This window comes from Nuphar pumila, chromosome 5 (assembly GCF_984573655.1).
Source record: "Nuphar pumila chromosome 5, dmNupPumi1.hap1.1, whole genome shotgun sequence".
NCBI lineage: Eukaryota > Viridiplantae > Streptophyta > Magnoliopsida > Nymphaeales > Nymphaeaceae > Nuphar > Nuphar pumila.
The window spans coordinates 111,912,582-111,984,670 of record NC_143253.1 but is presented as its reverse complement, the minus strand read 5'-3'; the positions used below and the strand labels follow the sequence as shown (position 1 = coordinate 111,984,670).

Sequence of the window (72,089 nt, the reverse complement as noted above, 5' to 3'; positions counted from 1 at the left end):
AGGTGCAGTTTCCGGGTGCTGAGGTGATTTCGTGGGAGGCCTTCCGAAGGGTTTTCCTCGAAAACTATTTCCCTCCTCATGCGAGGGAAAAGAAGAAGGTGGAATTTCTGGAGCTGTGTCAGGGCAGCTTAAGTTTGAACGATTATATCGCCAAATTTCAACGGTTGGAGCGCTATTGTCCTCACCTATTCGAGGATGATCATGAGCGGGCCGGGAAGTTTATTCGCGGACTGAAGGAAGAACTCAGGCATAGGGTTCTCACCAGCATGCCCGCGACTTTTTCTGCGGTAGTAGCAGCAGCCACCCTACTGAACGAGGATTGGGAGCGTTCAAAAAGTGTGCAAGCCAAGAAGTCAACCGCGTCAGGTGGTGAGCAAAAGAAGACATTTTCCGGTGGCCCAGGGCAACGACCACCTTTTCCAGAGAAGACTGAAGCAGGGAAGAAACAGTTTCCTCCAGCAAAACGCCAGCGACAACAGGGCCCTCCACCACCCAGGCAACCGTCGAGTGATAACTGCCCCAGGTGCAAGAGGCCTCATGTGGGACAATCTTGTCCGCGGGACACTGGCGGATGCCTGTACTGTGGCAAGATGGGCCATTTCATACGCGACTGCTGGAAGAAAGTAGCAGATGACCTCAAGCGAACCGGCAACGTATCTCAGCCTCCTCGACCACCTCATCAGCAACAACAGCGAGCACAACCAAGCAGTGGCAGAGAGCCGGGTCGAGTTTATGCAACCACGGTTGATCAATTGACCAAAGGGGATCTCGTTTAAGGTACCATTCTTGTTGCTGATCAAGCAGCTTTTGCACTCTTTGATTGTGGTGCCACACATTCGTTTGTTTCTGAAAAATTCGTAAAAAAATTGCATATAACGGTAAAAATGCTTGATAATGCATTAGATGTGTATAACTCCGTTGGGAAGAACACGGTTTGCACCACTTTCATACCTGAATTGGACGTAGTTGTGGCAGAGCGGCACTTGCCTGCTTGTGCTATCCTGCTGGAGATGACTGAATTTGACGTCATCCTAGGCATGGATTGGTTGCACAAGTATCATGCCAAGATCTTTTGCCGTGATGGCAAGATCGTTTTATCACCTCCAGGCTCTTCGAGAGTAGAATTCAGAATTCTCAGACCTGTTCGAGCAAGCCGGATGATCTCGGCACTTAAGGCACAGAACTTCTTGCGGAAGGGATGCACTGCCTTTTTGGTTAGTATTATCCAGTCAGATCCAATGATCATTCCCATCAGTGAGCTTGATATTGTTCGCGATTACCCCGACGTTTTTCCTAAAGAGCTGTCGGGACTTCCACCGTCTCGTGAGGTAGAATTCAGTATTGAATTGCTACCAGGTACGACACCAATCTCCAAAGCACCCTACAGAATGGCGCCAGCTGAGCTTGAGGAGCTCAAGAAGCAGTTGCAGGAGTTGTTGGATCAAGGATTCATTCGCCCCAGCGTTTCTCCTTGGGAAGCTCCTGTGCTCTTCGTGAAGAAGAAGGACGGGACTTTGCGATTGTGCATCGACTATCGAATGCTCAACCAGGCCACGATAAAAAACAAGTACCCATTGCCGCGTATCGAAGACTTGTTCGATCAGTTGCAGAAGGCCAAGGTTTTCTCGAAAATCGATCTTAGGTCCGGATACCATCAACTCAGAATTAGGAATGAGGATATTCCTAAGACGGCCTTTCGGACGAGATACGGACATTACGAGTTCACAGTCATGCCGTTCGGACTGACCAATGCCCCCGCAGCTTTCATGGACTTGATGAATAGGGTGTTCAAGCCATTTTTGGACACCTTCGTGATAGTGTTCATCGACGACATCTTGGTGTACTCAGAAAGTCGAGAGCAACATCGAGAGCACCTAACAGTTGTGTTAGAGACCTTGCGAAAGGAACGTTTGTATGCCAAGTTCTCTAAATGTGAATTCTGGCTCGAGGAAGTCATATTTTTGGGACACGTTATTTCTAAGGAAGGAGTGTCCGTGGACCCTGCAAAGGTGGAGGCTGTACTTGGTTGGCAGCAACCAAAGAACGCGCGTGATATCAGGAGTTTCCTTGGACTAGCGGGTTACTACAGAAGATTCATTCAGGATTTTTCTAAAATTGCGTTACCCCTGACAAAGTTACTGAAGAAAGAGACTAAATTCGTATGGGACGAGAAGTGCGAGGCGAGTTTCTAGTTGTTGAAGGAGCGACTTACCAGTGCTCCTATTTTGACCTTACCTTCTGGTAAGGGCGGATTCGTGATTTATACTGATGCCTCTGGGTCAGGCCTAGGGGCCGTGCTGATGCAGAATGGGAAGGTGATCGCTTACGCTTCTCGACAACTTAAAATTCACGAGAAGAGCTACCCAACTCATGATTTAGAGTTAGCTGCGGTGGTGTTCACACTAAAGATATGGCGACATTACTTGTATGGGGAGCAGTTTGAAGCATTCACCGATCATAAGAGCCTTAAGTACCTATTTTCACAGAAGGAATTGAATATGAGACAACGACGTTGGCTTGAATTCCTCAAGGATTACGACTTCACCCTCTCCTACCACCCAGAAAAGGCGAACGTTGTGGCTGACGCTCTCAGCCGCAAAGCACCGGAAATCTCGATAAATGCTTTATTTGCTGGATGGAGGTTGGTCGAAGACCTAGCCTCATGGGAACCTTTCGCGGTCACTCAAGGTTTAATCGGCTTATCTCACCTTGTTGCTCAACCTGAGCTGCTAGCGAGAATCATCAATGGGCAGAAGACTGATGCACGCTACGAAAAGTTGAAGGCTCAAGCGATATTGGCAGATACACCTTTTCGTCTGAAGGAGGATGGAAGTATATGGTTGAGGGAGCGCCTTTGGGTTCCTGATGACCCTGTTCTTCGAGATGAAATTCTTGCGGAAGCCCACAAGTCTAGGTACACAATTCACCCGGGTAGCACGAAGATGTTCAAGGACCTGCAACGCAGTTATTGGTGGAACGGTATGAAGCGAGACGTGGCTGAGTATGTCTCGAAGTGTTTAACGTGTCAGCAAATCAAGATCGAGCACCAGAGACCCGGTGGGGTCATGCAGCAGATAGAGATCCCTCTTTGGAAGTGGGAAGATGTTACCATGGACTTTATAGTCGGTCTTCCGAGGACACGGAGGAAGCATGACGCGATTTGGGTGATCGTAGATAGACTCACCAAGTCGGCTCACTTCCTACCTATCCGTCTCAACCAATCGTTAGATAGTCTCGCTGATCTCTATGTTAGAGAGATTGTGAGATTGCACGGTGTTCCAGTCTCGATTATCTCCGATCGTGATCCTAGATTCACTTCAAGGTTTTGGGGACAACTTCAGTTGGCGTTGGGCACAAAATTAAAGTTTAGTACTGCATTTCACCCTCAGACGGACGGGCAGTCGGAGCGTACGATTCAAACCTTGGAAGACATGCTTCGAGCCTGTATGATGGACTGGAAGGGAGAGTGGGACTCCCACATTAGTTTGGCGGAGTTCGCGTATAACAACAGCTACCATGCGAGCATTGGGATGGCCCCATACGAAGCTTTGTATGGGAGGCCATGTCGATCACCTGTTTACTGGGACGAGGTTGGCGAGCGAAAATTGGAGGCACCTATAGTCTTGCAACACTATACTCAACAAGTGCAGATGATTCGGGAACGACTCCGTACCGCTCAGAGTTGGCAGAAGAGCTATGCAGATAGACGCCGACGAGAGCTTACCTTCGATATTGGTGAGATGGTTTTTGTTAAGGTATCTCCGACGAAGAGCGTATTTCGGTTCGGGAAGAAGGGAAAGCTGAGTCCTAGATACGTCGAACCGTTCGAAATCCTGGAGCGAATTGGAGAAGCAGCTTATCGCGTGGCGTTACCTCCGCAGTATGCTCAGATCCATAATGTTTTTCACGTATCCATGTTGAGGAAGTATGTTCACGATCCATCGCATATCATTCATTATGATGATGTGGACATTAGAGGGGACTTGACTTTCGAAGAAAGACCAGTGGAGATCATCGACCGTCGTGACCAAGTGCTTAGATCAAAGACCATTTCATTTGTAAAGGTTCGGTGGCAACATCATGGGATTGACGAATGTACTTGGGAACCTGAGAATGATATCAGGGAAAAATATCCTGACCTGTATTTTGATTCTTCAAGGTAATAGATATTTTGCGGACGAAATTCTTTTAAGAGGGGTAGGATGTAAAATCCCATAAAAAAAAAATCTGTTTGGACCCGGGCCGGGTCGGGTCCGGACCCGACCCGGGCCCCTTTTTATGTTAGGGTTTTAAGAAAAACCCGAGCAATCGGGCGCCGCTACCCACCCCCCTTCTCTTGCGGGAAGATTTGGGAAACCCACCAGGGGTTTCCCCTTCCGGTGCCCCCCTTCGCCTTTAAGAGAGAGGTTGGAGGGCGAGGGGAGTCTCGCCCCCCTCTCGCAGCCCTCTCGAGCTTTCCCCCCTCCGCGCCGGTCACCTCCCTCGCTGCGCCCTGTCGCCGACGCCGGCCACCGCTCCCAGGTACGCTCCTCCCTCTTCTCTTCTCCTTCCTTTTCCCCCCCCTCTGTCTCCTCGCCGGGAGGCTGACAGGCGGCGCATGGCCCCTGCCGTGCCCTCCCACGTCCCCTGTGCCCTTCGGAGGGTCGACAGGGTGCCCTCAGGCCCCTGTCACCTTTCTTCACCCTTTTTTTTTCTTGTAGGGCTGTCGAAGGGCCGGCGGGGGGTCCAGTCACCCCCTGCGGCACCTCTTTGCCTGCCGTCTCGTGTCAGTCGGCAGGGGCTCAGCCCCTGCCGATTCGATGATTCCGGCAGGGGCTCAGCCCCTGCCACTTGACGTTTCTGGCAGGGGCTCAACCCCTGCCACTTTCATTCACGCAGGCAGGGGCCCAGCCCCTGCCACTTTCATTGTTGCTGGCAGGGGCTGAGCCCCTGCCACTTTCATTTGCGCAGGCAGGGGCTCAGCCCCTGCCACCTAATCGATTCTGGCAGGGGCTCTGCCCCTGCCACTTTCATTGTTGCTGGCAGGGGCTGAGCCCCTGCCACTTTCATTGTTGCTGGCAGGGGCTAAGCCCCTGCCACTTTCATTTTCGCAGGCAGGGGCTCAGCCCCTGAGCCCCTGCCACTTTCATTATTTCAGGCAGGGGCTCAGCCCCTGCCACATTTATTTTGCCGGCAGGGGGCTCAGCTCCTGCCGCTTTTTTGCGATTGGCAGGGGCTGACCCCCCTGCCGCCTCTGTAGTTGTCGACAGGGGCTCATTCCCTGTCGCCCCGTTGCTGTCTGCAGGCAAGGGCCCGCCCCTTGTCGTTTTTTGGTTTTCGGCCAGTAGGGGCACACCCCGACTGCCTCTCTTTTTCCTATAGGCAGGTTTGTCTTTCTTTTGCTTCGCATTATTATTAACATAGCACTGTTGCAGACCTCGCATCGGACCCTCGCTCTGGCTCCGCGGCCCGAGCCTCGTATCATCTACACGCGTAGACGCACGCAGCTGCAAGACATCCCGAGGTAGGGGAAAGTCGCACGAATAGTATGTATGAACAAAATAAAATAAGACTTCTGAGGTAGAATAGTTAATTTGCATACTTGTGTATCTGAAGAAATATTGACTGGTCAAAGTTTACTCTTTGTGATTCATTTGAAATTGCATAATGTAAATTCTTTTAGTAGACTCATCAAGTAGTTTAATTGGCATGCCTGTTTACGTGCAAGATTACTTAACTGATGATTGTCTATCTTGCATGATTACTCCTCTGGAACTGCATACTTAAGGTAGACTTTGTGAATAGATTCTGAATGCACTGCAATTGCTATTGTAATCGAACCTTAAGGCAAGTACGGTATGAATTTTATGTAAGATCATGGAGTGTATTGAAGTGTGAAATTTGCACTTTATTGTTTTGGATGTAATAATATCGGCCTCCGCGGGCCAAATGCTCAGAAAAGCAAAACATGTCATGTAGGAACCAAAGAAATCATAAAACCTTATCGTAGTTGTACCTCTAGGAAGGTATGATCGTACTTTTGGACAAGTACGTCCCATGTGGGTTACGATGGTAGGTTAAGGAGGTTGTAGCAACCTCGATGAGTGCAATTAGCACATTGCTGAGATCACATAAAAGATGACCATTTTCGCCTTCACAGGCAAGATGCTCGAGTGGGTCTAATGGACCAGAGCATATAGGATGGGGCGGCGGTTAAGAAACCCCCGTCGTACCCATCTGATCTTCACGGTTCATCAAGGGAGAGGATGGATGGTACAAAGACTCCGATGAACAGGTTGTTAACAACCACCCCACGAGCAAAAGACTCGGTTTTCCCCAGTCATCGGAGTTAGGGGAATTGGGATTACCATAAATTATCCTAGGTGGTAATTCCCAGGCACTTCTGCAGAAGTTGGATGCATCCTTAGGCCACGAATGCCTTTGGGGATTTACTCTCTTGGTCACTGACCGTCCCCTTAGGAGCGGACTCAGTCAGCCATCCGGGTTAATGAAAACACCTGACATAATAAACCCCCGGATTGGTCTCGGCTGTTTCTACGTTTCGCGTCTGTGCGTACCCACAGGCCAGTTAATATCAGAACTTAAATAATATATTCATGAATAGATATAGATGACTGAGACTCACACTGCTTCTCTTTGCACTTATTACATTTGTTAGAATAGACTACAATTGTTTTAATTGCTTAAATATCATAACTGCTTATCTCATGAATATCTTGTTTTATTTTCATTCTACTTATCTGTTCGTGCACCTACTAGTTTGTTATGAAACTGACCCATTTCATGGGCAGGTGAGGAGTAGGACTTCACTGGCGGCCGATGGCGTGGTGCAACGTGGATCAAGATTCATTTTCTTTCTGCTGGCGGCTTGGCTCTGGGACTTTTTGGAGTTTTTCTTAGATTTATTGAACTTTGGAATAAAAGACCCATTTTGTAATAAACTGCAGATTTTAATCGATTGCCTTATTTCTTAAATTCCTTTAAGATGTTGTACATGTGAATGATGGTTTTTCAGCTAACGTACCCAGGATTGTTGACTTGTGTCCCTTTCTAAATGTCTTCCGCTGTTGTTTTTAAATATTAAACTTTAAATCTTTGAAAGGTTTTTCGATAAGGTTTTCGAAATCACAAGTCGAAATTTTGGGGCGTTACAATTAAACTCTTGCGCCATCTGCTGTAACAGCAGCTCCCATTGTCAAAGCAAGCTTCGCCTTCGTCTTCAGTCAAGGTTTTCGCCTTGTTTTGTATCATGTTTTACAACACATTGTCGCCTTCTCGTCTCTGCGTTGTGTTACAAAACATTCCCGTGTTTTTTCTTCATTTTTGTTGTCGTTAGGCATTATGGAAGAAATCAATGATGCACAAACATTTCAACCAGTGCCATTAATGCGTCGTGAGTAGCTTTCCATCTCGTCATGCTATGATTAAGAACGTATGTCGTCTTGTGTGCCATTAAGGCATTGTTTTGTTAGTGCATGTAGATCTTATTCTTACGATGGTTGGAAACTTATCGATATTTGTAAGACGCTGGGGTCTGTTGACAAGAATGCTTGTTTGCAAATGCTAGGAAGGGCCTCTAACCCATCAGGTATCCTACATTTACTCATTATATGCTTTGTATTTCAAATCGTTGTATTAGTAATATACTATCGATTTGTGAGATATTGTTTTGTTAGTTAATATCGATTTGTTTGCTATTATGCCCAATTTCTTCCGTATCGATTTGTAATTTATTGTGCGATATATTTATCGACCTTTTAGATATTATGGTTTTGTATTGTCGATTTGTAAGTTATTATGCTTAACTCCGTATCGATTTTCAATATATTATTCGATATTTATATCGATTTATAAGATATTATATGTTTTGTAATATGTATTCATAAGATATTTGTACACAGACTTTGAAAACGTCTGCGTGCAGAAACACATCGTTACACGCATTCAAATCGCTGCTCTATCAGCGATTTGTATTGAACTCGTTTCACAGCCTCTTGGATCTACTGACAGCGTTATCGTCAACACACATGTACGGCATTTCGTGTCTTTTATTGGCATGGTAAGTGACAACTCGATGCTCAGTATAAGCAGATATCAAACCGTAGTTGCTTTTATACTGTCATTGTTTAAATCGATTCTTTGACTTGCTAACTCTTATCGGTATCCGTTGTTATATGCATCCTGATTAAATTATAGTAAACGTATGTGCTTGCTAACGCAACATGATATATTGCTTACAAAACATTCCCGTGTCTTCTCTTCTTTTGCGTTGTCGTTAGGCATTACAGAAGAAATCAATGACGCACAAACATTCCAACCAGTGCCATTAAAGCGTTGTGAGTAGTTTTTCATCTCATAATGTTGTCGATGAAGGATGCATGTCGTCTTGTGTGCCATTAAGGCATTGTTTTGTTACTGCAGGTAGATCTTGTTCTTACGATGGTTGAAAACTTAGCGATATTTGTAAGACGTTGGGACCTGTTGACAAGAATGTTTGTTTGCAAATGCTAGGAAGGGCCTCCAACCCATCAGGTATCCTACATTTACTAATTATATGTTTCTGTAGTATGGCAGGCTGAGCCAGCGCGACTAGGTTTCTGCCTATGGAGCGGTTTCTCCGAGTAAAAAAAGAACCATCTTAAAACGTTGTAAACTTGCTTTTCAGTAAAAAAAAAAACTTTCTGTACACTATGTTTACGTCTACGAAACTTTATGAAAACCCTCTTTTCTGAAAATATAAAGCTACTGCATCTGCCTAAAATAAACTTTCCTCAGTTTTTCATGTTAAAAGAATTGTGTAGTTTTTAAAGTTTATGTTTATACTAAAATATATATAATAAAGCCCGCAAGGGCTCAGCTCATCTAGTAGGAGTAACTTGTGAATGTCACCAAGTTAACAAGTTCGAAACCCACGGGTGGTGTCCCTCGCTGCAAGGTCGAAGCTGGGTGTACTCCCAAGTGGGCTGGTGGACCTTAAGGGTTTTACCAACCGGAGGTTAGCCAAGGTGCAGTCCGTGATGAGGGGGTTTTCCCTTGGATTATCCAAAAAAAAAAACTACATAATAAAATTGCTTAAAATTCATTTCAAATAAAACAGAATTTTTAATAATTTTTTATGTAAATTTTTTACTCATATTTATTTACGAACAATGAATTAGATGGCACTAATTCTTGACACAATTATACCGTGGACTGATTGCAAACTAGAAAATATGACGAACATGATAAACTTATTTTTTTCTTGATGGTTTTGCCCATTTGTCAGCTAAAAAAGGCACATGTTTCTTTTTTATTAACAAGGCGCTTGAGTTTTTCGTAACTTTTTCAGGCGACAATCACTGTGCCTAATTTTTTCAGGTGACAACTTAACTTTTTTCTGGTTAGAACTTTTAAACCAAAGCGTCCTATTTTTCATGAGGCGACAAAAAGACAAACTTATCAAAAAAAAAAAAAGTGGCCATCATATTTTCTTGATGATGGTCAAAACACTAAAGGGTGCCAAAAGTTAGTGACATCTAAGTGTTTGTCGGTAATTATTATTTCACTTCTTACGCTTCTCAAAAGCTTCACACTTGGTACAATATTCAGACATTTCTGAGATGCTTGATGCTTTTCTCACTTCATGCTGGGTGCATAACTTTCTCACACCTACTCTTACTTTGGTAACTATGGTTTTAACGCATTTCTTTAATATCTAGATCCATTGAGCTTAGTTCTTACTGCTGTTTTATTCATACTTTGGAATGATAAAGTCAACATGGAAATGATAATACTCACTCCATGTGACAGAGACATTATATACTGCACAATTATAAAATATTGTTGATTGCAACTTGTTAAGTGATAACACATAAAAAATAAGATTCCTTTTCAAAACATTCATTAAGAAATCCTCAACAGTACTGAATAGATGTTTTAAAAGAACACATTCTTCTGTAATAAAAGAAGATGCCTATTTCAGTTAGTAGTCATGCATGGGCTGACATGAGTAACCCTTAAAATAGAATGCCGGCAACTCTTAAATGGTCAAACCAACCACTCAACGGTATAACTTTTCAGTGCACTTAACGGATGGCAGTGAACCGGGAGTAAACGGGCCCCGCCCTGCCTCACTTCTTTTGGAACAGGGATAGAGGTTAAAACCAAAACTTGTGCCGAGATAGAGGCGGAGATGGACTTACTCTTACCCCTGCTATGCCTTGATTCCTGTTAAGAAAATTATTATTTTACTTTTGTACATATTATAAAATTATATATATATATATATATATTCTTAACTCTAAAATAAAACTTTTTCTCAAATCTCTCTTCTCTCCTTCCTCTAACGGCGAAAGGCGGTAGCCGTGGAAGGACCAGAAAAATAGAACTCCACTCTACCTAGCCCGGTTTGAACTGAAGATGGAGGACATGAAACCGGGAATGGTGTGAGGATGAAGGTTAAAATCAAAACTTCTGCATAGATAAAAATGGGGATGGAGGGCAAATTTTTTGAGACAATGTGAGTGTTCTGGACCGCCATGTTTTTCACCTTTTTGCTCTGATGTATATACCTCTTTGGCACTCTAGAGTGCCCCACAAGGCCTTACGGCCTAAGAACTCCGTGTATTCGGACTCTCTCTCCCCCTCTTGATGTACTTTGCTTTCAAGTATCTATAAAGAAGCTTTTTGCATTCTTGTCTCTTTGCTCTCTTTGTGTTTGGGCATACGTGTACTCTTGCTTCCGCTCGTGTGCGTGTGTTGTGTGTTCTTGTGCGATAAAAAGTCCTACCTTCGGTGTTTGTGATTGCCCGAAGTTGCGTCACAGGGGCCTTCGCTTCTAAGTCTGTGACAAGTTGGTACCAGAGCCTTGTCGACATTAGGAGTGACAATAGCGCCAAAGAAGATTGCCATGATTCCTTCAAGCAGTATGATTCCTGCTGAAGAGGACTTCATGGCCAATGATCGGGTGTCAACCATCTCGCGCGATGTGGCGGAGCTGACTGGGTCAGTGACCAACATGGAGAAGTTGGTTAATGGAACTTGTGTCGCTTTTAGAGATCTCAATGCAAAGATCAAGACAGCACTAGAGGGAGTGAAAGACTCGGTGGAAAGTCTTGCTACTAAACTTAACTACTCGGTGGAGGACTTTTCCACCAGATTTGATGATTTGTTGGGTCGGTTCAACATCATGGTTATTGAATTGGATGTTGTTTGACGAAAGAATGAACAGTTAAAGCGACACTTGAGAACTGTCCCGGCTGACGGTGTTGCGACATATGTGGATAGAAGACGTTACAGGCTACCTGAGCCCGCAAAGTATAAAGGCACGCGGGACTCAAAGGATCTCGAGAATTTTATCTATGAGATGAACCAATTTTTAGAAGCTGCGAGGATAGAGGAGGACACAGATAGGTTGCGCACCGCAACAATGTACTTTGCGGATGAAGCGACCCTTTGGTGGAAACGTCGCTTAGGTGATATTCGACGGGGATTGGTTGCTATAGTCTCATGGAAAGACCTCCAGAAGGAAATGTGAGACTACTTTCTACCTAAAAATCAAGAGAAAATGACCCGCAAAAGGTTATTGGCATTGAAACAGACAGGGTCAGTGCATGACTATGTCAAGGCATTTTCTTCGATAATGTTGAAAGTGGAGAGAATGGATGATGAGGATCAGTTGTTTTACTTTGGCAACGGGTTGCAAGGATGGGTAAACCAAGAACTCATTCGGCATGACCCCGCAACACTAGTTGAGGCACTTGCGGTTGCAGAGAAACTTGCTGATTTGGATAGGAATGACCCTGCATTTCAAGGTAGACAGCAGAGAAATGATCGCAACAATCGAAGGGACAATCGAAAGAACGACCAAGGACAAAATGTTGGCTGGAGAAACCAGCAGAATCATGGCCAACAAGATGGCCAAAATAATAATCAGAATTGGAATAACTTTCAAGGTGATAATTATCGTCGCCGTGACTATCGCATCTGCCATGAGGATCATTGGCAGGATACATGTCCCAATAGAAACCGCGGTCAATGGAATGGAGATAACCATGCACTTCGAGTTGCGAATGTTGTTCAGGGTGAGAAAGATGGTCAACCTGCAGAGGCGCCAACAGTTGACGCAATGCAGATGATGAATGCAGTAAAGGTCACAACCAGTGTGGAACCGACAGTATGCAAAGAATTGATGTATTTAAAACTTTTGCTCAACGAAAGACTTACCAAGGCATTGATAGACATGGGTGTCACACACAACTTCATCTCGCCTGAAGAAGCAAAACAACTGGGATTACAGTGGGAACAAAAAGAGAGCCGCATGAAAGCGGTTAATTCAGAGGCTAAAGCCATCTACGACGCCGCTCAGGATGTACCAGTGCAGATCCACAACTGGTCAGGAAGGATCACGTTATCAGTCGCACCCATGGATGATTTTAAAGTCATCCTCGGGATGAAATTATTGAGAAGCAACAAAGCAGTGTCGATGCCCCACCTCAACGTTGTCAGCTTTGAGAGTGAGAGTCAGCTCTGCATGGTTACTACGATGACAGGGAAGCCTTGTGAGCGCTCGGTGTCTGCGCTCCAGTTGAAGAGAGACATGAAAAGTGGTGATGAGACTTTTTGTCACAATCCGTGTTACAGATGAGGCAGAAAAAGTCGCGGATGTCCCAAAGGTCTTAGCGTCAGTATTGAAGGAGTTTGGTGATGTTATGCCCGCCGAGATGCCGAAGAAGTTACCTTCGAGGCGGGAGATAGATCATCAGATTGAATTAGTACCGGGTGCATGGCCACCCGCAATGGCTCCTTATCGCATGGCAATTCCTGAGCTGCAAGGATTACGCAAACAACTGGATGATATGTTCGAAGCGGGGATCATCCAACCTTCCAAAGCTCCCTTTGGAGCGCTCGTGTTGTTTCAAGCAAAGCATGATGGGTCGAAGCGGTTGTGCGTCGACTATAGAGCACTGAACAAAATGACAGTGAAGAATAAGTACCCGCTTCCTTTGATCGCAGACTTGTTTGATCAACTTGGAAAAGCAAAGGTCTTCTCTAAGTTGGATTTGAGATCTGGCTACTGGCAAGTGAGAGTTGCAGAAGGGGATGAGGCAAAGACTACTTGTGTAACGCGATATGGGGCGTTCAAATTCCTTGTCATGCCATTTGGCTTGACGAACGCGTCCGCTACCTTTTCGACCCTAATGAATAAGATCTTTTACCCGCACCTCGACAAGTTTGTCGTCGTGTATTTGGATGACATAGTGGTGTATAGCAACTCGATGGAGCAGCATGTTTAGCACCTTTAGATTGTGTTTCAGACTTTGAAGGACCACAAATTGTATGTCAAGCGAGAGAAGTGCCTATTCGGCCAGAAGGAAGTCCATTTTCTGGGGCATATTGTGGGAGGAGGCACTCTCAAAATGGACCATAAGAAGATTGAAGTTATTCAAGCATGAGAGTCGCCCTCTAAGGTTCCTGAGTTGCACTCTTTCTTGGGGTTTGCAAATTATTACCGACGCTTCATCAAGGGATACTCGCAGATTGCGGCTGTGCTCACAGATCTGTTGAAGAAAGACAGACCATGGCTATGGTCTGATGCATGCCAGAAGGCTTTTGATGGGTTAAAACATGCCTTGATAGAGGAGTCACTGCTGAAGTTGTCTGACTGTCGGCAACCCTTTGAAGTGCAGACCGATGCGTCTGACTTTGCTATTGGTAGGGTGTTGCTCCAAGAAGGACATTCTATCGTATTTGAAAGCAGGAAGTTGAACGACGTTAAACGTTGATACACGGTGCACGAGCGCGAGATGTTGGCGGTCATGCATTGTCTCCGCACATGGAGACACTATCTTTTGGGATCATAATTCGTTGTGCGCACTGACAATGTTGCGACAAGCTACTTCCAAACTCAAAAGAAGCTGAGTCTAAGGCAAGCGCGTTGGCAGGATTTATTGGCAGAATTCGATATGGTCCTCGAGTATAAACCAGGCAAAACCAATGTTGTGGCCGACGCCTTGAGTCGTAAGGCAGAACTTGCAGCTTTGCTCATCTGGGATGACAGTGTGAGCCAACCGACGAGCGATCTTCTTGAACAAGTGCGTGAAGCGTCAAAAAGTGACCCAATAGCTCAACAATTAATCACATTAGTGAAGGAAGGAAAGACGCAAAGATTCTGGCTAGAGGATGGTTTGCTCCGCGCCGCAGGCGATCGTCTATATATTCCGCGACAAGATACCTTGAGGAGGCGCTTGATGCACGAGTGCCATGATACTACTTCGGCGGGTCACCCAGGACAATAGAGGACCTTGACATTATTGGAACGTGCATTCTACTGGCCGCAGATGCGCGATGACGTAGATGCCTATGTGCGGACTTGCTTGATTTGCCAACAAGACAAGCCCATCAATCAGAGACCCGATGAACTACTAGAGCCCTTACTTGTGCCTAGTCGCTCGTGGGAGTGCATAACCATGGACTTCATTGTAAGATTGCCGAAAGCATAAGGTTGCAGTTCAATTTATGTGGTTGTGGATAGGTTCTCGAAGTATGCTATCTTCGTGCCTACCCCTACCACCTGCTCAGCCGCGGATACTGCAAAGTTATTCGTGCGGAATGTAATTAAGCATTAGGGAATTTCAGAGAGCATCGTCAATGATCGTGATGCACGCTTCACTGGCAAGTTTTGGCTAGAAGTGTTTCGCTTAATGGGGACGAACTTGCATTTCAGCACAAGTTTCCACCCCCAAACCGACGGACAGACAGAGAGAATAAATGACATGCTGGAGGAATACCTGCGACACTTTGTTAGTGCCAACCAAAGAGATTAGGTTGATTTACTTGATGCGGCTCAATTCTGCTACAACATTCAAAAAAGCGAGTCATCCGGCCATAGTCCATTTGAAGTCGCAACTGGACAACAGCCACAGACTCCGCACTTTCTTGCTACGCGAGGACGTGGAAAAGCACCTTATGTATACCAGTTTGTCAGGAACTGGAAAGATCAGACTGAGTTGGCGAAGGCATATCTAAACAAGGCAACCAAGCGCATAAAGAAATGGGCAGATGAGAAGCGTCGCCCAACAGAATTTCGAGTTGGAGACAAAGTGTTAGCCAAGCTCTTTCCTGACCGCACAACTATCTTTCGGGGCCGCCATCGAGGCCTTATTCGCAAGTATGATGACCCCTTCACCATTATCAAATGTGTGGAAAACTTGGCGTACCGGCTGGACTTGCCAGCAAACTTTCAAGTGCACCCGATATTCTATATATGCAACCTGAAGCTATTCCACGAAGATGAAGGAGATCCTCAATGAAACATGCCTCAACGTGCCCCGATCCCGCAACGAGCTCCTTCAACAATTAGTGTACCAGGCAGAGATCCAGATATCATCCTCAATCATTCCAACAACTATCTAGGGGAAGTCAAAAAGTACTTAGTGCAGTGGAAGAGATTGCCAGAATGTGAAGCCACCTGAGAGAAAGCCAGCAGTATGTTCCAACATCGACAACTTGTAGAAGACTACCATGAACAATTGGCGTCGAGGATGGCGCCAACTTAGGCGGGGTAGCGTGTTCCGAACCGCCATGTTTTTCACCTTTTTGCTCTGATGTATATACCTCTTTGGCACTCTAGAATGCCCCACAAGGCCTTACGGCCTAAGAACTCCGTGTATTCGGACCCTCTCTCCCTTTCTTGATGTACTTTGCTTTCAAGTATCTATAAAGAAGCTTTTTGCATCCTTGTCTCTTTGCTCTCTTTGTGTTTGGGCATACGCGTACTCTTGCTTCCGCTCGTGTGCGTGTGCTGTGTGTTCTTGTGCGCTAAAAAAACCTGCCTTCGGTGTTTGCGATTGCCCGAAGCTGCGTCACGGGGGCCTTCGCTTCTAAGCCCGTGACAGTGAGGGTAGAAACCTTGTCCCCCGCCTTGGTCCACTACCATCCTTCAGCCTAGGGAGCCATGTGTACATTAGTGCCACTGCAATCCCACATAAGTAATACTTGTAATGATGTGTTTAGATATTGTTGGAGTCCGGTGCAATATGATTGCACAAAAAATTATGCATTAACCACCTGCATCTTGAAGACAGGCCTATCAGTTATGGGGGCCCAAGGCCTGATGGAAGGCAATCAGGAGGTAGAGGAACAAATTCTGTGCCATGTGATTGCACCAGATCCAGACTCATTGTTGGGAGCATATCACAGCTACTGTTAAATATTTTACATCTTTTTTTTAGGTTTAGCTTTATAACCATTTGGAGCATTTGCAGCATGAGCTCACAAGCTGCACCAATCTTATTAGCATCGGTGCTTATCGGCTGATACTCATGGTATTGGCAGAAAATAATACACTGCAAGCTTGAATTGACTACTTTTTAATAAAAATGTAAACAAATATTTTTTAATATTATTTTAACTTTATTTTAATAATTTATGCAAGTGCCATGTTATGATTGATACGTAATAATTTATTATTATTTTTGGGTCGATACAAAACGGATTCACTTGAGTACTGGTATCGGTCAATACAACTGAATCAGTGGCCAAACTATTCAGGGATCTACCGATACTGACAACATAGATATGAACACTGTGTTGAATTCAAGTTAATATGTTGGAAAGGATATATATTTGCTACGATCGATTGCACACATAATCAAGTAATAAATTATAATTTTATTTTTTTTTGGAAAAAAATTCATTTAATGTCAAACTTTTGATTATAATTCTATATATGGGCCACACTTTTTTAAAATTTCAGATATGGGCCAAACTTTTCCTGCAAACAAACAAATAAGAACCTCTTGTCAACATCTATCATCTTGGAAAATATGATTTTTATTAGCTCCATGTATTGTTTATTGAAAATTAAAAAGTACTTCATCTCATAAAAAAAGTAATTTGTTTAAACTCTTGTGGTCATTAAGGTCACTACACCTTCTCATGGGCCATAAGGTCCTAAAAAACAGGGTATTTGCTAATTTGGACATGAGGCAGATTTCAAAAATTACTAGGCATTTAGACAAATTTTTTAGTACAGTACAATCATTTTTCTCAATTCGGCAACAATCAAACCAATTTCTAGCTAAAATCATCTCTTTTTTATTTTGTTATAACTTTTACATTTTTATTTTTAAATGTTTTTAATTTTTAAAAATCAATGGATTGGTTGAGCCGGATTCAAGCCTGCATCGGTTGATTCTCAAATCTTTTGAAAGATCGATTAATGTCTGAAGCTGAATCTCATTTTTTTCAACAGTGAGAGCCTATCGGATCAGAGGCAGCTCTTGGATGCCTTTCATCTTTTTAATGAACGGCAGCCAGAACATCATGAATGGATATGTTGTTTCTTAGATGTGTTGTTCCACAAGTTTTTTGAGTCATTAGAGTTTAAGATGAGCAGCATGGCATCCAAGGCAGCTCTGACCGTGTATAGTCACAACTGCCTCTCACCTGATGGGCTCTCTTCAACAGTCTTGGTCAGCTCCTAAGCTTTAGTGTAGGGTGTCAATGGTCGGGTTTACCGGGACCCTACTTCGACCAAACCCTATAGGGTCCAGGTATGGTGATAAACAAGAAGACCCGATTATGAACCGGGTCTTGAGCCGAAGGTCCGATTAAGTTTGTGAATTTTTATACCTGACCCGAGTTCTGATTAAGACCCACAAATTTTCAATGTAAAAATGATAAAATATATTATTTTACCAGGTAAGATCTGGGCCTGGTTCATGTAGTTCTTATCAGGTCCGGGTATGGTTTCTCTTATAATGGACCCAATTAGACCTGATTCTGGACTCGATATCATACCGAAAAATTGGGTCCAAGTCTGGTTCCACCTGGGTCCGAACCAAACCCAGTCAGTTGATACCCCTACAGGTCCCTAACAGCGGTAGAGAAGCCAGGTTCAATAAAAGATCATTCATCAAGCAAAAATAACTAATATAAATTTATGTATTTCGTTGGACAAAAGTAACCCATTTAGCACGTATCATTTAGCATATTTCATTTAGCACCTACCTATTACTTTATATATATAACTTAAATATGTAAACCGGATGCACCAAGATTTTCAATAGTTTTTTTCTTAAAATTTCACTGTAATGATGCGATCTACATGCTTGATTTTATAAGAACATACTCTTAAATCATCGGATTACGATGTATAAGAAGGATCTTTTAAGACTTGAAAATCAACGGTTTAGAATTGTTGTAAATATTGAAGCATACAAAATTACATTTCTTGATCTAATTACAATGATTCAATAGTCGATTTTAAGCAAATGGACCACACCGAATGCATTAGCAGGGTTAGATTTGCAAAAAAACTTATGAAAAACTCATTTTATACTAGTTTACATATTTTAATTTATATATATAAATGTATATATAGTAACTAGAATATGGGAACTAGAAATATGGGCATTTTCAACACTTTTTTTGCAAATCCAACCGTGTGAATGTGCTTGGCATGGTGAATTTGCTAGGAATCAAACATTGGATCATGTATTTTCGATAAAAAAATGTGATTTTTGAATGCTTGAATATTTATAAAGATAATGAGCCATTTATTTTAAAACCTTAAAAAAATCATGTTTATGCATCAAAATCGGATAATTCAGAAGAGGGTTCTTATAAATCCAAGTTTGTAGATCACATCTGTATGGTTAGATTCAAGAGAAAATAACAAAAAAATCCATGAAAATAGTGGTCCACACATTAGTTCTCTCTCTCTCTCTCTCACACACACACACACACACACACACACACACACATATATATATATATATATATATATATATATATATATATATATATATATATATATAGGGTGACATTTTGTTATCTTAATTGATCTCATAGATGGATTTACTCTGGACCAAATGCTAGGAACCATCGGATAGTCAAGAAAGTATCACATTGTTAGGTTGTTGTTTTCTTAAGGCTCATAAAATCACGTCTACATGTTATAATTAGATGGAACCAAGAGTTGATTCCTACTAACCAAGCCATGTAAATCACGGTTAATGCTATGAAAAACAACAACAAAAAATTTAAAAATAATGCATCAATTGAGCTCCAACGGGCCATATGATTCAGATGAGCTAAGACACATGCTATAAGTGTGAACTCGACCATATTGGTCTTGCCCCAAAACTTGAACCATTAAAAAGTTGAGAGTCTTAGGAAAACCACGAGCAAGAAACAACCAAAGAAAATAAAACATAGCAAGAACACACAAATTTATGTGAAAAAAACTCTCCTCGAATCCAAGATAGAGTAAAAAACCACGGTCGCCCAGAGGAAAAACTTTATTGCTCTTTTCGACAGATACAAGAGAGAAAGAAAAGAAAGAATTTATACAAGGGAAGGGCGACAACCCTAAACCTAAACAAATCGGGTCTGATCCATAAGAAATCGGGTCTCAAACATAAGCCCAAGAAAAAATTCCTTCTGGGGGGTGCTGCCCCCCTAAGACCCCTGCGAGGGGCAGCCCCTCTGGACCCTCGTGTCGAGGGGAGCCCCTGGACCCCCATTTATGCAAGGGCAAAAACTCTGAATCAGGCTCCACAACTCATCAATCTCTCACTTAGAGGCTGATACAAAAAAAAAGGTCATCCATCTATCTTGTCTTCCCAAACTCTTCACTGCATCTCTGGAATGACAACCCTCCCTCATGCTCAATGAAAGAGTCCAACTGAGGCAATGCACAACCTCAGTTTCTCAGTGGTCACATCCTTTGTCAACATGTCTGTTGGATTCTTGACACTAAGGATCTTCTCTAATGACAACGTCCCATCATTTATCATCTCTCGAATGTAATGATACTTCAATTGAATCTGCTTTGTCCTTGAATGAAATACTCGATTATTTGCAAGACACAAAGCACTCTGACTGTCACTGAAGAGAACACTTCTGTTCTGTTCCTTGCCAATCTCCTTCAGGAAATTCTTCAACCACACAATCTCCTTTCTGGCCTCAAAAATAACAATATATTCAGCTTTTATGGTTGAGAGAGCAACACATTTTTGAAGTCTTGACATCCGGCTGATCGCAGTGTTACCAAGTGTAAACACATATCCGAAAGTGCTCTTTCGTTCGCCCACGTCTCTACCATGGTATGCATCTACAAAACCTTGTAAGTTTGCACTTCTTCCACTGAAACAAAGTGCCATACCTGATGTCTTCTTTAGATATCTCAATATTCACTTCACAGCTTTTCAATGCTCTGGTCTGAAGCCCGCATCGGGAAAGAGCCCCAGACCTTTCTTTCTGCAATAGCAAAAACTCTGGATCAAGCTCTACAACTCATCAGAGAGAATTTTACAATTGTTCTTTTCCTATAAGACAATATAAATTTCATATATAAGTATAAATTTAGATACAAGTAAAGGCGACTTACATGCAAAATATATAAAACTAACAATTTAAGAAATAAACCTTGTCATCAATATTCACTGGTTTCAGCATTGAAGTAATCTTCTTTCATACTTGTATGAGTCATAATGAAGATCTTAGCTTGTGAGCGGTCAGGTCCATCACCTCCAAACTACACACATGTGAAAGGTGGTTAGTTACTATAACATAATAAACTAAATAATAAAATAAAGATAAGTCATGTCTTGAATCAATAAAAGATAATGACTTCTTCCTTATAAATTAAAGTGTGCAAAGCTTTTTGTGCTGAAAAACTTTTATTGTGCGTGAATAGTTGCATATTTTGCACTTTGTGCATATAAGAGTGAAATAAGTTAGTCATATATATAAATATAATTTTAAATGTTTCAACTATCAAATAAATTTTGCTTTTAAAATGCTTAATGCATGCCTTTGATTATTGAGAACAAAATATTACATATGACTAGCCCATTACACTGCAAGAATACTTGGTACATGGTTTCTTATGCGGCCATTATATGTACCGTACATTTTATAAATCTTTTTGATGTCACACCTCTAGTTTCTCCAAAGGGTACCAAGCTGGAAAGACGTAGAAAAAGTGATGCAAAATGAAAAATCTGTGCAGATTTTCCGACCCTTTACTTTTTTCATTGAGAGAGTTTTTCTAAAAAGTAAACTTTTTGATAGAAAGCATTTTTCCATTGGGGAGGGAAGGGGAGGAAGGTTTCCTACGAAAAGAAAAATGTATTTTTACACTCACTCATCTCAACACATCTCACCATTGGTGCAGGGTTTTCTCGCATTAGTGAATGAGCTGAAATACTGGCACAAGGTTTTCTTGCGTCAATGAATGAGCTGAAATATTGGTGCAGGGTTTTCTCGCGTAAGTGAATGAGCTAAAATATTTCGATTTTCATTTTTTTTGCTCTCTAAGTTTTCGATTTTCATCTTTTTTATCCATTCTTGCTGCATCTATTTTCTTTTTTTTATCTTCTCCCAGCCTCTTCTTCTTCCCCCTCTCTCTCTCTCTTTGGAAGAAGAAGATCTTTGTTTCCTGTCAAATAAGTGTAAGCTTAAACAATTGCAATTTTGAAAAAGAGATGGCATCTCTGTCAATTTAGATTTTGATCTCTACTTTTTCTCCTATTTATCACTGGCGGTTTTAAGCATTGATCTCTATCTTTCTCCTTTCCCTCTCTTACTTCGTAGTATTGTTCGTATATTATTTGGTGGTCCCAAACCAATATAAGATTGAAGTATGTGTATGGAAGGCCTTATTATTCAAGGAAAATGAGGTTGATTACTGTAGTTTTTCTGTTTTTCTTTAAAATGCTTAAGTTGTGTATTAGAAAGTAGTAATGTCATTGTTACAATAAGGGGGGGTCCACTTATTGCTTTTGGTTGATGTGCACTATTGTCTCTTTCTAGCTTTTTCATTTTGTTTCCAAGTCAATATATTTTCTTTTGTTGATAATGCGTGTATTTGTGTGTCTTTAAATAACTTTGAATAAACTTTGCCTTCTTTTTTAATGAATAATTTGTTTGTTTTTAATATTTTGCAGTTATTGGCATGTTAGATATATTGTTCATGGAAACATAATGTTAATTTGAACAGGTACCACTTTACAAAGAAAAATTCTCATTTACATTTCAAATTGTAAAGATGAGTCGGTGGTTCTCATTGAGTATATATATATATATATATATATATATATATATATATATATATATATATACACACACAGAGAGAAAAGAGTAATGGTGGATGGTTTAAAACTGTCGGATGAACAAGAGGCACGTGATTTCCCGCAATTGCACGTGAAAGGTGCTTTTAGCAGTGGTCCAGACAACTGCTAAAAGTGTCAGCAAAAAAATGAACTTTAGCGACGGTCTACCTGATTTTGCTTCAAAGTCTTGAATAATTTTAAAAAAATTATCTAAAGATTGCCTTCTATCGTAGAGGCCACTGAGAGTGGGGAGATAAGGCCAACATCCTCTGCTTGATTTAGCCGACAGCTAAGTCTCTCCATCACCAGTAGAAAAAGGAAAGGGGATAATGGATCCGGAAAGGGGATAATGGATCCCCCCTGACTAATACTTCTAATACTGTAAAACTTTGGCCCCGACTTTTCCTTCATCACCATCGCAAATTTAAGAGTAGACATATGATGGGTCCAGGCTTCTGTAAATCCAATGCTAAGAAGGTCCAAGAAGTGTCAGTCAACATGGTCAAAGGCTTTAGTAAGATCCGTTTTAAACATGATAGAGGGAGACTTGTTATGTGCCATAGAAGCAATTAATTGATGGGCAATGAGGATACTTTGTTGAATGGTGTGACTCTACAAAAAAGGTCTTTGATTCTGAGAGATAATTCGTTAGAGGATGGGAGTCATTCGATTCATCATTATCTTGGTAATTATTTTGTATAAAAAATTACACAAGCTAATGTGACGAAATTTAGCTAAGGAACAATAGGTACTTCCTCCTTGGGAATAATAACGATGTGTAGTGTTTATGCTTGTGATGATCTTAACTTTATAAAAGATCTTGAATGGCCATGCAAACATCCTTCGAGATTATAGACTAAAAAGACAAAGAAACTACTTGAAAAACGGTCTGGGCCTGGAGAGATTTCACCATCGAGCTGCATTAGAGATATCATCTTCTAAAATGGGTCTGAGCAGACTCATTCTCCTCATTGGTGACTAGGGGATCCATGAAGCCTTCAAATACGTTAGGGTTAACTGTTAAACAAGAGAATAATTTAGAGAAGAAATCTAATGCTTCTCTAAATATATCCTCTCATCCCACAATACTAGAGCCGTCCTCCCTTTGAAGCCAATGAATTTGCTTGCACTGCATATTCCTGTTAGCCATGAGGTGAAAAAAGTGAGTGTTCTGATCTCCCTCTTTAAGCCATCGACAATTGTGACTTTTGCCTTCAATTGGCTTCCTCTAATTTGAGAATGTCAGAGAGTTCATCTTGAAGGTGAAGTTCATTATCAATAGCAAATGAGCTCCCCATGTCAACCTGTTGCAGATTTGAGATCTTTTTTTTAAAGGCAAGCTGAGGTTAGGCGGACCCCTACCAGAACAACAGCTGCCCCATGTGGCAGAGGGATTCGATCCTGGGCCTTCAGCTCGACACAGGACCCCGCTTACCACATGGGATACCACCTCGATGGATCATCGATAATTCGAGCATTAAGGATAGAGATTGGAAAGCTTGGATGAAAATCTTAAATCATATCTTAGGTACACCCAATCTCAAGATTGAAATTTCACGCAGGGATCAAGCTAGGTTGATCAACAATCATTTGGAAGGGAGGGGTCCTCCAACTCAGTCATGGACAGATTGGTCGGTTTGTTGTTTCTGTTTAACAAAGTTGTTATTGTTTCAGTTTCTCAAGATTTTAACAATGTTGCTCGGTCTCTGGCCAGATTGGCCACCACCGAAGAGGATAGACAGTGGTCGGATATGAATCCTGATTGGATTTCCCTCATGTAATTTTGTTCATTTTCCTTTTTTCATTAATAAAAGGGTAGGAGTCTGCCTAACCTCAGCTTTCTTCGTCGATATATATATATATATATATATATATATATATATATATATATATATATATATATATATATATATATATATATATATATATATATATATATATATATAAACACAATGGTGCATGATCACTTTCGAACATGACCAAAATGAATTCGCGCGGCGCGTGATGGATGCTCCGTGTGTTGTTCCACCAAACAAGACCTTTATTGGACCTTTAGCGGCGACTTTTGTCACCGTTAAAGCTCTTGTTTGGCAGAAAAGTGTAAAGCATCCATCACACCCGCGATGAACGCTCTGCACGAGTTCGATTTGGTCATGTTCAAAAGTAATCACGCACCTAGGTGTTACTATATATATATATATATATATATATATATATATATATATATATATATATATATATATATATATATATATATATATATATATATATAAGTGAGACATTAATATGAGGTTCAAAATTGCAACAAAAAGAAAGAAAAAGGCTTCCCATTGTGTTGCTAATATCAATAATTCAGGTTTTGGCCAGAGATCTTACCAAAATAGCAAGATCTGACATATGCAAGTCATTAGGGGTGTCAACGGGCCTTGTTTACCTGAATCCGACCTGAACAAAACCCTATAGGGTTCGGGTATGGTGATAAATAAGAAGACCCAATTAAGACCTGGGTTCGGACTTGAAGGTCCTATTAATAATGGACCTGGGTATTGATTGTGAAATTTTATACCAAACCCGGACCCGACTTGAGTTTCGATTAAGACCTGCAAATTTTTAATATAAAAATGATAAAAAATATGGTTTTACCGGGTATGGTTCATGTAGTTCTTATCGGGTCAGGGTATGATTTTCTTATAGTGGACCTCATTAAACCTGGGTCCAAACCTAATACCATACTCGAAAATCTGGTCAAAGTCTGGTTTCACCTGGGTTCGAACCAAACCCGACCCATTGACACCCCTATAAGTCATGAAAAGATCACCCACCTGATTGATGACCTCACTAATACAGAGCTTATACTATATTCTTTTGTATAGAATTTCAATTTTAATGATCTATTAGGGGTATGCCTAACCCTGAATTTTCTTTCAAAAAATACATATATCAATAATTCATGACTGCATCCTGATTGTCATGGGCATAAAATTTTTTGCAAACCCGTGATGCGTCAGACTGCCCAATCTGGCCAGCCCAACGGCCAAAAGCCACGCACCAATACTTTTTCATGTGTTGAATCATTTTCATTGCCTCTACGCACCACCTCGTGCACAACTGCCTAGCAAAAGCTGATCAAGCACATCATTAAAATGTGAATTCCATCTAGTTCATGTCGCTTAGTGCATAGTCGTCTCATACAATCTTTAAATTCTGAAAGGGCACAAACTTGCCTTAGCCTTGTGTGTCATGGAGCGTATTGCGACTCCATGCGCACAACACAACAAAACCACTCCACTGAAGGAACAAGACCTTGCGGCTTCCAGTCCAAAGACCAGTTGATGATTGAATACCATAGTGATGAGCACCACCCAAACTCATTCACCGGCGCCTAGGCATTCTCTCGCCTAGCCCCGAGTCACCATACTCGGTTGGAACCACCTAAGGTGATTCCTGAGAGAATTAGCCCTAACTCACACACACCTCGTACGTCCAACCGCTACGTATGAGAAACTCTGGCAAGCCGAGAGATCCTTAACCAAATCTTCAAAGGCAACATCCTTTGATCCGTTGACATTGCTTAATTAAACAACGCTTCACATCTGTGCCACCATACAATGATGCACTAATGACGATATCGTTGCTTATCGCATGTCGTGCTATCATCGCACGTCACCAATCAAGCCAACGCATGCTGCGCGTTCTTACACTCGATGCATTTTTCACTCGGTAGAGCTTTACACTGCGCATGCCTCATTCTGAAAGTTCGGTTCGGGACATTCTCCCCCACCCAAACTATTGTCATCCTCGACAATGCCGGTGCAAGTAAGAACACAGTCTTAACTGATATGTCAGTTTTTTTTTGTACTTATCTTTGGTTTACTCTTTTTTCTTCACCCTACTTAACTTGTTTTGGTTTTCATTCATGATCGTTGCAACCTTTAACATGTCAAGTCTCATTCCTTAATGCGCCTCTGATCACTTAGATTATGGTCTTCCGTTCCATCAACATCGAGCATCATTTGCTCGTAGAACCCCAGTGCAGTCTCATACACAAGCAGGTCATCCTCGCCCGCACGACAAACTTGTCATCTTCATTCTCATGGCTGAGGTGCCTTCTAACCCCACCAAAAGCAATTCCAAACCTTTTGTGTTCCTTGCAGAGAAAAATGACCACCAATGTGTGCCACAGGAATATCAACTCCTTTAAGCACCAACTTGTGATTTTTCAATGGTCCAAACTAGTCCTCAAGTGGGAGACGCCTACTTACGTATTACCCCAAAGTGATCCTTCAAAGCATCTTCCTAAGCACTCGTCCACATAAGGAGCAACACTGCAACTCTCATACAAAGCCAACAAAATATTTGTGTATGAAACAAACTAACGAGCCACGAACAACAAATTTTTTTGCACACACAATTCACAGATGAACTACCAACTCAAGGGATCAAAATAATGAGCATTCTGCTCAACATAGGCACTCCACTAACCCACAATCTTGAGAGAGAATCTAAAAGTTTAGTTGAGTCTCTCATACCCAAAGGTGTAAATCTATTCAGCTGAATCCAACGTACATTTTTTCTCTGCACAAGGCAAACATCACACTCCACTTGCGATCCTAACGCACGACTAGTAGAAATCTTTTGACTTATCTACGTTTTCTTAGCCAACTGAACAACAACTTTACACTTCTGCTTATCATTGACAAGATGACCCATACCAACCTGCCAACATCTTCCTTCTGTGCTCCATCAACCATACTTCAGCTGCGCAAAATTACGTAACCAAGATAAACCATCACTATCATCTTCAGTGTCGCATACAATGAACAACAAGGTCTTCGTGAATCTTTCTTCTCTGATACCAATTTGTCACAGGCATAAAATTTTTTGCAAACCCACGACGTGCTAGACTGCCCAACCCAATGGCCAAATGTCGTGCACCAACACTTTTTCATGTGCGGTCCACACCACCTCGTGCACAGCTGCCTAGCAAAAGCTGATCAAGCACATCTTCAAAATACGAATTTCATCTAGTCCATACCGCTTAGTGTATAGCCGTCCCATACCAGCTTTCACTTCTGAAAATGGCACAAACTTGCCTTAGCCTTGCGCGCCATGAAGCATATTGAGACTCAATGCGCACAACACAACAAAACTTGCCACTGAAGGAACAAGACCTTGCAGCCCCTAGTGCGAAGACCAGTTGATGATTGAACACCATAGCAACGAGCACCACCCAAACTCATTCGCCGGTGCCTAGCCCAGAGTCACCATACTCGGTTGGAACCACCTAAGGTGATTCTTGAGGGAATTAGCCCTAACCTACAAGCACCCCCGTGCGTCCAACCGCTACTCATGAGAAACTCTTGCAAGCCGAGAGGTCCTTAACCAAATCTCCAAAGACAACATCCTCTGATTCGCTGGCGCTGCTTAATCAACCAATGCTCCATGTTTGTGCCGCCACACAACGATGCACTAACGACGATATTGTTGTTTATCGCGTGCCATGCTATCACCATACATCACCGATCAAGCCAACGCATGCCGCACGTTCTTGCACTCTATGCATTTTTTACTTGGTAGAGCTTCACACTGCACATGCCCTATTCCGAAAGCTCAGTCTAAGACACTGACAATGCAATTGCATATCGCTCATTTGGGTCGATCACGGGAGTGGCTGCAGATCTGGGAAGAAGGTATTGACTCCTTCATCCAAGGTTTGACTCCCACTAGATCTGTGGGTGTCTTGAACTAATGGGTTCCGTAGGGGCTTGGGTGTCGGTAACCCCATCCGGGATTTACCTCTCAAAGGTGGGCCTATTAAGTGAGCTGGTTATTGGCGTGGATTTCTGGTCATAAAAAAAAGAAGACAATGCAACTGCACGTGCATCTCTCTCTCTCAACTAGGCTTCAATTCTTTGGGTTTGGGTTGGATATTTGACCAGATTTGAATTCAATTGGTCAATTTCGGTTAGGGATATAACATCCAAGTGCTAACAGCATTTACATTCGGTTTCGAGTTTTAAACTGTATCTGATTAACATCCAAATCCAATTTCATGTAACATGAATTAGCGATTTAAACTAATTGGATCTGGACTTGGTAATAACCTTTTCCGTCCAAATTTAACATATGTCAAATTTTGTAAGCTTACCTTCGAACCATTTACATCATCAACTTATGTCGCCAGGACAAGCTATATTAGAGTACTGTGTCTAGACGACACGACACGACACGACACATGGTATGTTATGACATATACAACATTATTTGGATATTTTTTTAATAATATTCAATATGACACACTTTTTGTATATTAAAATATTAAAAATATATTATTTTAACAATTAAAGATAAAAATCCATGACCAGTGTCCTAGTTTTCAACTCATGTCTCATATCCGTACCAAGACCATGTATGTGTCCATGTGAAATATCTGACAACAGGGTGGTCGAAGAATGGCACGGAAATTTCAGTTATTAATTGGAAAATTAATTTACCTATGCATTATATAAAAAATATTAAACAGGATAACCACATGGCATTCATCAAGGGTGAAGAGCTATGTCATAAAGACACGTGGACACGAGGACGCTTGACATGGTGGCGACTTGCAAGTTTGAAATTTTTTTAGAAAATAGGAAACGAGGACACAAATTTGTAATTTTTTAATCAATAAAAACTATTTTTTTGATATTTTAATGCTAAAAATTTTATTTTTATTGAAATAAAACATTAAAAATAATAAAATACTATTAAAATATTATTTGTGTGTCGGTTGCCGGATCCACGTATCCCTGTGACGTAGATCAGGAGTGAACAGGTTAAGTGGGTGACCACACCAAGTTTTAGAACAGGACTAAGTTGGGTTTACCAATTAGCGATTGAGCCACAAATGAGACCTATGTAATTGGACTAAAACTATTCTTCAGAAAACTTTTCTCTTGGGCTCAGCGTGAAACAGAATATTGTGTTATGTTATTTATGACATATGAGTTGATGTGGATACGGTTTTGATTTTTTGCTACTGAATCTGAGATATCCGAATCCGAATATATGTAGAAGACCAGAATTGGAATGAACTTTTCACCATCCAAGTCCGAATTTGAATTCGAATCCATTTAGTCAATAACCTATTAGTCGGATCTGATGTTGATCACATCCGACCCCAATGCGATCCTTTTAAAATCCCTATCGGTAACATTGAGCTTGGCTCATGAAATACTAAACCGAGTACAAGACAATGGTTTGGTGAGGGTATAGTGACTTGATCTTATCTGGAGATGGGTTGAATCTGAAGTTGCTTTTGAGCAATCTTGTCCTGTACAAAATGAAAGTTGAAAGGTAGGATTAGCAACCAAATATATGGCACTAACATTGTCACACCAGGATAGGGAAAATAGATTAAATAAGGCCCAGTTCTTGCAACAAATAAGTGAGCAATGTAAACTTAAAAGCTGAAGCAGCAAGAGTTTTATATTCAGATTTGGTGCTAGATGGAAAAAAAAAAAACAGTGCATTTTTTTTAGAGCACCAAGAAACCAAGTTAGGACCGACAAAGATAGCATAACCAGCTGTAAATTTGCAATCATTAGCACAACTTGTCCAATCTTTATCAGAAATGAATAAAAAAAGTACATACATGCAACCATGCTGTTTAGAGAACATTATTAACAGACATAGGCATAGAGATTCGCTTGGCACCCTTCATATATGCATGTTTGGGAAGATCCAATATATACTTAGTTTAGGTGAAAAACAAACCCTGAATTGCAGGGATCATTTCAGTCCTCAATAAATAACGTAGGGAATTCAAATCTTTGATAGAGAACTCTTCAGCCAAAGCATCAACAAGAGAGCAAACAATTGCAAAAGAGTTGTTGGTAATAATAATATTATCAACATAGATAAGTGTATTCAGTACTATGTGGATCCCTTGTGATGAAGAGTGAGGTGTCTAACTAAAGAGCCATAAAAGCAAAGACCAATGTGATAAAGCTTTCAAACTAGACCATAAAGAGCCATTTGCGATTTGTGTACATATCAAAGATGACAGGAATCAACAGAGCTAAGAAGCAAGGCCCTACAAAAAAAATTACACAAATAACCATGTAAACAATAATTGTTGCTTGAAATTCGCCTTCAATTTATTTTAGATTTTTTTAATTATTGTTCATTATTGCTTCATAAATGATGCGGCGTTTATTTTTAGTTTTATCTTTTCAAATTTTTAATGTTTTTTGTGAAGCTTTGCCTCATGAGCAGTTGTTGCACCTTGCTATGCCTCAATGCTTTTCACAAATTGCACCAGAGCAAGAAAGCTACCTATAAGTTCAGCATTAAGTAGAGGCGGCTCACCCCGACTCTGTGTTCTGGGTGGGTTCAGTTGGGCCCTTTAAACCCAAGTAATAAATGGGTTGGGCCAGGTTGGGTTCCATCGAGATGAGTTTACATTCCTACCAACCTGGCCGGTTTACTACCCAGGCCAGTTTAGGTCTGAGACTTATCAGGCTGTTGTGGCAGCCCAAAGCTAGACAATCTCGGTTCAAGTACACTACTCATCCAGCACCTGACCCAATGTCAAGCCTTCTTACTCCAGCTTTTTGTCACAACCACCGTGTTCGTACTATTCTACAATCCAAACCCAAAAGATAAAGGACTTAGTGGGGTTGTAAGATATACAACTGTGATCTTGCTAGCCATCTTGGTTTGAGCTTTCCAACTAATAAGCAAACCTTCAATGACTAGGTAGTGAACAAAAAAATAACACAATATAAAATAAAATATGTGATCTAGTTCAAGTTAAAAGAGTGTTCACATATCTGAGGTACAGCTCCATCTTGAGATCAATCCCGCAATGAAAAGCAGAGGTATCATCCCTTCTCAAAATTATCATTGATCAGTGCTGCAAGAATGTCTACCCATGTGTCTGGCACTCCAGGCAAGCACCAGTGCATGCAATCCTGGCCCCATATGGCTACTGCATCTTTTCTTCCTAACCAAATTGCTGGATGAGCATCCGCTCTGAACTCGCTCAAATGAGTAAGATCAAGCAAATGGATATCTGAACCTAGCAAACTCTGCTTGATAATAGAATTCACTTCCCTTGCTTCTTTGTTCACCCCATTATTCTTTGGATCAAACCAAACTTCAATCTGTCAATACACGATATTATTTAGAATATCAACTAAAACACTGATCTTTGGTATTCAACAAAAGACCACATACCTGGGCATCATTTAGAGGATCCTTGAATAAGCAACTGCCATTTTCATTCCACTCGCCACCATAGAAATGCCTTGGGGACTGTGTGCGCCAAAACTTGAGGACCTTTTTAGGGAATTCTCTTTCAATGTAAGGCACCATATTTTTGAGAACTTCTTGGAGCCCATCTCTTATGTCAAGGTGTGGAAGTATTTGTCTACCTTTTCTATAGAACACAAGTGGTTTCTCCTCTGGAAATTTATCCTTTCCCCACCTGCATTACAAAATCAAGAGTTAAAAAGGCATCACTTTGTTTATCACTTGATATATTTCCCAGTCATAATCACGCATATTCACAAGAAATTATATGAAGAAAAGAATGCGAATGAGATGAAACAACTATGAAGCTAGTATGTGCTTAAATAGAAGAGAAAATCCAGCAAGATCTAAAATATCTTCCATGAAAGCCTTAAATTCCTTTAGTTCACAAAGTAATCTCAAAGAAAATATGCAACAAAATAGATAAGATGGAGCAAAATTTCTCAGAAAATTGAACCTTTCAGAACTTTTCTTATGTTTAAGAATTTTATAAGCAATAGAAAAATGGATAGTTTGTAATGGCATTACCAAATCAAACATACAGAGTAAGAAGCTTCATAGCATAAGCAAATGACTCCACATAGCAACAACAACAACCACCACCACCTCTTATTCCGGCGGTAAGGAACATGCATTCCAGATATGATAGTAATGGATATATAGGCCTGTGGTCAAGAACAAAGTAACAGCAACAATGACAAATTTATTAACCTCTTATTCTACAACAAGCATTCCACATGACAGTAACAGATATATCACCCTGTGCTTATGAACCAAGTGATATAGTTACAAGACCCTTCAACCTGGAGCTTTCTTACCCAAGTAGGCCTGGAAAGAAGCATAAGAAAGAGTTGAGGTAAAAAAGGACTGAAAAACTACATGGGGAAAATGGTAATTTTGACAGGGATTCTGCAGCTTAAAATAAAACAGGATTTAGATGAAATAATTACTCCTCCCAGCATCATCAGATCTCATGTAACAAATGCAGAATATAATATATCCTTGATAGTGGAGAGTTTTCTGCAGATTAAGGGGCAACAGATGTTGGCCTCCCAGCATTATCATGGTAGGATACATTAAGGCTTTTACAATTGGTGGTTTAAAGTTGAAAATCTTTATCTTGAATCGTCTCATGAAATTAACCTGACCAGGAGAGCCATTAGCATGATATTGTGAACGGCAACAGTCCTTATTGCCCAGATCTCATTCCAAGACAGATACGCTGATTCACCATTTTATGTCACTAAGTCAGCAGACTAATGTGATGCAATGAAAACGCATGTAGCTTAGGCATCATAGCATCGCAAGCCCATTGCATATGAAAAGCGACCAATTTTCATATTAATTATCAGAGAATTTTCAATATTCGAGGCTTATGCAACTTACTTGCCACCAAAACTAAAGGGGCTAAGACTTCTTGCATAGGGTTTGGTTCTTCTCTCAATTTAATATCATAGGAAGCTCATAGTTAAGACTTAACCACAAGCCATTTGGAGCCCCCCCAAGAATTCGGTTGTACTCTATAGTGTGGTTCAAATAATTTCTTTACCTTGAAATCAATCTAATGGAAGTCACTCGTCAGATTCAAGGGGAAAACCTCCACATCACACTGTAAGGAAAATATGATTTCCTCAGTGCACTTTAATGAAATTTGATATGTATACTGCATCCATTTCTGCTAATTAGCCAATTAATCAACCTAGATGAATGCCAAAAGAAAAGGGAAAGGTCACTCACTAGTCACTACTCTGAACTAGAAGATTTGGGTAAATTCAGACTAGTAGTTCACTTCTATTCACGTGATTATCAATGTGTCATCACCATTCAAACTATCAGGGAAGCCGCTAAACCCATTGTCTATCAACCCCCTAGGCCTTCAGATACTGTGTAGACTCTTGACTTCTATAAAGACAAAATTCCAAACCTATTGGAGAAATTTACGTATGCATTGTTGGAGTAATGGATATATCACATTAAGAAGAATATGTCTGTCTTAGTCGTTTTCTCAAACTGAACTGCAATAACAATTTGTAAAAATGGTTGGAAAGAGAATAGAAAAGAAGAATATGACAGCGGTAAAGTGGAGAAAGAGAGATTATATGAGAGAAGATTGAAAAAGAGAGAGGAGAGAGGGACAATAATTGAGAGATTAGATGAGAGAAGATTGAAAAAGAGAGAGGAGAGAGGGACAATAATTAGTTTGGGACAGTAGTCTGCCACTATGTCAACCACTTCAGTGTTTAATAGGAAAATGCCCTTATGTGGTGAAACATACAGTCATCCCAACTCAAACCTTTTCATAATTGGCCAACCTGATACTTCAAAAAAAAAAAACCTCCTACAAACACAATTATCTCAAGCATGCATATGCACGTAGCACAACACATTGTATAAAAAAACCATGTGATATTCATGCATTAAAATCTAGCCATATACGTCAAATCTTGTAACCATAACAAAAAGGGTATGAAAGGTCATAATAAGATCCTATGTGCCTACATGTTAAACAACATATGCTATTACTGTCATCCCGTCTTTCTTGATTAATAAGACAAGTATCTAAGAACCAATAAAATGTAGGTTGATGAGAAAACAAAGCATGGTGATCCATGAAGTCCAAATGTTCATATTTTTATTGATGACACACACACACATGCACTTGCATGTGTATGAGTGTTTTTTAGCTTGAACAGTTTATTATGGTTGACCCATAAAAAACTTCAAAAGAACATGGCATTGTTTTATTTGTGTAGCACTGTAAAAGGCTTTTTCCTAATTGCATACAAAGCATAATTACATCATTAAGTTGCAATTTTTTGCTAGGAAATTGCATGTGTTGTATATTTACCAAAAATATCCATGATGTGTGACACAAAATGGAGAACCCGACCATGCATTTTGAGATTTGTTAGTGGTCATTAACAATGATCACTTATTAATGTCCATTGCAAGCCATGCATGTGAACACCAATATATATATATATATATATATATATATAAAGAGAGAGAGAGAGAGAGAGACACGCAAATGTCAAAGGGAAAAGGCTAAAGCAATTACCAGTGCCCAGTATTAAATACTAGGACATCATAGAATTCTGTAACATTTATCCAATCATCAGCAGGAATATCCACATCCACTTTATAGAACCCTGTTGATCCATTTTGTACAGAAGGGTTCAAAGATTTTGAAGGCTGCCACCTTGATATGACCAGTAATAAGCACGTGAGGGTGTGTTAATATATGCATATGTCAATTCAAGAAAGGGAAAGAAAAATCAAAGTACGGACAACAGAAATGTCACACACAGTAGGCAACACTGCGAATGTTCAAGTGATATAACACAACTAGCTACAACAATGGTTTTGCTCTGAATATGTATTAGCATGGCACCAATACATTATTATGTGTAGTTTAGTGTCTAGGGCAATAACATGCATGCATGGGGATGATAGCGACAGTCTACTTCACATGATCAACAGCACACACGTGCTACACATGCAATATATTGTAAAGATAAGCATAGCTACAAATTTTATATTCAACCTCAATACAACAGAATCATACCGGACACAAGCGAAAGAAAAAGAACAAGCATAATAGAACCATTCAAGTCTAAGTTATCAGAAGCTTCTATGCATCCATGTAAGCATAATATGACCATTCAGGTCTAAGTTGGTTACTGGAAGTTTTTACACATCCATGACAGCTTGCTTCCCTGGAAACTGCTTCAGAAGTTGGAAATTATGTACTTCCAAAGCTTGTTTCTAATATATGGGAAGCACACTTCCAAATGCATGAGATTTTGGACACAAGAATTGCATTTAAATACATTAAAAAGGAGGACATTGCAACTTATTTAATTTTAATTGAATTAAAATGATAATGAAAGTTATTTTTAGCTTTTATACATAAAAACTGCATTTTTATTAAAATCAAAGGCATATTAGGTAATTCATTTGAATAATAAGTCAAGGTAAAAGTGTTCAAGATTTCGCTTCCCATTACAAGAAAATCACATAATTCAGATATTTGTTATGCTAAAGTTTATCTATTAGTTGAGACCTAGTTATTACTATAATATTAATGAGTAACTTTCCTCAAATATTATATTTTAATGATAATTTATGTGTTTGAGTTTACGACATTAACATTATTATATGGTACAGCAATTTGGATTCCTTTTATCTTTGAATTCCAAAAACCTTCCTAATTAATTTGCATCACCAATATTTTCTGATCATTTATCAGTTCCCACTTCACATGGGCCTAAAAAGCCCTCTTTCCCATATCACTTCTTGATTCCATTGTTTCTAACATTGCAACAAGAATTTGGGTTGAGCATGACAACTATCATACATTCATTCATATTTGGGTGGGTCACGGATCAGAGAAAACTAATTTGTCTCCTATTAAAACCACAAGATCTTATCTCCAAAAAACTGCTCAAACCATGATTCAAATGTGTGTTTGAGGATATATGAGGGCCAATTGAGCAAGCCCTTAAAAAATGTGTGTTGGCCATCCATCACACTGCAAAAGATCACACTGCGAAAGACGAAAAGGCCTTGGTGGTAGTCAACAACCGGTGCTAAAGGCCTTTAGTGGTGTGCGGAAAGCCCGCCAAAGGATGAGTACTCTATTCATCGATGATTGCCAATGGAAAGATATGTAGCATAGTCTTGGGAGCAGCCACACATGCACACCTTTATGCAGGTCTGAGTAACGCAAGGACTAAAAGAATAAATATCACCGACATGTTGGTGTTGTTGGATGTAGTTATTCCTTTATTTGTACCTAAATAGTTGATTTAAACTAAAATATTATTTAACATTTTTTATGTAATATATTGTCTATTGATATGTGTTAATCTTTGTATGAATCCCTGCAGGTTTGAATATGAGAGCACATATCTATTGGAAGGCCACTGAAAGGTCACATTCTCTTTGAATTTCTGCGTGTTGTAATGTAGAGTCGGTCAAACAACGAAGAGGGGATTGATCGAAGAACATATAGTCATCACATGGACAATGCCCATTACTTAAAATTATTACAAACAATGACGAGAGCAAATGTAAGTATGCGCGATAATATTTTATACTTGTTTATAAGTAATGCAATATAAGACTAACTATGAATGAAACTTTGTTATGTAGGTAAAGTGGTGCCCCTACAAAGATGCAGAGGATGATCAAGATGTGGTTGTAAAAGCAAAGGCCATCACGAGGACGAATATTTGGTTGCATAACATGAATTAAGTTAAGCGTTAAATGGCCAACCGAGTGGTCTGGCAATTTGGCTATATTCAACAACCAACTGGTCGTTCTAACGTAGTTAGCAAAATTGTTCTGCTGATAATAAAGGATAAGACAAAGGATTGCTCCATCATATTCTTCTCCAAACTTGAAGATTGGCGAGACAGCGACAAAGACATCAGCATGTCCTCCATGGTACTTGTCGGTAATGATGAGGATATATCTACTCAATCTCATCATTTTGCAGGTAGTCCCTCCAGAAAGAGGGCCATTGAGGAGGAAGAACATAGGCTGATAAATCAAAAGCACATAAGGACTGCAAGTGGAGCAGATGCAGAGTGAGCTATTACACAAGACAAAATTTGTGTGCCGAAGGATATGCTTGTGCAAAAGAGCCCATTATACAGAATCAAGTTGAGCTTATCGATAACTATGCTAGGGTCATCGAGGAGCTATGAGCATGCTTGAAGCATCTATAAAAGTTAATCGTGTTTTTAATTATAAATCATTATAATTAAGTAAACAATGCTTTATAAATGTCTATAATGCAATTATAATTGAATTTTTATTTTACAGTTTATCTTTGAATACCTATAACAGTTTAAATGTATGTTGATAATGAATGTATGTAGTTTTGAATATTATAGGTGAATTGTATATAGTTTTAAATTTGAATGTTTGTTGAACTATAATAGGAAATATCTGTTGAATTACCACCGAGGTGGTATCTCATGTGGTAAGCGGGTTCCTGTGCCAAGTTGAAGGCCCAGGTTCGAATCCCTCTACCATATGGGGCTTAAGAGATATCTGGTAGGAGCAGAGTTACCGGAAGCGCCTAGGCAAAAGGGGAAGCGTCTCCCTTTTTTGGGAAGCGCACTTCCTTTTATGGGAAACACGCTTCCCGTTTATGGGAAGCGCACTTCCCCCACGTTTCCCCCTCGCTTCCCCATTTTTTTTACTTTTTTCGCTTCCCCCTCGCTTCCGATTCACTTCCTAGGTCGCTTCCGAGACGGTTCGGAATTTTCTTCTAAGTGGTCCCACGCTTTCCCGCTTCCTAAATTTTTGAAAGTGCCTCGCTTCCCGCTTCCCGCTCCCGCTTCCTCGACTGGTAACTCTGGGTAGGAGTCTGCCTAACCTCAGCTTGGCTATAAAAGAAAAATGTTTGTTGAATTGTAAAATGTATGTTGAATTGTAAATGCCTGTTGAATTATAACAGGAAATGTCTGATGAATTGTAAAATGCTTGCTAAATTATAACAGGTGAATTATAAAAGAAAATGATGGATTTGCAATTTTAGAAAACTCTGCAAATATTTGTTGTGAATAACAATCATGAGTTGCAATTTTTGGAAACTCCGCAAATAATTATTGCGAATAATAATCAAGAGTTACGATTTTTGAGAAATTCACTACAAATAACATGTGAACATTAGTCACACCCTCAACAAACGATATGCGATCATTCAAAACTTTGCAAAAAAATATTGCAAACAATAACAAATATATGCGATTTAAAATAAATTTGGGACATTTGCAACACATAATAAGCATTTTTCCTCGTATGCGATTTCAACACAAGATATGCAATTTTAACCTAAATGTTTTGCCACAAAGAGACATTGTCACACCGGAGTCCATGCTCTCCGATGCATCTTTTGCCACTAAATGGATCTGAATCACTATATCTTCATTTGCTTTTTACCTTAATTTATATACCCATCGTATATTCTTATAATAGGTCTACCTACTATTTCCCATCAACCACAATTATGAGAAACAGAAATCTCTTTATTCATAACCTCAATCAATTTAAAATCTATACTTCTAGGTGAGTTCTTCATTTATTGTGACAGAATTACAAAAAACATGGTTTTTAACATGAAATGCTTCATAAGTGACCCATTCATCAATTTGGTGTCTTCATTTTTCTTCCTATTTCCTTTGCTCAAGCCATGTTAAATTATAGTCCCTTTGGTGTTATGAGTTCCTAAGTAATTAAATCGCTGTGACATGGTTACTTTCTTTCTTAATGTTTATAATGAAGAGAAAAGCCGCAGATATACATGACTTCTGCACTATCAATCTTGTCTTATTTGATTCTTTAGCCGCAGATATACATGACTTCTGCACTATCAATCTTGTCTTATTTGATTCTTTTTGCTATTGCTTATTGCTTCCTATTGATTTCTTCACTCAGCTTTTTGTATAACTTGATATTTATTATTAGCTAAAAAAATTTCCAGCCTCTTTCATTTTTATTGAATTTGCAATTTGTTATATATGGGTTATATAGATCCAATGCCACAAGAAAATTTTTCACAAATCGTATCCTTTCTTCTCAGTTCATCCTACCGTAGGTTACCTTGTTGCAGTATGCTGATCCATATCCAATTTTTGAAATTCTGTAATTCTTTCAATATTGTGGATATTGGTCATACCATGATCTGCACATAGTTGGCGAATATGATGGCATAATAATAGCTGATGATGGAACAGTTAATGACCAAACTGAAATAACGATCAAATGCTGCAACAACCATGTCCCACAAGCATTAGTATATCTTTTGAATGCCAGTTTATGATACGAAAAGTTGCCTACTTTCCTATTGATATAAAAAATTAAACAGCCCAAAAAGAATATTGTTTTTCAAACAGAAACTCTACAAAAAACTTTGAAGCAAGCAAAACATAGTTGGAAACAAATGCTACCGAATTTAAAAAATGGTTAACATTTTATCGAGTCACACCTCTAAATGAAGAGTAGAAGGCTAATAAACAGAAGCCATATCCATGCTTTAGCACACAAATCCAATGGTTTTGAAGACAAAAACGAGATCACAACCAAAGCAAATCTAAATAAAAGTAGACGAAGTTTACTTACTCATATCTAGAAAGTAAAACAGCTCGATGGTACGCCACAGTCACATTGAACTTGGGGAAATAACCGCCCCTCCAAGCTCCCTTCCTCTTCCACTTCCTCGCTCCCATGTCGGCCGCACGGAGCACGCAAAGGAACGACACCAAGAAATTCTCGTTCAGCGAGTCCCCAATGAACCCAATTCTCATGTTCCTCATGAGATTTAGAAAAGCCTCAGGGTCGATGCGAGGCAGATCGCAGTCCCGAGGTGCCCACCTCCAAGAATTGATCCTCCCCATGTCTTCCCTCCCATTATTGAGGCAGTTCCAAGCGTTCCGGTGGAAAGGGCAGTCTCCTCCATACATGGGCTCCCTGTTTGGATCCTCGACCCATCGCCCTCTTTGGTAATCGCAGAGAAGGAGGTCCGTATTTTTCAAGGCCGCAATGGCATTGGGTGGTCGTGAATTGGAGGTTTTCGTGAGAATTTGAAGATGGGTGTCGGAGAAAGGGGTCGAGAATCTGGAGAGGAGGGAGCTGCAAATGAAGAGGAATGAGGAGGCGAGGAAGACGACAGCGAGGGTGAGACAACTCCATGAAGGAGCCGCGGATGGGCGCGTGAGAGACGTCATGGATTCAATTGAGAGAACCCTCTGATTCGTGATCAATGACAAGGGGCTTGGATCTCCATGATGAACGAGAACTCAACTGCTCGATCTTACAGGGATAAACCAAACAAAGCACCAATCGATCCCTCCCTCTTTTTCACTCTCGCTCCATTCTTTAAACCCGCTACGTGTATATATGTTTGAACTTCGAAATTGTTGTCACACTGAAACAGGAGCTTATTTTATATAGGGATAAATAATGGCTAGCAATGAAGGTAAGGTGTTCCTCAAAGATTATTCAATTTTTTCAGATGAAACGGTAGGGACGTGAATTACATGGTTTGTTTGTTAAGTAGGAAACTTGTTTTGAATTATGTGATTATGATAAGTAATTATATTTTTAAAGGGGTTCAAAAATCAATGGCACCCAATGTATTAAAATTTCATAACTCAACAAATCACGTTTTCACATTTAAAATCATGATCCAGGGCGTGATCCTTGGCGCACAAACCATAAACCATACCAAGGGATGGCAGTGGATCCAGCGGAGGCGGGAGACAAGGTCTTCACCCCCTCCCATCTCAAAACGCTGCCGTCCATGCCTCTTTCCATCTCCGCACGGGTTTTGATTTTAACCTCCATCCTCGCATCCATCCCTCTTTCATGTCCTCCATCCCCGGTCCAAATGGAGCGAAGGGGGTTGAAACCCTGTTTTCCTTCCGTTCATTACCATCCCTAAAGAAGGATTGGGGACAGAGTGTGGTGGGGCAAGGCAGGGATCAAAACTGAGACGGGGTGGCGCAAAGAAAAGTGTAAGTCCATCCCCACCATCATCTTCGCACGGGTTTTGATTTTAACCTCTATCCCAATCATGTTCGTAGGCAATGTAACACCGTCGTCATCTCCTTCTCATGAACAAAGTACCTCCTTTCTGTATCATTGAGTTTCCGACTTTCAAAGGTAAATGGGTATCCCTCCTGGACCAACATCCCTCCTATTGCAAAGTCTGATGCATCGGTATGGACTTCAAACACCTTCCCAAAATCCGGCAAACGAAAGATGGGTTCTTACGTTACCACCCTCTTCAACTTAGTGAATGCCTCCTGGCATTCAGCAGACCAATCTCAGGTCTTGTCTTTTCTGAGTAACTCAGTAAGCGCCACCGTCTTTTTAGAGTAACTCTTCACGAACTTACGATAGTAGTTCGTAAGGCCAAAGAACGACCGCAGTTTTAAGACCTTCTTTGGTTCGGGCTAGTCCGTAATGGCCTGAATCTTCTGTGGATCCATCTTTACTGTGCCTTCTCCGATAATCTTCTCAAGGAAGTGAATTTCCTTCCTTGCAAACTCACATTTCTCCTGCTTGAGATAAAGTTCATTCTCCCGTAGTTTGGTCAAAACCATTTTCAAGTGCATCTTATATTACTCAAGAGACTGACTATAAACCACAATATCATAAAGATACACTACTACGAACACATCAAGGTACTCCCGAAACACATTGTTCATTAGAGTGCAGAAAGTTGCAGGAGCATTTGTTAGCCCAAAGAGCATTACAAGGAACTCAAAAGACCCATACCGAGTCACACAGGTAGTCTTTGGTTCATCACCCTCGGCTATCCTGGCTTGATAATATCCTGACTGCAAATCCATCTTTGAAAAGTATCGTGCCTTCCCCAAGCGATCAAACAAATCTTCAACGTTAGGCACTCGATACTTGTTTTTGAAGGTTACCTTATTGAGAGCACGGTAATCCACACACATTCGAAGGGATCCATCTTGCTTTTTCTGAAACAGCACAGGCGCCCCATACGGTGCCTTGCTTGGCCTTAGAATTCCAGAATCTAGCAACTGATCAAGTTGCCGCCACAACTCAACCAAATGTGGAGGAGGCATCTTATAAGGCATCTGAGATGGTGGAAGTGCCCCTAGAACCAGATTAATCGAGTGATCAATATCTCGCTTCTTTGAGAGCTTCTTTGGCAACTCATCCGGCATCACATTCGCATAGTCCTGCAGAATATCGTTCACTTCTCCTGATTGTTCTGCATTATTCAATCCACCATCTTCTATCAAGGTTGCAACATAGGTAGGAAGCCCTTTTCGGATTCCATCCCTGAGTTGTAGAGCCGACACCAAGCCCACAACTTAATTTTCTTCCAAGCCCCGAACGAAACACGACACCCCCGTCCCTATGATGAGGATGCTCTTTAGATGCGGCATAACAATGACCGCATTCCTTGCCAAGAATTTCATCCCCAATATAACCTGGAAGTCGTCCAGTTGCATTGCCATCAGACTGCAACTGCCAACCCATTCCCCAACTTTCAGTTGGACATGAGCAATGCCACCGATCTGCAATGCTTTGGTGTTAACTGTCTTCACTCTACTTCCGTCCTTGGACAATGGCAAGTCGAACTCCTTCACCTCTTCTGCAGAAATGAAGTTATGGTTCACCCCAGTATCGACCATAGCCTTTACTGGTTTCCATTAATCTTTGTCTCCACATAGATTAACTCATTCCACACAATCTCTTTTCTCAATGTATTGAGAAGTTGAAGAGGATTCACATGGACTTGCTTTGTGGGTCCTTCCTCACCCACCAAAGCATTTAGTTTTTCTTTCTTTGGGCAGTCCCCAGCAAAATGAGGTTCTTCACAAATGTAGCAGCCAAAAGCCTTCTTCCCGCCCTTATCCTTCTTTTTAAGACCCCCATCTTCTTTGGGCTTCCTTTCAAACTTGCCCTTACCTTTGCCATTTTCCTTGGACTTGCCCTTGGCATCTTGGTCATTCGAACCAGATGATGCCACTTTGTAGTCGATGAGCGCATCAGCCGCCGCTACTGCCGCCTGGAGATCTTTCACTCCCTGTCTCCTCAACTCAGTCTGAGCCCAACCCTGTAGCCCAGACATGAAGTTGAAGAGTTTGTCCTCAGACATATTCTTGACATCAAGCATGAGCAAAGAGAATTGCTTGACATATTCTCGAATAGAACCAACCTGCTTCAAGTTCCTCAAAGCATTCTTTGTCACCCATGCCGTATTGCTAGGCAGGAACTGCTCCTTCATTTCCCAAACAAGGTCCTCCCACGAGGATATGGTTGGACGACCAGTTTCCCCAGACCGAGTGTGACACCAAAGTTTTGCATCCTCAGTCAAGTACATACTGGTGATAGCAACCTTCTCAACATCTGGGGTCTTGATGCTCTTGAAGTAATGGTCCATGTCCCACAAGAAATTCTCCAACTCTTTGGCATTACGTACACCCGTAAATGCCTTAGGTTCTGACACTTTGATCTTTCTCATCTCAGTGCCTACCGAATTACTAAGTAGCGCCAATTTTAAAAGGCATGCTTCGTCCCCCATAGACTTGACATCATTCTGAATCATGGTAAGAAATGAAGTCTCCCCGTGAGACTTCTCGAATCTTTCCTCTCAAGATCTCATGCAGACATCAAGTTCAGTAACTCGGGTCTCCAAAAGCGTTAACCGAGTGTCGCATGCTTCCAGTCGCTCCTCCAAGGTTCCTATCCTTTTCGCAGTCTTATTCGACATGATAGGCTAACCTGGCTCTGATACCAATTGTCACAAGCTCAAACTTCACCTTTGAAATTTGCCTTGCGCCGGCACGAGATCGCCACGACCTCGTTCAGCCTCTTAGCAACGGAAGACTTTCTTTGACACAAGCCGAATGCAAAGAATTCCAACACTTGTATTATTCACACATAAAATACAGTCTCACTGGTCTGGCTTGCGTGTCTTGCAATACCTAGACATTACATCTTTATAACTTACAAGAGACATGCTTCCAATCATCGCGTCATTTGGGTCGCACCCCTTAACGAACACAGGTGCCTTCTCACCCATTGCCACCAACTGTCACTTGGGTCACACCCCTTGGCGAGCGCAGGCGCCTCCTCGCCGCACACCATCAACCGTTCGAATGCCGCACCTCATTTTGCATGCCGCCTTGTAGTCTGCATTATGCACGCCACGCACGCCATGCACACCGTGCGCTGCGCATGCCATGCATGTCGCGCCCAGTTTATTGAGGGTTTGACAAGCCTTCCCCACCTGATGAATCTGACGTTCTCGTCGGGTTCATCTTCTTCAAGTAGGCTTGGATCAAATCCTCAAATTGCCATAAAGTAGTGTCCTTCTCCCACGTTGCTTCCTCTATCGGCAGTCCTTTCCATTTGACTAAGAAGTAGGTCCTCCGGTTCTTCTTGCTTTGACCCTCCACCCTTTGGTTTATGATGAACTCAGCTTGCTTCTGAAACTGTGTTCGTATATTTGGAGGAGCACGCTGTGGCACCTTCCGCGAGGGTTCCTCCAAGTCTTCATAGTACTCCTTGAGAAAACTAACGTTGAACACTGGATGTACCTTAATCCTTTCTGGAAGTTTCAGCCTGTAAGCCGAGCATCCAATCCATTTGGTTACCTTAAAAGGTCTGTCATACCGAGGAATGAGTCATTTGTGTGTCGTCTTCCTTAGGATCTTTTTCTAAATCTGGGGAGTGAGTTTCAGCCATACTCTTTCCCCAACTTGAAACTCAAGTGGTCGACGCTTCTCGTCTGCCCACTTTTTCATTTGCCTCTTTGCTCTTTCCAAGCAATCTTGTGCCTCTTCTATCCTCTCATGCCGCGTTCTTGCGAACCAGTATGCCGCAGGATAGCGGCCTTGGTCCTTCTGCTTCACTATCTCATGAGGAGTGAAAGGTTGTTGCCCCGTTGCCAACTCAAAGGGACTCTGACTCGTCGTCGAGGACTGTTGCAGATTATAGCAAAATTGAGCAATGTCCAGCAAATTCACCCAATTTTGTTGGTTGGCCAGCACGTAATGCCTGAGATATTCCTCCAACAACGCATTAACATGTTCCGTCTGACCATCTGTTTGTGGATGATTACTTGTCGAGAAGTTGAGCGTAGAGCCCATCATCTCAAACAAGGTAGTCCAAAACTTTCCTGTGAATCGCACATCACGATCACTCACAATATTCAGCGGCAATCCCCAATACTTCACAATATGTTTCAGAAACAATTATGCAGAAATCTCCGCTGTGCATTCCTTTGGAGCAGGAATGAACGTTGCATACTTTGAAAACCTGTCCACCACGACCATAATCGATGTAAACCCTTCCACCTTGGGAAATCCAGAGATGAAATCCATCGATATGCTTTCCCATGGTCTGGTCGGCGTTGGTAGGGGCTCCAACAACCTTTTTCCTCTCTGTCTTGTCTTGCTGGCATACAAGACAAGTTCTGACATATAAATTAATGTCTTCTTCCATCCTCGACCAGTAATAACTGGATGATAGGAGAGCCATCGTGCGCTCTTGTCCGGGATGCCCCGCCCATGGGGTATCATGTGCCTCTTTTAGTAACAACTTACGCAAGCCGCCACTGTTAGGCATATAGGGTTGCCTTCCTTTAGCATAGAGAACACCATCCTCTATCCAAAACTGCCTTGTCACACCCTCTTCCACTTGCTTCAACAAGCGGATAGTGACTGGATCATTCTGAGTTTCTTCCTTTAAACTCTGCAAGATATCTCCAGATACTTGCGTGATTGAAGCGACAACCACCTCAGGTTCCTCCTTGCGCCTTAAGGCATCAACAACCAAGTTTTCTTTCCCTGACTTATACTGCAACTCAAAGTCGAACTCTGCCAAGAAGTCTTGTCATCTAGCCTGTTTAGGCGTCAACTTCTTTTGAGTCGCAAAACAACTTGTAGCAACATTGTCTGTCCAAACTATGGACTTAAAGCTCAACAAGTAGTGCCTCCATGATCGTAAGCAATGGACCACCGTCGTCATCTCCTTCTCATGAACAGAGTACCTCCTCTCTATATCATTGAGTTTCTGACTTTCAAAGGCAACCGGGTGTCCCTCCTGGACCAACACCCCTCCTATTGCAAAGTCTGATGCATCGGTATGGACTTCAAACGCCTTCCCAAAATCCGGCAAACGAAGGATGGGTTCTGACGTTACCACCCTCTTCAACTTAGTGAATGCCTTCTGGCATTCTGCAGACCAATCCCAGGTCTTGTCTTTTCTGAGCAACTCAGTAAGCGCCACCGCCTTTTTAGAGTAACTCTTCATGAACATACGATAGTAGTTCGTAAGACCAAGGAACGAACGCAGTTCCGAGACCTTCTTCGGTTCATGCCAGTTCGTAATGGCCTGAATCTTCCGTGGATCCAACTTTATTGTGCTTTCTCCGATAATGTGCCCAAGGAAGTGAATTTTCTTGCAAACTCAAATTTATTCCGCTTGAGATAGAGTTCATTCTCCCGTAGTTTGGTCAGAACTATTTTCAAGTGCATCTTATGCTCCTCAAGAGACTGGCTATAAATCACAATATCATCAAGATACACTACTACAAACACATCAAGGTACTCCCGAAAGACATTGTTCATTAAAATGCAGAAAGTTGCAGGAGCATTTGTTAGCCCAAAGGACATTACAAGGAACTCAAAAGACCCATACCGAGTCACACAAATAGTCTTTGGTTCATTACCTTCGGCTATACTGACTTGATAATATCCTGACCGAAAAATCCATCTTTGAAAAGTACCGTGCCTTCCCCAAGCGATCAAACAAATCTTCAACGTTAGGCACTGGATACTTGTTTTTAAAGGTTATCTTATTGAAAGCACGGTAATCCACACACATTCGAAGGGATCCATCTTTCCTTTTCTGGAACAATACAGGCGCTCCATACGGTGCCTTGCTTGGCCTTAGCAATCTAGAATCTAGCAACTGATCAAGTTGCCGCCGCAACTCAACCAAATGTGGAGGAGACATCTTGTAAGGCATCTGAGATGGTGGAAGTGCCCCTGAAACTAGATCAATCGAGTGATCAATATCTCGCTTCTTGGGGAGCTTCTTTGGCAACTCATCCGGCATCACATCCGCATAGTCCCGCAGAATATCGTTCACTTCTCCTGATTGTTCCACACTATTCAATCCACCATCTTCTATCAAGGTTGCAATATAGGTAGGAAGCCCTTTTCAGATTCCATCCCTGAGTTATAGAGCTGACGCCACGCCCACAACTGAATTTTCTTCCAAGCTCCGAGCGAAACATGGCACCCCTGTCCCTTTGATGAGGATGCTCTTTAGATGCGGCATAACAATGACCACATTCCTTACCTAGAATTTCTTCCCCAATATAACCTAGAAGTCGTCCATTTGCATTGCCATCAGACTGTAACTGCCAACCCATTCCCCAACTTGCAGTTGGACATGGGCAATGCCATCGATCTGCAATGCTTTGGTGTTAACTACCTTCACTCGACTTTTGTCCTTCGAGAACGACAAGCCAAACGCCTTCACCTCTTCTGCAGAAATGAAGTTATGGGTCGCCCCATTATCGACCATAGCTTGTACTGGTTTTCCATTAATCTTTGCCTCCACATAGATTAACTCATTCTGCACAATCTCCTTTCTTAATGTATTGAGAAGTTGGAGAGGATTCGCTTGGACTTGCTTTGTGGGTCCTTCCTCACCCACCAAAGCATTCAATTTTTCTTTCTTTGAGCAGTTCCGAGCAAAATGAGGTCCTTCATAGATGTAGTAGTCAGAATCCTTCTTTTCGCCCTTATCCATCTTTTTAAGACCCCCATCTTCTTTGGGCTTCTTTTCACACTTGCCCTTACCTTTGCCATTTCCCTTGGACTTGCCCTTGGCATCTTGATCATTCAAACCAGATGATACCACCTTGTAGTCGACGAGCGCATCAGTCGCCGCTATTGCCGCCTGGAGATCTTTCACTCTCTGTCTCCTCAACTCAGTCTGAGCCCAACCTTGCAGCCCAGACATGAAGTTGAAGAGTTTGTCCTCCTCGGACATATTCTTGACATCAAGCATGAGCAAAGAGAATTGCTTGACATATTCCCGAATAGAACCAACCTCTTTAAGTTCCTCAAAGCATTCCTTGCCACCCATGCTGTATTGCTGGGCAGGAACTGCTCCTTCATTTCTCGAACAAAGTCCTCCCACGAGGATATGGTTGGACAACTAGTTTCCCCAGACTGAGTGCGCCACCAAAGTTTTGCATCCTCAGTCAAGTACATACTGGTGATAGCAACCTTCTCAACATCTGGGGTCTTGATGATCTTGAAGTAATGGTCCATGTCTCACAAGAAATTCTGCAAATCTTTGGCATTACGCACACCCGTAAATGCCTTAGGTTCTGACACTTTGATCTTTCTCATCTCAGTGACTGCCAAATTACTAAATAGCGCCAATTTTAAAAGGCCTACTTCGTCCCCCATAGACTTGACATTATTCTGAATCATGGTAAGAAATGAAGTCTCCCCGTGAGACTTCTCAAATCTTTCCTCCCAAGATCTCATGTAGACATCAAGTTCAGTAACTCGGGTCTCCAAAAGCGTCAATCAAGTGCCCCATGCATCTAGTCGCTCCTTCAAGGTTCCTATCCTTTTCGCAGTCTTATTCGACATGATAGGCTAACCTGGCTCTGAGTCCAATTATTGCAACCTTGATAGAAGATGGTGGATCGAATAATGCGGAACAATCAAAAGAAGTGAACGATATTCTGCGGGACTATGCGGATGTGATGCCGGATGAGTTGCCAAAGAAGCTCCCCAAGAAATGAGATATTGATCACTCGATTGATCTGGTTCTAGGGGCACTTCCACTATCCCAGATGCCTTACAAGATGCCTCCTCCACATTTGGTTGAGTTGCGCCGACAACTTGATTAGTTGCTATATTATGGATTGCTAAGGCCAAGCAAGGCACCGTATGGGGCGCCTCTGCTGTTCCAGAAAAAGCAAGATGGATCCCTTCGAATGTGCGTGAATTACCATGCTCTCAATAAGGTAACCATCAAAAACAAGTATCGAGTGCCTAACATTGAAGATTTGTTTGATCGCTTGGGGAAGGCACGATACTTTTCAAAGATGGATTTGCGGTGAGGATATTATCAAGTCAGAATAGCCGAGGGTGATGAACCAAAGACTACCTGTGTGACTCAGTATGGTTCTTTTGAGTTCCTTGTAATGCCCTTTGGGCTAACAAATGCTCCTACAACTTTCTGCACTCTAATGAACAATGTCTTTCGGGAGTACCTTGATGTGTTCGTAGTAGTGTATCTTTATGATATTGTGGTTTATAGCCAGTCTCTTGAGTAGCATAAGATGCACTTGAAAATGGTTCTGACCAAACTGCGGGAGAATGAACTTTATCTCAAGTGAGAGAAATGTGAGTTTGCAAGAAATGAAATTCACTTCCTTAGGCATATTATCGGAGAAGGCACATTAAAGATGGATCCACGGAAGATTCAGGCCATTACGAACTGGCCCGAACCAAAGAAGGTCTCGGAACTGTGGTCCTTCCTTGGCCTTACGAACTACTATCGTAAGTTCCTAATGAGTTACTCTAAAAATACGGTGGCGCTTACTGAGTTGCTCAGAAAAGACATGACCTGAGATTGGTCTGCTGAATGCCAGAAGGCATTCACTAAGTTGAAGAGGGTGGTAACGTCAACACCCATCCTTCATTTGCCGGATTTTGGGAAGGCGTTTGAAGTCTATACCGATGCATCAGACTTTGCAATAGGAGGGGTGTTGGTCCAGGAGGGACACCCAGTTGCCTTTGAAAGTCGAAAACTCAATGATACAGAGAGAAGGTGCTTTGTTTATGAGAAGGAGATGGCGGTGGTGGTACATTGCCTACGAACATGGAGGAACTACTTGGGCTCCAAGTTCATAGTTCGGACAGACAATGTTGCTACAAGTTTCTTTGTGACTCAAAAGAAGTTGACGCCTAAACAGGCTAAATGGCAAGACTTTTTGGCAGAGTTCGACTTTGAGTTGCAGTATAAGCTAGAGAAAGAAAACTTGGTTGTTGATGCCTTAAGCCGTAAGGAGGAACCTGAGGTGGTTGTCGCTTCAATCATGCAAGTATCTGGAGATATCTTGTAGAGTTTAAAGGAAGAAACTCAGAAGGATCCAGCCACTATCCGCTTGTTGAAGCAAGTGGAAGAGGGTGTGACAAGGCAGTTTTGGATAGAGGATGGTGTTCTCTATGCTAAAGGAAGGCAACCCTATATGCCTAACGGTGGTGGCTTGCGTAAGTTGTTACTAAAAGAGGCACATGATACCCCATGGGCGGGGCATCCCGGACAAGAGCGCACGATGGCTCTCCTATCATCCAGTTATTACTGGTCGAGGATGGAAGAAGACATTAACTTATATGTCAGAACTTGTCTTGTATGCCAGCAAGACAAGACAGAGAGGAAAAAGGTTGTTGGAGCCCCTACCAACGCCGACCAGACCATGGGAAAGCATATCGATGGATTTCATCTCTGGATTTCCCAAGGTGGAAGGGTTTACATCGATTATGGTCGTGGTGGACAGGTTTTCAAAGTATGCAACGTTCATTCCTACTCCAAAGGAATGCACAACGAAGATTACTGCATAATTGTTTCTGAAACATATTGTGAAGTATTGGGGATCGCCGCTGAATATTGTGAGTGACCGTGATGTGCGATTCAAAGGAAAGTTTTGAACTACCTTGTTTGAGATGATGCGCTCTACGCTCAACTTCTCGACAAGTAATCATCTACAAACATATGGTCAGACAAAACATGTTAATGCTCTGTTGGAGGAATATCTCAGGCATTACGTGTTGGCCAACAAGCAAAATTGGGTGCATTTGCTGGACATTGCTCAATTTTGCTACGATCTGCAATAGACCTCGACGACGGGTGAGAGTCTATTTGAGTTGGCAACGGGGCAACAACCTTTCATTCCTCATGAGGTAGTGAAGCAGAAGGACCAGAGTCGCTGTCCTGCGGCATACCGGTTCGCAAGAACGCGACATGAGAGGGTAATAGAGGCGCAAAATTGCTTGGAAAGAACAAAGAGGCAAATGAAAAAGTGGGCAGACGAGAAGCGTCGACCACTTGAGTTTCAAGTTGTGGAAAGAGTATGGCTGAAACTCATTCCCCAGATTTGGAAAAAGATCCTAAGGAAGACGACACACAAAGGCCTCATTCCTCGGTATGACGGACCTTTTAAGGTAACCAAACAGATTGGACGCTCAGCTTACAGGCTGGAACTTCCAGAAAGGATTAAGGTACATTAAATGTTCAACGTTAGTTTTCTTAAGGAGTACCATGAAGACTCGGAGGAACCCTCGCGGATGGTGCCACGACGTGCTCCACCAAATATACGAACACAGTTTCAGAAGCAATCTGTGTTCATTATGGACCGAAGGGTGGAGGGCCAAAGCAAGAAGAACCAGATGACCTACTTCTTAGTCAAATGAAAAGGACTGCCGATAGAGGAAGCAGCGTGAGAGAAGGACACTACTTTATGGCAATTTGAGGATTTGATCCAAGCCTTCTTAAAGAAGATGAACCCGATGAGGACGTCAGATTCATTTGGTAAGGAAGACTTGTTAGACCCTCAATAAATTGGGCGCGGCATGCGCAGTGCGCAGCATGCGCAGCGTGCGGTGTGCGCGGTGTGCGCGGTGTGCATAACGCAGACTACAAGACGACATGCGAAATGAGGCACAACATTCAAACAATGGATGACGTGCGGTGAGGAGGCGCCTGCGCTCGCCAAGGAGTGCGACCCAAGTGACGATTGGTGGCAATGGGTGAGAAGGCACTTGTTTTTGTTAAGGGGTGCGACTCAAATGACGCGATGATTGGAGGCATGTCCCTTGTAAGTTATAAAGATGTAACGTCTGGGTATCGCAAGGCATGCAAACTAGACCAGTGAGATTGTATTATATGTGTGAATAATACAAGTATTGGGATTCTTTGCATTCGGCTTGTGTCAAAGAAAGTCTTCTGTTGCTGAGAGGCTGAACGAGGTCGTGGCAATCTCGTGCCAGTGCAAGGCAAATTTCAAAGGTGAAGTTTGAATTTTTGGAAATTTCAAAGGTGAAGTTTGAAGCTAGCTCTGATACCAAGGATAAAAGAGGCGCAGGATTGCTTGGAAAGAGCAAAGAGGCAAATGAAAAAGTGAGCAGACGAGAAGCGTCGACCACTTGAGTTTCAAAGGTGAAGTTTGAGCCTAACTCTGATACCAGGTTAGCCTATCATGTCGAATAAGACTGCAGAAAGCATGGTGGCAATGGGCGACTAGATAAATCTTTATCAACTGCATATCGACCAGATCATGGGAAGGCTTGTCAGACCCTCAATAAAACACAGGTTCCAGTCGCTCAATACATTTTTACTGAGTCGCTCAAACGCGTGCTTGTCAAACCCTCAATAAACTGGGCGCGGCATGCACGGCGTGCGCGGCATGCGCAGTGCGCGCATCATGCGCGACGTGTGGAGCACGTGGCATGCGCGGCTTGCATAATGCAGACTACGAGGCAGCATGCAAAATGAGGTGCGACATTCGAACGGTTGATGGCGTGCGGCGAGGAGGCGCCTGCGCTCGCCTAGGGGTGCGACCCAAGTGACGATTGGTGGCAATGGGTGAGAAGGCACCTGTGTTTGTTAAGGGGTGCGACTCAAATGACGCGATGATTTGAGGCATGTCCCTTGTAAGTTATAAAGATGTAACGTCTAGGTATTGCAAGGCATGCAAGCCAGACCAGTGAGATTGTATTATATGTGTGAATAATACAAGTGTTGTGATTCTTAGCATTCGACTTGTGTCAAAGAAAGTCTTCTGTTGCTGAGAGGCTGAACGAGGTCGTAGCGATCTTGTGCCAGCGCAAGGCAAAGTTCAAAGGTAAAGTTTGAACATTTGACAATTTCAAAGGTAAAGTTTGAACATTTGACAATTTCAAAGGTAAAGTTTGAAGCTGGCTCTGATACCAAGGATGAAAGAGGTGCAGGATTGCTTTGAAAGAGCAAAGAGCCAAATGAAAAAGTGGGCAGACGAGAAGTGTCGACAACTTGAATTTCAAAGGTGAAGTTTGAGCCTGACTCTGATACCAGGTTAGCCTATCATGTCGAATAAGACTACAGAAAGCTTGGTGGCAATGGGCGACTGGATAAATTTTTATCGACTGCATATCGACCAGACTATGGGAAGGCTTGTCAGACTCTCAATAAAACACAAGTTCCAGTCGCTCAATACATTTTTTACTGAGTCGCTCAAACGCGTGCTTGTCAGACCCTCAATAAACTGGGCGCGACATGCGCGGTGCCCGCGGCATGCGCGGTGCGCGCGACATGCGCAGTGCCCGCGGCATGCGCGGTGCGCGCGACATGCGCGGTGCCCGCGGCATGCGCGGTGTACGTGACATGCGCGGCGCACACGGCATGCGCGGCGCGCGCAGCATGCGCGATGTACGTGGCATGCGCAGCCCGCGGCATGCGGAGCGCGTGGTGTGCATAACACAGACTACGAGGTGGCATGTGAAATGAGATGCGACATTCGAACGGTTGATGGCGTGCGACGAGGAGGCGCCTGTGCTCGTCAAGGGGTGCGACCCAAGTGACGGTTGGTGGCAATGGGTGAGAAGGCACCTGTGTTCGTTAAGGGGTGCGACCCAAGTGATTGGAGGCATGTCCCTTGTAAGTTATAAAGATGTAACGTCTGGGTATTGCAAGACATGCAAGTCAGACCAGTGAGATTGTATTATATGTATGAATAATACAAGTGTTGAAATTCTTTGCATTCGGCTTGTGTCAAAGAAAGTCTTTCGTTGCTAAGAGGCTGAACGAGGTCGTGGCGATCTCATGCCAGCGGAAGGCAAATTTCAAAGGTAAAGTTTGAGCTTATGACAATTGGTATCAGAGTCAGGTTAGCCTATCATGTCGAATAAGACTGCGAAAAGGATAGAAACCTTGGAGAAGCGACTGGATGCATGCGGCACTCGGTTGACGCTTTTGGAGACCCGAGTTACTGAACTTGATGTCTGCATGAGATCTTGAGAGAAAAGATTCGAGAAGTCTCACGAGGAGACTTCATTTCTTACCATGATTCAGAATGATGTCAAGTCTATGGGGGACAAAGTAGGCCTTTTAAAATTGATGCTACTTAGTAATTCGGCAGGCACTGAGATGAGAAAGATCAAAGTGCCAGAACCTAAGGCATTTACGGGTGTGCGTAATGCCAAAGAGTTAGAGAATTTCTTGTGGGACATGAACCATTACTTCAAGAATATCAAGACCCCGAATGTTGAGAAGGTTGCTATCACCAGTATGTACTCGACTGAGGATGCAAAACTTTGGTGGCGTACTTGGTCTGGGAAAACTGGTCGTCCAACCATATCCTCGTGGGAGGACCTTGTTCGGGAAATTAAGGAGCAGTTCCTGCCCTGCAATACGGCATGGGTGGCAAGGAATACTTTGAGGAACTTAAAGCAGGTTGGTTCTATTCGAAAACATGTTAAGCAATTCTCTTCGCTCATGCTTGATGTCAAGAATATGTCCGAGGAGGACAAACTCTTCAACTTCGTGTCTGGGCTGTAGGGTTGGGCTTAGACTGAGTTGAAGAGACAAGGAGTGAAAGATCTCCAGGCGGCAATAGCGGCGACTGATGCGCTAGTCGACTACAAGGTGGCATCATCTGGTTTGAATGACCAAGATGCCAAGGGCAAGTCCAAGGGAAATAGAAAAGGTAAGGGCAAGTTTGAAAAGAAGCCCAAAGAAGATAAGGGTCTTAAAAAGATGGATAAGGGTAGGAAGAAGGCTTTTGGCTGCTACATTTGTGAAGGACCTCATTTTGCTCGAGACTCCCTAAAGAAAGAAAAACTAAATGCTTTGGTGGGTGAGGAAGGACCCACAAAGCAAGTCCATGTGAATCCTCTCCAACTTCTCAATACGTTGAGAAAGGAGATTGTGCGGAATGAGTTAATCTGTCTAGAGACAAAGAGTAATGGAAAACCATTACAAGCTATGGTCGATACTGAGGCGACCCATAACTTCATTTCTGCAGAAGAGGTGAAGGTGTTCAACGTGCCGTTCTCGAAGGACGGAAGTCGAGTGAAGGCAGTTAACACCAAAGCATTGCGGATCGGTGGCATTGCCCATGTCCAACTATAAGGTTGGGAATGGGTTGGCAGCTGTAGTCTGATGGCAATGCAACTAGACGACTTCCAGGTTATATTGGGGATGAAATTCTTGGCAAGGAATGCGGTCATTGTTATGCCGCATCTAAAGCGCATCCTCATCACAGGGACGGGGGTGCCTTGTTTCGTTCGAGGCTTGGAAGAAAATTCAGTTGTGGGCTTGGAGTCGGCTTTACAACTCATGGATGGAATTCGAAAAGGGCTTCCTACCTATGTTGCAACCTTGATAGAAGACGGTGGATCGAATAGTGCGGAACAATCAGGAGAAGTGAACGATATTCTGCGGGACTATGCAGATGTGATGTCGGATGAGTTGCCAAAGAAGCTCCCCAAGAAGCGAGATATTGATCACTCGATTAATCTGGTTCCAAGGGCAATTCCACCATCCCATATGCCTTACAAGATGCCTCCTCCACATTTGGTTGAGTTGCGCCGACAACTTGATCAGTTGCTAGATTCTGGATTGGTAAGACCAAGCAAGGCACCGTATGGGGTGCCTATGCTGTTCCAGAAAAAGCAAGATGGATCCCTTTGAATGTGCATGGATTACCATGCTCTCAATAAGGTAACCATAAAAAACAAATATCCAATGCCTAACGTTGAAGATTTGTTTGATCGCTTGGGGAAGGCATGGTACTTTTCAAAGATGGATTTGCGGTCAGGATATTATCAAGTCAGGATAGCCGAGGGTGATGAACCAAAGACTACCTGTGTGACTCGGTATGGGTCTTTTGAGTTTCTTGTAATGCCCTTTGGGCTATCAAATGCTCCTGCAACTTTCTGCACTCTAATGAACAATGTCTTTCGAGAGTACCTTGATGTGTTCGTAGTAGTGTATCTTGATGATATTGTGGTTTATAGCCAGTGTCTTGAGGAGCATAAGATGCGCTTGAAAATGGTTCTGACCAAACTACAGAAGAATAAACTCTATCTCAAGCGGGAGAAATATGAGTTTGCAAGAAAGGAAATTCACTTCCTTGGGCACATTATCAGAGAAAGCATAGTAAAGATGGATCCATGGAAGATTCATGCCATTACAGACTGGCCCGAACCAAAGAAGGTCTCGGAACTGCGGTCGTTCCTTGGCCTTACGAACTACTATCGTAAGTTTGAGAAGAGTTACTGTAAAAAGACGATGGCGCTTACTGAGTTGCTCAAAAAAGACAAGACTTGAGATTGGTTTGCTGAATGCCAGGAGACATTCACTAAGTTGAAGAGGGTGGTAATGTCAGAACCCATCCTTCGTTTGCCGGATTTTGGGAAGGAGTTTGAAGTCCATACCGATGCATCAGACTTTGCAATAGGAGGGGTGTTAGTACTAAGTTGAAGAGGGTGGTAATGTCAGAACCCATCCTTCGTTTGCCGGATTTTGGGAAGGAGTTTGAAGTCCATACCGATGCATCAGACTTTGCAATAGGAGGGGTGTTGGTCCAGGAGGGACACCCAGTTGCCTTTGAAAGTCGGAAACTCAATGATACAGAGAGAAGGTACTTTGTTAATGAGAAGTAGATGACGGTGGTGGTACATTTCCTATGAACATGGAGGCACTACTTGTTGGGCTCCAAGTTCATAGTTTGGACAAACAATGTTGCTACAAGTTGCTTTTCGACTGAAAAGAAGTTGACACCTAAATAGGCTAGATGGAAAGACTTTTTGGCAAAGTTCGACTTTGAGTTGCAGTATAAGTCAGGGAAAGAAAACTTGGTTGCTGATGCCTTAAGCCATAAGGAGGAATCTGAGGTGGTTGTCGCTTCACTCACGCAAGTATCTGGAGATATCTTGTAGAGTTTAGAGGAAGAAACTCAAAAGGATCCAGTCACTATCCACTTGTTGAAGCAAGTGGAAGAGGGTGTGACATGACGATTTTGGATAGAAGATGGTGTTCTCTATGCTAAAGGAAGACGACCCTATGTGCCTAACGGTGGCGGCTTGCGTAAGTTGTTACTAAAGGAGGCACATGATACCCCATGGGCGGGGCATTCCGAACAGGAGCGCACGATGGCTCTCTTATCATCCAGTTATTACTGGCCGAGGATGGAAGAAGACAGTAAATTATATGTGAGAACTTGTCTCGTATGCAGGAAGACAAGACGGAGAGGGAAAAGGTTGCTGGGTTGCTGGAGCCCCTACCAACGCCGACCAGACCATGGGAAAGCATATCGATGGATTTCATCTCTGGATTGCTAAGGTGGAAGGGTTTACATCAATTATGGTCGTGGTGGACAGGTTTTCAAAGTATGCAACGTTCATTCCGGCTCCAAAGGAATGCACAACGAAGATTACTGCATAATTGTTTCTAAAACATATTGTGAAGTATTGAGGATTGCCGCTGAATATTGTGAGTGATCGTGACGTACGATTCACAGGGAAGTTTTGGACCACCTTGTTCGAGATGATGGGCTCTACGCTTAACTTCTCGACAAGCAATCATCCACAAACAGATGGTCAGATGGAACACATTAATGCTTTGTTGGAGGAATATCTCAGGCATTACGTGCTGGCCAACCAACAAAATTGGGTGGATCTGCTGGACATTGCTCAATTTTGCTATAATCTGCAACAGACCTCGACGACGGGTCAGAGTCCCTTCGAGTTGGCAACAGGGCAACAACCCTTCACTCTTCATGAGGTAGTGAAGCAGAAGGACCAAGGTCGCTGTCCTGCGGCATACCGGTTTGCAAGATTGCGGCATGAGAAGATAAAAGAGGCATAGGATTGTTTGAAAAGAGCCAAGAGGCAGATGAAAAAGTGGGCAGACGAGAAGCGTCGACCACTTGAGTTTCAAGTTGGGGAAAGAGTATGGTTGAAACTCACTCCCCAGATTTGGAAAAAGATCTTAAGGAAGACGGCACACAAAGGGCTCATTCCTCGGTATGACGGACCTTTTATGGTAACCAAACGGATTGGACGTTCGGCTTACAGGCTGGAACTTCCAGAAAGGATTAAAGTACATCTAGTGTTCAATGTTAGTTTTCTCAAGGAGTACCATGAAGACTTGGAGGAACCCTCGCGGATGGTGCCACGACGTGCTACACCAAATATACGAACACAGTTTCAGAAGCAAGCTGAGTTCATCATAGACTGAAAGTTGGAGGGCCAAAGCAAGAAGAACCGGAGGACCTACTTTCTAGTCAAATGGAAATGACTGCCGATAGAGGAAGCAACGTGGGAGAAGGACACTACTTTATGGCAATTTAAGGATTTGATCCAAGCCTACTTAAAGAAGATGAACCCGACGAGGACATCAGATTTATCTGGTGGGGAGGCTTGTTAGACCCTCAATAAACTAGGCGCGGCATACACGACATGCAGCGTACGCGGCATACACGGTGCGCGCAGCATACACGGCGTGCAGCGTACGCGGCATACGCGGCATACACGGCGTGCGCGGCATGCGTGGTGCGCGCGACATGACAGCGCGCGACATGCGCAGCGTGCATAACAAGCTCACCTGGCTCTGAGTCCATGATAGGCTAACCCGGCTCACAGAGGCACGAGATCGCCACGAACGAGGTCATGGCGATCTTGTGACAATTGGACTCGTGCCTTAGAGGCTGAACGAGGTCGTGGCGATCTCGTGCCGGCGCAAGGCTAACCTGGCAGACCCGAATCTGGTTATTACTGGGTCTGACCCGGATCCGGTTAGTACCAGATCTAGCTCAGATCCAGAACAAACTGGGTCTGACCCGGATCCAGTAAATATCGGGTCTGACTCAGATCCAGTCCAAGCCGGGTTCGACCCGGATCCAGTTAATACCGGGTGCGACCCAGATTGGGTTCCAATCGGGTCTGACCCGGATCCAGTAGGGTCCAGGCACTATTTAGTCTGAACCGGATTAGGGACTGATTCGGCCCCCTTTCAAGACCGATTCAGAGCTATTTTTGACTGGTTCCTTTCAGTTTCTCACCGGTTCCGAGATGCTAAGACTTTGTTTTCTTAAATATAAGAAAATACAGGGATTTTGGCATGTAGTTATAGGGTTTTTATGAACTTTTGTTCATACTTAACCCGGTTCATAAGGTTTAGAACCGGTTCAGACCCTTGGATGACCGGTTCGGGGCTGTTTGAGACCAGTTTAGAGTGGTTTAAGACCGGTTCGTGATACATATGACTGGTTCATTCAGTTTTTGAACTATTTCAAAGGTCATATGACTGGTCCATTCGGTTTACAGACCATTTCAAGATATTGTTTTTTCATATTGGCATTAAGGATAGTTAGATGACTTAGTGTTTTCATGTCACCAAAGTGACTGAAAACACGTATGTCATCAAAGAATTTTATACTATCATATAGTTTAAGCCGATATCCACATTGTACTTAGATTCATGAAACGATAAACCACCCAAAGGTAGTTTTATCGTGTTTGGAATTTAAGTAGGGTAGAATAAGGTAAATGTGTCGAGATACATCACACATCTGTATCCAAAGGTACCTTGTGTTGATGGTCTAACTTCACAAGAACCTTAGTTTTACCGAAATTGGTCGGTAGGTGAAGTGGTTTCGCGTGTCGGAGCTCTTACCAAAGTAGGACTCCGATGACCCCCTTCACTTGCCTGAAAATAAGCATATCAAGGGCCTTTATTCTTTTGCTTTTTCCATTAAAGTTTAGTCTCGTACGAATGCTTCTTGATACGTGTCTTTTGTCATGCAGTTTCTAGTTCTGTGATTTTAGATGGCTCAAGCTCTCTACCTTTTCTTGATGGATCTAATTTTAGTGATTGGAACTTTTTACATTAAAATATATGGATTTAGATATGGCGCTAAGGATAGATGAACCCGCTGCCCTCACTGATCAAGGCACTGCTGATCAAAAGATTGCTTTTAAGAAGTGGGAGCGCTCGAATAGGCTTAGATTGTTGCTTTTGCAATCTAAAATAGCTAAGAATATTCGTAGTGCTATCCCACAATATAGAACAGTGAGGGAATTTCTAAATGCCATTGAGGCACAATTTGTGAGTTCAAACAAGGCCAGAGCCAGTACCCTGATGTCTAAACTCATATCTATGAAATATATTGGAGGGGGAAACATTCGCCAGCACATTTTGGAGATGAAGAACATAGCGTCTCAGCTGAATGACATGAAGCTCACCATATCTAATTCTTTCATAGTGCATTTAGTTCTAACGTCCTTACCTTTGGAATACAGACCTTTCAAAATCTCTTACAACACACATAATGATGAATGAACGTTCAATGAATTTATGTCCAAGTGTGTTGAAGAAGAAGAGAGGTTGAAAGGGAAGAAAGTGCAGAGTGCATATATGGCTTCTCATACATCCAAGGTAGGACCAAAGAAGAATACATTTAAGAGAAATGCTAGGAAGAAGCCAACTGGGGATAAGTCATCCGAAGACAAGCAATCTGACTCTACTCCCATACGGTGCTTCTTTTGTAAGAAGAAGGGACACAAGAAGACAGATTGCATAAAGTACAAGAAGTGGTTGGAAAAGAGATGTAATTTGTCATTTGTTTCTCATGAATGTAATTTATTACAAATTCCTGAAAATAGCTAGTGGATTGATTCTGGTGCTACTGTTCATACTTCCAACTGTCTACAGTTGTTCTTGAGCAAAAGGGAATCAACAATGCATGAGAAGAGCATCTATTCGGGAAATAAGATGCGTTCACATGTGAAGGGTGTTGGAACCTGCAGGATTACTCTAGATACAGGCGTAGTTTTAGATCTTCATGATGTCTTTTATATTCCATCGTATAGTAGAAACTTAATTTCAATTTTAAAGTTGGATAAATTTGGATATTGTTTTAAGTTTGAAAATTCTAAATTGTTCATATTCAGAAATTCAATTGAAATTGGTTCTGCATCAATTTATGATGGTTTATATAGATTGAATATGAAGGTTCAAACTCAGAAGTCTCTAACTTCTGAATACGCATTGGTTGGAAATAAATGTAGCTTGATAGATGATAAATCTTACATGCTTTGGCATCGAAGGTTGGGTCATATCTCTGAAAAGAGAATAAAGAGACTCGTAAATGAAGGAATCTTGAAATCTCTAGATTTTACCGACAATGACCCGTGCGTTGATTGCATAAAGGCTAAGCATACAAACACATATAAAGTGGGTGCCAAACACAACAATGAGATATTGAAGATAGTCCATACAGATGTATGTGAACCATTTTCCCCCTGTTACACAGGCAACAAATATTTTGTCACCTTTATTGATGACTATTCTTGGTATATGTATCTCTACTTGATCTTTGAAAAATCTGATGTTTTTCAGATGTTTAAAGAATTTAAGAAAGAAGTAGAGAAACAAACTGATAAGGTTATTAAGACAGTCAGGTCTGATAGAGGTGGTAAATATTATGGTAGGTTTACTGAGATGGGGCAAAGAGAAGGACCATTAGCGCAATTTTTTGAAGAAAAAGGCATTGTGCCTCAATATACCATGCTTGGTAGTGCCTATCAGAATGGTGTAGCTGAAAGGAGAAATCGTACGCTTAAGGAAATGGTCAGAGCTATGCTGAATTATTCAACACTTTCCATAAAGTTGTGGGGTGAAGCCTTAAGGACTGCTGTGCATATTTTGAATAAGGTTCTTACAAAATCTGTACCTAAAACTCCTTACGAGCTGTGCACAGGTAGGAAACCATCACTGTCTTATATGCACATATAGGGATGTCTTGCAGAGGCTAAATTGTATAACCTCCACATTAAAGCCCTTGATCCAAGAACAACCAGTGGATATTTCATTGGTTATCCAGAAAGATCAAAAGGGTACCCATCTCACTCACCACAGATTATTGAAACGGATAAGGCAAAATTCTTAGAAGATGGTTCAGTAGGATTGAGTGCACTTCAAAGCCTTGGTTTTGAGAAAATACAGGATCTAGTTTCATCACCTGTTAAGGAAAACATCAAAAGATACCACATTGTTATTTCTAATGATGGTGTGGTTGATTATTCGATTGTTAATGCACAAATCCAAAGTGAACCTATTGTGGATAATGCAAAAGAGCACAAGCAGGATGATCAATTTCAATCTGAGCCTGAAGAACGACCTGTTTGGAAATCCATAAGGATTAGGAAATCTACTATACATCCTAAATATGTGGTGTACCTTCAAGAGCCTGGTGATTTCATAGATATGGATGATGACCCGTTGACTTTTATGAAAGCTGTTGAAAGCATACAATCTTCGCACTGGATAAAAGCCATGAAAGAAGAGTTAGACTCTATGGCTAAAAATCAAGTGTGGGATCTTGTCACGTTACCTAAAGGAGTAAAGCCCGTATGGTGTAAATGGGTCTTTAAGACCAAGGACTCCAAAGGTAATATAAAGAGACATAAAGCAAGTTTGGTTGCTAAAGGATTCACCCAGATGGATGGCATTGACTATAATGAGACATTTTTTTCTGTCTCAACTAAGGAGTCAATGAGGATAATTTTGGCCCTCGTAGCTCATTATGACTTAGAGCTACATCAGATGGATGTGAAAACAACGTTTCTCAACGTGAATCTGAATGAAGAGGTATACATAAAACAACCTCTTGGTTTCTCTGAAGATGATTGTTTGGTTTGCAAGCTTAACAAATCAATATATGAACTTAAATAGACCTCCCGACAGTGGTATATTAAATTTTCTCAAGTCATTGTGACTTTCAGGTTTACAGAAAACATTATTGATCAATGTATATACCTTAAGGAAAGTGGGAGTAAGTTCATTATATTGATGTTGTATGTGAATGCCATTTTACTTGCAACCAACAATATAAAGTTGCTTTCAGAGACAAAACAGTTTCTTGCATCACATTTTGATATGAAAGACATGGGTGAGGCTGCTTATGTTCTTGGCATTGAGATTCATCGAGATAGAGCAAAAGGTGTTTTAGGCCTCTCCCAGAGATCCTATATAGATAAGGTGTTAAAGCGATATGGGATGGAGAATTGGTCTCCTAGTTCTACACCCATATCAAAAGGTGACAAGCTGAGCCTAAAGGATTGTCCACAGAACGATATTGACAAAGCACAGATGAATGCTTATCCATATGCATCACTTATTGGCAGCTTGCAGTACGCGCATACATGTTCTCGACCAGATATTTCTTTTGCAGTAGGGTGCTTGGCAGATTTCAGTCTAACCCAGGTTTACCCCATTGGAAGGCTGCCAAGAAAGTCTTGCGGTACTTGCAAGGGACAAAAGACTATATGTTGACGTATCATAAAGTTGATCACCTCGAGGTCATTGGCTACTCAGATGCAGATTTAGGAGGATGCCTTGATAGTAGAAAGTCTACTACTGGGTACGTCTTCTTACTTGCTGGGGGCACAATCTCTTGGAGGAGTAGGAAGCAGACGACCACTGCTGCCCACACCATAGAGGCATAATTTATTGCATTGTACGAGACTACTTCACAGGCTATATGGTTAAAGAACTTATATCACAGTTAAAGGTGGTCAATTCCATTGGGAAGCCACTGAAGGTCTACTATGATAATGAAGCTGCGATGTCTTTTTCGAACAACAACAAAAGTACTATGTCATGTAAGCATATAGAATTGAAGTATTTTGTTGTTAAAGAAAATACAGAGAATCATTTAGTGAATATTGTCAATATTGGTACCAAAGAGATGATTGTTGATCCTCTTACTAAAGGTCTAGCACCGAGATTATATTCCGAACATGTAATGAGGATGGGATTGTTAAACTCTTTTTGACATATGCATATAAATAAAGTGATCACTTTCAGTCTTTTGATTCTCATTATGGTTGTTGTTAATCTCATAAAGATTAGAGATTCAACTAAGGACCTATAAAATAGAATAAAAAGACCATTCTATTCATCAAGTTATTCCCATAAGGTTTTCTGGTTAAAGGGTTTATCGTCACAAGTGGGAGAATGTTGGGATAAACCACCACGTTGGTGGTGGTTACCCACGATGTGGGTAACGCTCCCCATAAAGTGCTCCTTCCGTTAAACCCATTATCGAATAAAAGGAGAACAATTGCTTAATCGTTCTCATTTGGTGATTATAAAAGGGAGGTTTCATGAGCAATGATGTCTATTTTGCAATCGTTGTAATTTTGAAAAGATTTTTATATGTAAAACATGTGAAAACCAGACATCAAATAATAAAAACCGGTTCTCACTAGTGGATGAGACCGGGTCGAACTCAGGGAATGAGAATATTTCATATTCAAGCACACAAATCTAAACTATTTCTTTATTGCCATATTATAAAAGGTAAAATGTACGAGAAAAGTAAAAAAACAACTAACTATTACAACAAATGAATACCCTTCACAGAGAGCGTAAAATGCAATATTTATAAACCCAATTAAATTCCTAATTCTAAAATGAAAACAAAATTTTTTTATTCTTGCACTTCCGTGTCACGTATGCGCTTCAGCTCCACTCCTGTGCGATCCTGCACAAAACAAAGAAACACGAGCAGTATATAGGAAGAAACTACCAAGTATGATAGAAACAATCTAAACCTGGAAATGATTTAGGATCTTAGAGTATGATCAACTATGTAAGCATCTATACTATATGTGAACAATTACGTAAACAACTATGCAACCAATTATGTGAATACTATATGATATGACTGCTAAACAAATACTAAAAAACAAACAAACAATGATGTGAACACAAGTACTAAATGCTAAGTAATGAACTAAACAAATGCAAGGTATATGGATTCACAAATGAATTCAATAGTATGTAATGAAAACCTGTAATGCTAGTCAATGACAACTTACTGCTAATGAAATGAAAGACTCTAATGAAAACAATACAATAGAGTGTGAGTGTGAGTGGCACTTACAACACACACTATTTCAGCTATTGCAAAAAACATACTGATGCTACGTGCAAATAAGAAAGCACAACAGAATGCACTACTAGAACAAGGGAAAACAAATGCAAATCATATGGAACAAAGCTTGCATAAACGTAACAGAGAAAACTGAATGAAAAATAGCAGATTCATTATATGCATATGCTGAATTAAACAAAACTAAATCGATGTTGAAGTGAAAACAATATGCAGAAATCAAACAATCACTCAGCTATCACCACTCAGCCAACACAGCACACTGTGTATCAATATTCAGTAGTAACCTATCTCTCAAATATATATCTATTTGATATCAGTGGCTGGAATTCTTGTTACTGATTCTTTCAGAAATCTGTATCAACAAATACAGATATAGTACTGATATACAGGTATATCACGTATGTAGATTTCATCAGACTAATGAAAATGACTGAAAACGGTAATCGAAAGTTACAAAATAGAGAATTAGGAAATACAAAACATAAGAATCAAGAAACAGGAATATGAATGTGTAAACAGGAAATGAACTTCTGAAGAAAACAGAAAATGTAACAATCAAGAAATTTCAGAAAATATGAATCTAAACTAAGAAACGGGAACTTATTCGTAAATTGAAACAAAAAATGAAAATTAAAACGACATTAGATGATACATTGCAACAAGAAACAATTGAATTTCAAAACACGAAATTGACATACAACGTGAAACAAGAACTGCAAAGTTCAATGCGATGCATGAAAACAAAAATGCAGAACAATGAATGAATGAAAGAACAGAAATTCAATTGATGAACAAAAATTTCATAAACAGAACAACATGAATCCTATGATCACTGTAAAACAAAACCTTACGATGAATCGGACTTTCGTTTGTTTTTTTCTATAATGTATGCAAGAACGATTGAAAAGAAAGAACAAGAATGAAGAATGAAGGATCTGAAGAAGAAGAAGAAGAAGAAGAAGAAGAAGAAGAAGAAGAAGAAGAAGAAGAAGAAGAAGAAGAAGTTGAAGAAATTACCATGAACCAGAAGGGTTAGGGAAGAATGGCCTCCACCTCGTGCGCTGCCACCAACTGAAGAAGCTCTGCCACCGGATCGGGGACGGAGAGAAAGAATGAGAAGAGAAAGACAGAGGAAAAGAGAGGGAAAGGATAAATCCGAACAGAAAAGGAAGAATGAAGAGAGAAACCAGAAGGGAAAAAGAAGCTTTGGCGCCAAATGGTGAGAGACGGAGGAAAAATTCCCCTTTCTCGAGTTTTTAAAGAAGGCCAAAACCGGTTTGTTAAAAATATTTTCAGTTTTTTCAAAAACGTCCTAAAATTTACTAAAAATTCTACAAACCGATTCCAAAAAAATAAAAAATAATAATATTTACAACATTCTATCTAATACTAGTCGAATTCTAATTTTTTCTTTTATTTTTTTATTAAAGAAAAAATAACTACTCTAATATGTATCTTTAATAAAAAATTTCTATTTTTTCTATAAAGAAAACTAACAATATACAAATGTATACTAAATTGCAAAATAAAGTTATTTTTCTCTATTTTTCTATTTTTTATTTTTTATTTATTGAAAACTAAAACTAAACTACTATGTTAATATCAAACATTAAAATATGTACTAAAATATACAAATAAAGCTATTTTTCATACATTTTCTATTTTGAAATCATTTTAGCTCATTTAACAAAAACTAGCATAAACTTGGGTTTTTAAAACATTTTTTCATGAAATCATGCATATTTTAATGTTAATTCACCTTGAAATATATGCATGATCAAGCAACCTCATACGGGAAATAAGTGTGATAGAGAAACGGAAAATCGTGAGAGAGGGTTTTAGATTTTTTCCTCTCCATAAGGTCGATTTCCATCAAGAGGGAAAAGGGTCGACTCACCGGTGGCATTCGGAGGCCTGCGCTTGTGGTGGCTGCATACCGACTGAGTTGAAGGAAACCCCTCTTCGGCAACATCCTCTGCCCTCCGGCAATGGCCGCCTCAGGTACGCATTCTGTGTGTTTTGATTTTGCAGGGGTTTCGACCGGCTGGTGGCTGAGGCGCCGACGACTCCAGACTGGCAGTGAAACACCCCCACATATTTTCCATATGTTTTAAATATAATGGCAAGTTAGAGGGACGGCCCATAGTTTGATTTAAACCAGACAGCGTAGTAACATTTTTATTGGATTTGGTATGATAGAGAGAGAGAGAGAGAGAAAATGGGTATGTGCTAAAATGATGTGTTAAATTGGTTTTTCTGCCCATCCAGTGTTTTTTTGTAGTTTCGACCTCATAAATGTTCTGGGCATGGTCGATTTACGAGGAATCCACACTTGGATTATGTGTTTTTGATGAAAAAATGATATTTGAAGCCTCAAAATTTTACAAAGATTTTGGATCGTTGATTTTTTAACCTTATAAAAACCTACCCATATGTGAGAATCAAACGCTTCAAGAACAGATCCCTATAAAATCAAGTACATAGTCATATATGTATGGTCAACATTTAAAAATATAGAGTAATGGATAGGTGTGAAATGATGCGTGCTAAATAAGTTTTTTTAAGGTTTTTTTGTTTTATTTTTAAATTATGACCATATAGATGTGATTTATAAAGATCAACTCTTGAAGTGTTCGATTCCGACACATGGGTGGGTTTTCATAAGGTTCAAAAAATCAATGGTCCAAAATCTTTGTAAATTTTTGAGGCTCTAAATATCATTTTTTACTGAAAACACAAGATCCAGGTGTGGATTCTTCATAAATCGACCATGCCCAACACATTAATAGGGTTGAAACTGTAAAAAAAACACTGAAAGAACATAAAAAACCCATTTAGCATGTACCAATTTTGCACCTACCCATTTCTCTCTCTCTCTTTATATATATATATATATATATATATATATATATATATATATATATATATATATATATATATATATATATATATATATTGGTAACTAAAATATGTTTACCAACCAAATATAAGTTTATTGGTATGAACCAAGATTTTTATAGTTTTTTTTTTGAAAATTTTACTGTAGGGACGTGATCTAGACACTTAGTTTGATAGAAACAAACTCTTGGATCATCCAATTAAGATGTATAATAAGGGTATTTTAAGGATTGAAAATCAACGCGCTTAAAATTTTTATAAATATTCAAACATAAAAAATTGCATTTTTTGATTTGATTATGATGATCCAACAGTTGATTCCTTGAAAAAAATCTATGAAAATCTTGATTCATACCACCAAACATATTTGATATATATATATATATATAAAACCCGTGGATTTTTCCAGATAAATAAACTTGAAATTTATGTCCTTGAACTGCTACAAGTATACTTTTATTGTTTTATCTAATTGGATCTTGGATGTCCTGTCTGGATCTTCGATGTCGGATCTTTAAAATACTATTTGGATCTTTGATAATTGGATTTAGATAAATACCTAATAGTAGATTTTAATTTTTGGCTCGGATCCTTGATATTGGAACCTCGATATCATGGTTAGATTTCATATTAATTCAAAAATTTATTATGTGGATCTGCGAATTTTTAATCAGATCTTAAAAGAGAAAACTTTATATAGGATCCATAATAGTATATTTTGGAGTCATATTCATCTACTGAAGGTTTGGATCTAAATTACATCATTTGGATCCATAGTAAATTATGGGGGATCCATAACACGGTCATTGGACCCAAATAAAATTTTAATTGGGGTTACATTCGAAAATAATAAAAATTAATACTTTAAAAATCTAAGAGGAGACCTGGATGCACGGATCCAAATAGGCCCAAGTATGGACCCATTGAGGATTTGGGTCGCGGGTCACGGGTGTGGCCAAACCAAACTCATACCCAATGGAGCGTTAAAGGGTAAGAACAAAAAGAAAACTTAAAAGAAGATACAGATCTGCGGATGGATCCGGATGGGCCCAAAACGCTGACCCAATTACAAGTAGGTTGCGGGTCACGGTCGAACTGAAACCACACCCACTGTCACCTTAAGTGAAAAAAAAACAAAATAAGATTAAAAGAGGGGATTCAGCCGCTACAGGGCCGAACTCGAAAAGGAAAGAGATGGGGGACGACGTTAGGGTTCAAAAACCTAATGCTGTGCGAGTTTTGGGGGAGGGGTTTTGCGCAGCCACAACATGATGGGGAGGGTAACAGAACCCCTTTCGTTTCGGGCTCCTTCCCTACTTATTCCTTTCCTCCGTCTTCTCTCTTCCTCCCACTCTCCTCTTCCTCTCACGCTTTCTCTTCCCTCTGTATCTCTCCCTCTCTTTCGGGCTCGCGCACGCCGACAGAATCACCGACGTCGGAGGGCTTCCTGACCCAGCTGCTGCTGTCACCAACCATCCTCATTAGAGCCAGCGACCCTCCACCTGCGACAACAACCTCTGGGTGCCGAAACAGGTAGGGTTCTGTAGATTTTTTTGGTATTGATTGTGCCGGGTGTGTGTGTGTGTGCGGGAAACCAAGAAGAAAATTCAAAAAAAAAAGAAAAGGGGAAGAAATTTCTGTTAAACCCAAGATGTGCGATTTGGGGGTTTCTTGTTTTTATGCAAGAAGAGGAACCGAAGGCCATCAGGAACCCTGGGGGTTCAGGTGTCGGAAATCCCAAATTTCTGATTTGAGAATATCAGATTTTCGACAGTGAGGTACGATGTATGTTAATCCCTATGTGGGGATCTCGTTTGGGGTAAAATCCCAAACCTAGAATCGGGTAAGTCATTACTGCAAATCTGTCACCATGCTACTCAGCTCCTAGAACTGATTTTTTTTGTGTATCGCAACTCGGGTGCAAATATCAATTGTTAGTCCATTCCTGATTTTATGTTTTTCCTAAGAATCCATGAAGCTAATGTGAAACAGTGTAGCTAATGATAGATGCATATATATACATCGATCGACTGCCATGATGATGGCCTCTTGTTGGGTTATCGAGTAAAATCGTTTTTGGCTTTTAGAAAATTAAAAATAAGTAAGAAATTTGTATTGTATAGTTACAAGTGTAGCTTCTTGTAATGTCTGAATGTTTTAAGTTCTGCTTGTTATAAGAATTCACATGTTTAAAAAAAAATTGTTTAATATATACTTGTTTAATATATCTGACATGCCAGTCATTCTTTGTTATAAGAATACACAGTGTAATGAGTGTAAATTTCAGTATATTAGCACATTCAGATAGACTTATTTATATCGATAACATGTAATACTTACATTCTCTTGTTCCGAGGAAATGGCATTAGTACACATTTTGGATTTTTTTTCCATTGTTGCATCACAACATTGACTGTCAGGTGTATGGGTTGTACACAACCTAATGAAGGAGTTCAATAACAGTTAATGGAATTTTGCTCTATGTTTCAAAATACATTGATTGTCAGTGTTAAGCATAAAGATGTTCAAGTAATTACATATTGTACATTAACTTCTGTTTATAGTTTTAAGTCCATTGATAATGTTTGATTTTTTTGGGGTATTAAATAAAATCAATTGTTGCTATATACTCACGGATATGGAGACTTTTCTGTAAGTATATGACAACCAAATTTGGTTTAATAACACCGAATTGTGACTCGGTATGGAGCTTGTACATGGAAAACAGAAAATTTTCCAGTAAGTGTAAATGAAATTGCATATCAGAACTATGTATTGTATATTTTCCTGAAATTTTATTTTCAGATTATAGCGTGATGAATACTGTGGATTAGCACACCTATGTACACGAATATTTCTTGAATGAGAATGCATTCTAGCTGCATAATTCTAATGCTAAATATATATTGGGCTAACGTTCAAATGTATATTAAGTTGCACTTTTTCTGAAGTTTAAAGACATATTAAACTACATATTTTTGGATATTCAAATGTCTATTAGAATGCATATTTCTTAAAATGTTTGAATGCCTGTTAAGTTGTATAAATTCTAGAATACGAGTGGGAATTAAGGAAGGAGTACATAACCATGCTCTTAAAACTTCTTAAATGACATTGCATACTCGCTCTAGTGAATACACTTGGGTGGGGTGGTTGGCAAGGGTTTGCAGTACACGTCTCCAGACGTTGGGTACTCGATGTAGACCATGCGTTAAACAAATGTACACACATGTATTGAAATTATATCCTACACTGAGAGTTTCTATTCCAAAGTGTCTCTGAGGTTAGAATCATGAAATCATGTAAACTTGAAATGTATATGACAAAAGATTATTGTTGTACCCAGCTGTTGTTTGACTCTATAGGGTTCCTTAAAATTGCATTTTTCTAGTTTTCTCTAGTGCAGTGACTGATTCATATGAAATACCACGTGCTTAAATTGTTTTTTGTCGAAAAATGTATAAATTGAATTGCTTGTATGCAACATGTTATATGTGATTGAGGAATGCGGTTGTTGTATTAGTTTCAAACATATGATGGTGCACTTGTGACATATAGATATGTGCCTTTCCACGAGGCAATCACTTGAGAAAACCTTGCTCAGTGGGCAATATGAATGGATTACCCAATGCGGGTACTTGGGTTGTTAGCTTGTGTTCTATGACAATAAAATTGATGAAAACTTAATCATAAATGTTGTGGGCTTGACTGGTTTAAAGGTATCGGGGCCTTGGTGCTTGACGGTTTAAAGGTACCGACGTATTCTGGATAATGATCATAACACTGATGAGAAACTTAAATTTAATTTTTGTGGGCTGACTGGTTTAAAGGTACCGGAGTTTGTGTGCTTGACTGGTTTAAAGGCACAGGAGCACTTTTTGTGGGTTTGTGCAATCAATATAAAAAGAAAAATTGGGATGTGTATGCCTTGGTAAAATGACTAAGGTTGGTACCTACAACTCTGATAGTAGCAGGTAGTTTGGGGCAATGCCCCTGTACTTTGGGTAACTTAAATAAATGAAAAGATTAACTCACTCAGATTCAAGCTTATCTTGGAGAGGGTAGGTGGTACAAAACTCCGGAGACATGTGTTTAACTGTTTCGAGCTAAAGTAACTTGTTGGTCCCCAGTCCTCGAAGTTGGGGAGACCCGGACTACCAATATTTCGTAGGTGGTAGCTCTTTGTTCTTCTACAGAAGTTAGGAATGCATCCTATTTTGGTTTTGGCCCTTGGAAGGTTCTCTCAGTCAGTG

At 41.1% G+C, this 72,089-nt stretch overlaps 1 protein-coding gene across 1 annotated transcript; it reads right to left on the bottom strand.

The window, feature by feature from the left end:
- Positions 1-30,749: 30,749 nt before the first annotated feature.
- Positions 30,750-40,385, bottom strand: LOC149838140 (protein trichome birefringence-like 12). The gene is made up of 4 exons (XM_090007602.1): positions 39,531-40,385; positions 34,456-34,596; positions 31,323-31,572; positions 30,750-31,249 (listed from the first exon to the last, which is right to left on the bottom strand). The coding sequence occupies exons 1-4, from the start codon at positions 40,133-40,135 to the stop codon at positions 30,968-30,970; spliced, it is 1,278 nt and encodes a 425-aa protein (XP_089863728.1). The 5' UTR covers positions 40,136-40,385; the 3' UTR covers positions 30,750-30,967.
- Positions 40,386-72,089: the final 31,704 nt, after the last annotated feature.

Coding starts and splice junctions, on each gene's coding strand:
- LOC149838140 (XM_090007602.1), bottom strand. CDS start 40,135: ATGACGTCTCTCACGCGCCCATCCGCGGCTCCTTCATGGAGTTGTCTC. Junction 34,597..39,530: donor GTTTTACTTTCTAGATATGA/GTAAGTAAACTT, acceptor GGTCATATCAAG/GTGGCAGCCTTCAAAATCTT. Junction 31,573..34,455: donor GTATTTAATACTGGGCACTG/GTAATTGCTTTA, acceptor TTTGTAATGCAG/GTGGGGAAAGGATAAATTTC.